The sequence below is a fragment of the Nestor notabilis genome, unplaced genomic scaffold, assembly GCF_000696875.1.
Source record: "Nestor notabilis isolate BGI_N333 unplaced genomic scaffold, ASM69687v1 scaffold3668, whole genome shotgun sequence".
In the NCBI taxonomy this organism is placed as follows: Eukaryota; Metazoa; Chordata; class Aves; order Psittaciformes; family Psittacidae; genus Nestor; species Nestor notabilis.
The window spans coordinates 1-55,275 of NW_009940395.1; the positions used below are offsets into that span (position 1 = coordinate 1).

The 55,275-nt window shown below is 35.3% G+C and overlaps 1 protein-coding gene across 1 annotated transcript; it reads right to left on the reverse strand.

Annotated features, from left to right (window-relative positions):
- Positions 1–5,659: 5,659 nt before the first annotated feature.
- On the reverse strand, positions 5,660–47,946 carry TNFRSF19 (tumor necrosis factor receptor superfamily, member 19). Its single transcript, XM_010020312.1, has 8 exons — positions 47,856–47,946; positions 46,406–46,516; positions 36,342–36,520; positions 33,724–33,809; positions 10,424–10,588; positions 9,060–9,185; positions 8,173–8,275; positions 5,660–6,064 (listed from the first exon to the last, which is right to left on the reverse strand). Exons 1-8 carry the CDS (start codon positions 47,919–47,921, stop codon positions 5,671–5,673), a joined length of 1,230 nt encoding a protein of 409 aa, XP_010018614.1. The 5' UTR covers positions 47,922–47,946; the 3' UTR covers positions 5,660–5,670.
- Between the last annotated feature and the right edge of the window lie 7,329 nt (positions 47,947–55,275).

Below are 55,275 nucleotides of genomic sequence, written 5' to 3' on the forward strand. Positions count from 1 at the left end.
TTTCCGACCCAAACCATTCTATGATTCTGTGTTAACTTACTGGTTCTTCAAGACCTTCCACCTTGAAGAATGATGCAGCTGTTAAACAGCAAGCATCTCAAGACAGAGAAGTACCAAATGATACCGTGGTTTTAATACAATTAATCCATTATGGAATTCTAAAAATAATGAAAGAATTGATCACTTAATTTGTATGGAATAATATTATAAATTTTAGATCAACAAACCAAGACTGGTTCACATAACATTTTATTCACAAGTAGAAAAAGTATTACAAAACGATTTATACAAGATTTTAATTTACATTCCTTAAAGAGTATTCAAACAGCACTTTAATTTCCTAGACATGGTATGTGGGCAGTCTAAATGCAATGGTACTGTATGTTTTCTATTGGCATGTACAACATTGCTTGCCACAAGCAATATAAAAAAGACCAATTTGGTTAAATTAAAGAAAAAACTATATACACAATATACACATATATTTAAAAAGCACTCTTAATTTTTCCCTCTCAATTTGCTCTCAAGCTATTGGTCACTCAGAGAAATGAATGTTTTTCTCTGGAGTTGCGAGACAAAAAAAACCTTACACAAAGTGTAAATTCTAATGGGAAAATATACTTACTGTGGCAGATGCTGGCAAAACTTTTGAACATAGCATTTTAAACAACTGTTATTAGTGAAAAGTTAAATCTCCTCGTGTTCTAAAAATATCTCACCATAAACTGAAATGCATGTTGGATTTTTTTCTATTTACAAAGTATGTACAAGGAAGCACACATCTCTTCATGCATATGTAATGAAAAATAATATTTTGTAGTTTCTTAAATGTATGAAAGTATCCAAAGAAATAATTCAAAACTACTCTTATTTGAATATATATGTTCCAGTATTTAGCTAATTGTACTCCATACTGTACTGTACTGTAACTACATATTATTCTGTCATTAACCAAACAGTGTTATTAATGACTGAAAAAAAATAAAAAATCACTTACATAATTTCTTCACTCCCTTTGGTTTGAATTTGGTAACTGTACTCATGATTTCTGTACACATGTATATTCTCACTGGTGAAGAGCTGAAGCATTTTACAGCCTCAGCTGCCTACACCGGCTTCAGCTATTCTTGTGCAGGTTCAACCTTCTACTGCATGCTTCAAAGCAAAAGTGTTTTTCCACTATGGAATATGAATACTGTCTCAACATTTCCATTGCCACACAAACCATGTGTGGAAAGATGAGTAATATTTATTGCAAATTTGCATTTGTTTTGCTGATTGCTTTGCTTTTGTCAAGGCACATTGGGTACTTGTAAGAATAATTGCTAGGGCTCATCATTGACAAGTTGGAGCCTGTTGAAAGTAATGAATCAGTAGAGGTTATTGGGATTACTCACAGAAGTGAGAACTATTTTAGGGATAAAATGGCTGCAGGAAAAATGGTATTATGGGATGGTGTGCAACAAACTGCATTTTAAAAAATCTTAAAGAACAGCAAAGAAGGCAGAGAGCTGACACTTCACTAGGCATGCACACAGCTTTGAGGGTTCAGTTCAGAGGGATTTTTTGTAAATATGAAGCAGCTTTTGTATTTTGTGTGGCAAAAATGAATCTACACAATACTACAGCGAGAAGGTAGAGTAACATGACTGAATAGGTCTGCTAAACGAACACATAAGGTCAACATGAAGCTTGACTCTTAAAAATAATACATTACTAAAAAATATTGGTAATAGTCTCCTTGTATGAATATTTTCATGGCATATCCTATAGACTAGCATTTTGATGTGATGGTTGATTACATTTATTTCAACATCCCAAAATTACATGCTATAACAATAAGGGCTGTATTCCAATACTGAGACTACCAATTAAACATAACATCTCTATCTATATGGCTGACTTTCATTAAACTAAATCTAATTTAAAGCTAATCTCCTGCTATGTTTAACAAAACAATGTCCCCTCCTACAAATGTAATAATTGGATGGAGGGGACTTCAACCATACATATTGTAACATGCAAATTCTTTAACTCCCCGAACTAGCTTATTGACTATAATGTAATATATAAGAAAAGCTTCAGTTTATCAATAGATGATCCTTGCATAAATAGAAATGTTTGTTTTTTTAAGTCCTTCAAGAGCAGGAAACTGATTTAAAATTAGAACCAGCCAAAAAAAATCCTAATGCATGCATAAATCTGCAAGCAGAATAACTGGCAACGTTCTGTCCCACGCCTTCTGACATCTGTAGCCATATTTAAGATACCCACGTAAACACACTGAAGTATTTATATTGCTTGCTGTATTTACATATACTTTTAAGCTCACTCCATTAGACTTTTTGAGAATATGAGAGAATAGAAAGTTCTTTTATGAAGGTGATGCAAAAGGTCATAATTCAATCTTCAGGGTTCTCCTAGGATGCTCCTTGAAGTTTCACTTTACAGCTGTTGCGGCTCAGATGCAACTGCTCAGAAGGTGTGAAATGAGGCCATTTTTTTTCCCCAGCTGGTTTTAAAACTGTGCAGCATTGAAGACTGAACTAAGTTTGATGAGAATCAGCAGAGGAGCATAAGGGACGTGTTCATCTTTAGTGTTGAGAGGAATAGCTTGGTTTCCTAAAAGAAAGTGATAGAAGAGTGGTTACATAAGTTCATAAAACACCTCTATGTACTTCTACAGTTGACTAAGCACTAAAAACATTCAGCTGTACTTACTGCTTGCTGCAAAAATTCACCTAAACCTGAAACTGAAACCTGTAGCAAATTGTTACTTACTTTGCAATTTAATAAAATAAGGAAGTATGGACCTACGCAAGACTGCAGCACATCCACATGTACTACGATAAAGGGCAAAAAAAAACCCCAAACAAATGGGATAAACTGAGATGAATAATTTTCCTGGAGTCATACAGGTGGACAGAGTTCAGCCTGAAAATACACCTCAGGTAAGCCTAGTCCTGGTTCTCAAATACTACTTAAATTTCTCCATTAAAGATGCATACATACAGATGCACCACAGAGTCCAAACATGGAGAAATTGTACAAAACGAATCAGTGGAGTCTATTGAAGAAAAAAACATGAAGAAAAATGTAACCTTCCCAAACCATCTTGCTTATTCATAATGATACACAAATCTCAGTAGCAACACATGATAGTACAGAACCATGACGCAGGCTTCTCTTCTCCAGGCTGAACAGCCCCAACTTTCTCAGCCTGTCATGGCACAGGAGGTTCTCCAGCCCCCTTACGGGGTTCACATCCTTGTGGCCCTTCTCTGGGCTTGCTCCAGCAGCTTCATGTCCTTCTTATGTTGAGGACACCAGAACCACACACAGTGCTCTGAGTGGGGTCTCATGAGAGCAGAGTAGAGGGGCAGGATCACCTCCTTTGACCTGCTGGTCACGCTTCTTTTGATGCAGCCCAGGATACAGTTGGTTTCTGGGCTGCAAGTGCACACTGAAGCCGGCTCGTGTTCAGTTCTCATCAACCACCACCCCCAAGTCCTTATCCGCACGGCGCCTCTGCATCTCTTCTCTGCCCAACCTGTAGCTGTACCTGGGATTGCCGCAACCCAGGTGCAGGACCTTGCACTTGTCTTGGTTAAACTTCATGAGGTTGGCATCAGCCCACCTCACAAGCGTGTCCAAGGTCCCTCTGGGTAGCATCCCTTCCCTCCAGAGTATCAACCGAGCCACACAGCTTGGTGTCATCAGCAAACGTGCTGAGGGCGCATCAATCCCACTGTCCATGTCACCCACAAAGATGTTGAACAACACAGGTCCCAACACCGATCCCTGAAGAACACCACTCATTACTTTCCAACTGGACATTGAGCTGTTGACCAGAACTTGGCCATCCAGCCAGTTCTTTATCCACTGAGTGGTCCATCCACCAAATTGGTGGGTCTCCAGTTTAGAGACAAGGGTGCCGCACGAGACAGTGTCAAATGCTTTGCACAGACCAGGTAAACAACATTAACTGCTTTGCTTCTATCTATCAGTTCTGTAGCCCCATCATTGGAGGCCAACCTCTGTTATGTATCAATCAACCTCTGAAGCTGATACATGGCTTGGTGGGAAAAAACCCACAAGCTTTTGGTTTTTGAATCTTGTTAATATGGAAATACATTCCCTTAAAACATCAAGTTTAAATTCTGTTGATAACTGCTGAAATACTAGGAACTCACAGCACTGAGATGTGCAGTCATAGCAATGTCATTGTCCCTTTCTGTATGTGTCTAGAGAATACAGCTACCACCTAATGGTATTTGGCATATTCCAAAATGAAACTATGACAATTGCTATCTGACACATGGTCAGTTAATGCCAGACATTGTTAGAGGCAAAACTATCTATTGTAAATAATGTACTGAGAAAGAAATCTGTGACTTAGATAAGGCTGATATTTTCAGTGACAGCAGTAGATTTTCAGGGTGATAGACAAGTTCCACTGAAGTCAATGGCAAAAAACCTCTTGACTTAGCAGTCTGTTTACCTCCCTTTCCTTCTCTTGAAAATGTCTCCTAAAGAATTAAGGCTTGCTTTACAAAGAATTAACTAACTATTGCACTTACATGTTTTCACAACATGCTTTTTTTTTCTTTTTTTTTTTTTTTTAAAAACTAATTACTTTCTACTTCTGCAACAACAATATGAAAGTGGCATGCAAACCAAATTAAAAAGGATCAAAAGAAGGCAGTTTTATTTCTGCACATGACCCAAAATTTTCACAATTACTGATAGCGTAATTTTCTTAATTAAGTTTGGTGGATTATTAATATTAGTGGCAACTGCTTCTGTTCCTGCCTCTGTGTATACGCACAGGAGACTATTTCAGCTTTCCAGCCACAGACTGCATAACCCTTGAATAACAATACCAGTACACATGCCATGATTTAGGATCCTTTTACAGTTTAGTTTCTTGTTCCAAGTTACTTCCAATAGTAGAAAATGCCATTTTAAAAATACAGAGCACAGCTAATATTCAAAAAGATACAATGATGGAGCAGTAGCAGTCACTGTTATGTGCTAGAAAGGATTCTTTATAACTTGTTTTCATTCTGACCTTGGACCTGCATTTTCTCTGAGCTTTTATAGCTGAAATTATATTTTATGGACAAGCTTCTAGAATGTTTTCTCTCATGACATGGGAATATGAATGGCACTAAAAAGCATTAGAGATTCTCTCTTCTGTTTATGTTACTGCTGTAGTAATTTCACACAGAAGATAAATATTTTTTGATGAACACCTGCATGTCTTTTATGCTTTGTCTACAATGAGCAAAGACAAGTCTTCAGTTCTTCCCTCATAAGGACTAGCCTTACATAATAGGTCAGTTCTAAGGCTATTAAGCTGATCTTTTCCCCCTGAATTTCAATGAAAAAAACCCTCAACCTGATAAAAGCTGACTGGTGTACTTCACCCCTTTATTCTGGTTCATACTATCTCATTGATATTGTTTGAGTAATTACACCTTAAAATTCAATCAATGATTTAAAATGTGAAACTGTTGGATCTCTTGTAGAGTTTTATTTCAGTAATAGCTAGGTGTAACCTATGGAGAAACATAACCCTACAAGGTTTTACCATTCTATTCTTATCTAGCACTACATGTCTTAAGTACTCATTCTCACTCCTTTGTAGTTATGGATTTTACCTCTTTATCAGTCTGTAGAGTCATTTTCTGCTCCATTATGCTTTGTCTTTGGCTGGTTCTCAGCAGCCATTGCATTCTGAAGTGATGAAACTTCTATGCCTGTTCTATGTTTGGAGATTTCAAAGGACTTTGCAACATTTCCATCAAGAGACTTAGCTGAAATAAGTACTTCACTTAGTTCCTGGTCATTATCCAGCTCAACAGTGGCTGCATTTTCAGTCTCAGTACTGCAAGATTTTGTAGATCCTCCAGCCAGTTCTGAATATGATTCACAGAAAGAAATGCTGTCACAACAAGCTGAGTTTTGCATAAGAGGCCAAGCATCTGGAATGTCTCCACAGGTAGAGTGTGAAAGAGATCCAAGGAAGGTAGGAATCATTTCTCCAACAGAATCAGAAGCTCTGCAAAAGGATATAAGACACATGGTTTCAAAAGCATTCCAGAAAATATTGTCAGTATTGTAATTATTGTCATTAGTAAATATAGGTATTTCACGAGAAGTTTATCAGGGTCATATTATGTTAATGCTCTCGAGGCATCCTGTACAAACAAGTTCTTTTGAAAAAATACAGTTTGTTCCTTGTTCGTAAATGAAGAAAGCTCTAGAGAACACTACTTAAGGTAAAGAGGATGCCTAGAGTCCTTCATACTGTGAATTCAGGGTTCTAGAACACATGAACTACAGTTGGGGTTCTTAGAACAGAAACAAGATAAAAAATACTACAGCGGTGTTCAGATACAAAGGCTGTTGCAAAAAGGAACTTATTTGTTCTCAATGCATGGCAGGTGGTAAGACAAGATATAACAGGCTTAAACTGCAGCAAGAAAGATGTTTGGGAAGACTGTGGAATCTCCAACACTAGGGTTTTTCTCAAAGAAAACAAACCCCAAGCCCTTCAGACTAAACAAATATCTAATGGAGTAAAAGAAGTAAAGTGGATTCAGACAGGGAGAAGGCAATGGACAACGAGACTGCTTGAAACTCCTTCTGTCTGTATGATTTCACACTTAATGTGCCTTCACTTTAGACTTTTCAGTTTGTTCTGTCTAGCCTTAAAAATGTGAAAAAGTTTTTCTCCTACTCTCTTTCATGTGGAAAGGACATAGTATTAAAGGAGGGCAAGGATTTTTAATCCTCATAAGGGTTAGTTTTAGTTTACTTGGAAGAAAGTGGAAGTAGAAACTCAGTATTATCTATCTCAAGTATATTTAAAGTGCATGATGATACTGACATATTTGAGTGCACTGTACATGCCTATCTCTGTTGAAAGCCCATTAATGTTTTTTACAGTAGTGTACTAAAATAAGTAGTAATATACTAACACGTTTTACTTCCAAAAACTGCCTACAGATTTATAAAACTGTAAAGACTACATGAAGTCTGATACACAGTAATAATTTATGACATAACTTATCCCACATTAACAATGCCTATAACTGATTTTAAATCGCCTTACTCATTTCCAAAACAATGCTTTAATAGCTTTGATATACACACAAAGCGTTTTCATAGATGAGGCCAAAAGTCAGGACATCACACCACAATTGAAGGAAATACATTATTCTGGCAAAGGAAATTGGAGCAAACTCCATTTCTACTGGGAGGAACTATGGGATCTTTGATGTCCACATACCATGGATATAATATTAACTTTTAAAGCCTTAACCAAAAGATCCCTCACAAAGTACACAACTCTCAATTTGTCAGCCTCAGTGGTATAAAAGGATGACTCAAGTTTACTGATATTTAAACAAGTTTTTATAGAAAATTTAAGTATTTTGTATCTTGTACTTAGGTCACCGACTCACTTTGCACAAACAATACCTATGAAGAAGCTGCCTCTACTTTTTTAGTTACATTTGGCCATAAGAACAAAACAGCTGGAGACCAATTTAAACCTTATATGGAAAACTATTCTAGCTAAAAGAAATAAATACATCCTGTGTTAAAATCTGTAACCAGGAAACTCTGGATGACACCATAAATTTTATATATTTAGCTCATGGCACTGCTGTAGAAATAACTACTCTACTACTGTATTTATATTCAGCTGTTCAGGAGAAAATAAATGTTAAGTCTGGTAGAAATTCAGAAATATTTCAAATCTCACAGTCAGTAGGGGTTCATATAAAAAGAAAATCTTCATGGCACTTCTAAACTGCACCTTAATCCCCCCAGATTCACAAGTTTATGCAGCACCTTGACAGCCTATAGCAGAAGAGGGAATCATCAAAGCCTCTAAGGTACCACACAGTAGTAGGAAGACTATCTGTTTGTGAAAGGTGTCACTTCTTCTTCAGAGAAGCTGATACATTAAGTCAGCATTTGTAAAGTAATGCTTAAAATCAATTTTTCACCATAAGCCTGTTTTTGCACTAAAGGGGAGGATATGGCTACTGTTCATCAAAATCCCGCATTCCACTCCAAACAGCCATTGCATCTGTACAAATATTAATGACTGCATAAAAAATATTTAAAGTTGAATAGACATTTATAAAACTAAATTACCTTTCATTAAGCGTAGTCTGTGAGTGGAAAGCACAACTGTGACTGCTGTGCTCCATGCTACAGGTTTCATCACAGCACAGTGATGGAATCAAGTGAACTGGTCCTAAGGAATGAAAATTATTTAACAATGTTGAAAGTGTTACAGCTCTATGTACTCCTAGTCTCTGTCCTCTCTCAAACTTGATTATTATTTTACCAGTTACTTTAAAATATACGGGTTGAGGAATGAGATTTCTTATTGCAAAAAATGAGTTCTTTAATTTATTGCTTTAAAATCACATTAAAGTCAAGCCCTTCCTCCAGCAGTAATATAGACGCCAGCCATGAGTATCTACTTTTTAAATTAATTTGTATTTCAGTTGGATACATATGAGAGGAACTACCACATCTCTGAGTTAACATATTAAAGTTTATTTATGTGTTAAATTATGTAGTTATTAATGTCATAAATGCATCTTTTCTGGTACAACTTCATAAAATATCTATGATTTGAATTGTTCAGGTTGTTAATGTCCTTCAGCATTCATATCATGTTCTTAGATACTCTCTGGTAAATCCTTGAGACTAATTTAAGACTCAAAGCCACATGCAGTGCTATTTTGATCAGAAAGAAATGAGATAGACATGTAAAGCTTGGGGTGTTGTGTTTTTTTTCTTTTGCGTTTTTTTATTTTTTTAAGTGAATTGGAATGAAAACAGGAAAAAAATCATAAGCAAATAGTTAGATAGAAATTCTATCCGCTTATTGAGAAATTAGCTTAGGTCAAAGGTTAGTTTGACTATATTAGTTCTGTAGTTAAGGTTCAGTGTCACAGCTCTAGTGTTAGATATATGTTAGATAAACATTCATCATGTTATAAAGTCACCTTTTAGTAGACATAACATACCACATGTCTGTGATGTGCTTCTCTGGCACTGGCAACATGTTCTGTGCTCATATTCATTTAGGCGTGGTCTATCAAAACATGACAATTCGGAGCCATTGTAGTGAATGTCTTGTGATCTCAGAGACCCTTTGGACAAAATGAATAAAAACATATATTTAGTAAATGATACCCTTTTCCCTGTTCAGAGCCTCCTATCTTAATAGAATGTGTAAATGTCACATTAAACAGTATTTCTATACATCTTCCAACTGAAAGACCCACAGTGATCATGCTGTTTCATATAATGCAAACCACTGAATTTACAACAAACCCTAGAACAGCCGGTTCAACTACAGACACTTCTAGGAAGATATCTGCTCTTATTTTGATAATTTAAGAGTATATCTGTTACATTTTCTCAGTGGTTAACAATTCTTAGTGATTCCCATCTGAAATTTTCCACATTCAGCTTTCAGCCACTGGGATTTCTTTTATGCTCTCTTAAAGAGCTTTATATTAACAGCAGACTTCCTTTAATCTGCATAATTGTAGGCCAAGGCAAACAAGTTACTTCAATAACTGAAGTTTTAATTCACTATGTCTGAATGTCTCAAAACTTATGTTGTAAAACCTCTTCTAAGTTAGGAACAAGTCTTACAATGCCTCTCTCAATCTCTTTTTATTGTGCTGTAAGCAGTGGTTTAAATCTTGTTTGATATCCACAGTTCATTAGATGCTATAAACATTTTAATAGAAGATTTAAAAAATGATAAATGGGAATTAGAGTGCTTTTGACTTTTCTGTTTCCTATTTTAAATTAACGGGCAGAAAAATGTTCATTATAAACAAAGCGAATTCATTGATGAGCTGTTAGGGATTTTTTTTTTTTTTTTTTTAATTTACAAATCTAACTGGCTTAGGCATTTGATTCATCTTGTATATGTCCATAAAAGCAAAATTGTTAAAGACAAATCTGCAATATAGCCCAGCCGCGTTCATTATCTTGATGAGCTGTGTTTCACAATAGAATGTGATGCACAGATCCTCCAAGCTGCTATTTCCACATTGGCATTGCAACTCTATAATGATGTACCAGCTTGGAGCCCAAATGGTCCAAATATATCTGTGCAGCATCTAACAGAGTGTGGCAAGGAATTAATGCAATTGGACTATTTCTGGACGTCTGCACAACATTTTCTCAGCAGAAGCTGGAAGATCCACACTGAATTGGCAAACTCGTATGGAGCCTTGGGCTTTTGCCAGCTTGTTCATCTCAGTGTTAACCTTGCTTGAATGCTGTAGAATTTATTTACCTACTTAGAGCTGCCCAACTAATACCAGTTTATATAAATATTAGAAAGAAACAGTATTAACTTGAAACTCACAGCTTGGTTTCTTCTCCATAAACTGCCTCTTACAATAGATAACACAAAGAATAAGGAGAGCTAAGAGCACAGTTGCAAGGGCACTGCATATAACAGCTGCTAGTGCAGTGTCTCGAGGACTGGAAGCAGTTGAAGGGATCTTCACAAGATTTACTTTGGTGGTACCTGAAACATAATTAAAGAATATTTAAGGTGAACTGCAAACATTTCAGGAATATAGTTAAATAGTTATAATAAATGCAAGTCTGGAAAACAGAAGAGGTTTGTATCACAAAAAAAGGATGTTCCATGTGCTAATGTATAAACATTAGTTGCATATATAATTAGATAAAACTATCAGCAACTAAAAATATCTTTCAAAAAATATATTGCAAAATGAATTATGATGAGTGCAGACACACACAAACACATTTTGACTGTCCGTGAGAATGGAATTAGACCTTCACCATGAAAACCAAGACCTCAATTTTTAATGTCAGATGATTTTAATATGGAGAACATTTCTTAGTGTATCTCCGAGAACGCTGCCCACTAGAGGGAGTCAAAAATACATAAACTTCCCCTAAAAAGGGAAACTTTCTGAGAAATGAGACCCCCCTCGCAGTCCAAATGCTGCCAAAGATATTATTTTGCTTGGTTGTGTACGTCATGACACCATGGTCATTTCTAAGATCAAATTCAGGATTTCAAGTGTATTATCTTTTTTTATTCAGTGATCGTTTTTTAATACAGATAATACCTCTAGTAAAAATTCACACGACTGACTTCATATTCACAAAAGTAAAGACTTAAGCAATTTTTCTAGCTTTGACAAACATTGTGTGGAAAATGAAAAATCTTTTTAAAGTATCAAAGTTAAACTACAGCTATTTAAACTATCTCAAATTACAGATGGTCTTTTAAAACAAGTTCTTTTTTAACAACTTATGAATTTTGATAGCTCATCTATTTCCATATACTTTGAAGTCCACATCAATTCAATATTTTATGAGAAAAAAGAACAAAAAATGGAGTATTTCTGTGACAGCAAATTTTTAAAAACCCACAAACCATATTTTATTAACTTATAAAAATAAGATAAATTGCCTATTTATGCCAGGAAATCTTTGGTTAAAACCTGAAGACTATAATTTCCCCAAAAATGGTCCATGTAGTCAGAAATTTAAATTAGGTGGTGAATGTCTGACAGAGTATACTAAAATCACTAATTAAATTGCACATACATATAATTGTTTGATATCTTAAGTGCAATATCATAACAGCAGGAAAGAACTTTCTAGCTTAGTGCAATAAATGGAATTGTATTACTCAGGAATATTTTTCTGAAATTATTATGGTATTTCCTCTACACGCATCAAACGTGGGCACCAAAGAGTTTAGAGTCTCACGTTGCTTTATTATAATGGCCAGATTGCCAAAGAGCTAGATATTTTGAAAATAAACTTCATTCTGTCCAATTCTGAGTCTTCAGAGCTCTTAGCACCAAAGAAAATATTAACTTCTAGGAAATAAAAAAATACAAAATTTTAAAAAAAGACGCCTGACATATTAAAGAAGAACAGTTTCTATGGATTATAATATTATGTAGTTGCTGGTAGGTGGCAGAATACAAAATAATGTAGAGGTCAGATCATGGCTGTTATTCAGAAGAAAGAATATTTAGCTGTTAATTTCCTAATTCAATGTGAAAAGATACAAGTGTTACTGCATTTACACCTGCTCAAATATTTCTATTTACCTTTGATTTATACTATCATTTTCCAGGGTCACATCAAAATTGCGAAGAAGAAATTATAGCAGATTTTTTTATGACCGCTTAACTTGCCAACTTGGACAGAGTCCAACAAAAAGTCCACAAAAATGATTGAAGATCTAGAGCCTCTCTCCTATGAAATAAGTCAGAGAGCTGGGACTGCTCCGTGTAGAGTAAAGAAGGCTCAGGAGAGCATTCAATGTATATAAATCCTTGAAGGGAGGATGCATAGAGGACAGAGCCAGGCTCTTTTTAGTGGACCAGAGGTAATGAGGCACAAACCTAACCACAGAAGATTCCCTCTGAACATCAAGAAACACTTTTTAAATTGTGAAGTTAACCAATTACTGGTACAGATTGACGAGAGTGGTTGTGAGATGCTTGGAAGCCATCTGGACATAGTCCTGAGCAACCAGTTCTATGTGAGCCTGCTTGACCAGAGGGAGTGAACTAGATGATCTCCATAGGTCCCTTCTTACCTCAACCGTTCATCAATTCTGAGTTATTACAATAGAGCAGATCTCAAAAGTCAATAAAGAGGCTGAATTCTATATGAACTAGACATACATTTTGAAACTGTGTCCTTGTACTGAAATATTACCATTTTCATTATCATAGCAGATAGTCCATTATTTGTGTTCCAGATAACAGACTAAAATTCCAGTTCAGGATTTCAGGTACTTTTCCTCTAAAATAATTATTACCTGTCCTTCTCTTTATGTTCTTTGCTAATTCCTGTTACTCACAGAGCTAAGTTCTATGACCTCTTTTCCAGATCTTCGTTGTTACTTAAAAGGAAAAGCAACCAGTGTCATAATCTTTTTTGTCACAATTTGAATGCATTTGGCAGGAGCATTGCAATCTTCTACAGAGAAAACTTTTCACTTAGTTCTAGGATTCTTGCAGCTGTAGTTTTAAGTTCATAGTTTTAACAGACTGCAGAAATTTCTGCATGGTATGCAAAGTTCCAGGACATAAATCTGTGAGAAGCAGTAAAACTATACGAAAAAAAGCTGTCTATACAGCAATGCATGGTGGCTTTGGTGTGAAAATCAAGGACTGTGCTTTGATATCAGGTTTTCAATTTTAGTCAACTGCCTGATCCAGTCTTTAGAAGGTTAAAGACAGGCTGGACAAGTATTTACAAACAATGCAATAAAAAACTGATCAGAACATCTTCAAATATTTTTTGTATCAATAGACCTACTTGTATCAATGTACCTACCTAAAAGCACTAAACAGTTTTTAGTAATTAGGCCTTCATAATTAGGAGAAAAAATAATTGTAAATTTTGAAAGCAAAAATAGAACAATAGTTCTGGAGGTGAAGCTGTTACATTTTTGTCATTCATTTGCTCACAAAATATATCTATTTACAAGTATAATTACATATTCTGGGAAATTACAAGTGATATACATTTCTTTAGTGCCCATCAGCAATACCCAAACTAGAAATACAGGCTTTGCTTTTAAACAGGGATGGCAAAAGTTTAAATTTATTTTAGCCATTTAGTTATTTAATATTTCTTTTATTTGGTTGACTTTTTTTTTTTTTCCTTGAGAAAGCAATTATCTGTTCCTGAGAATGCCTACCACTCATCTTCACCTTCAAAGAACTTTTTGGAATAGCTACTCTGAGCAGTCCATTGTAGTGTAGCTCTAATTATAATGATAGTGATCTTCCCTGCAGAGACCAACATTTCAGAAGTGGATTGCTATTGTAGAAGTGGCCCGTTGGGCATTGCTGAACTCTGCTTTCAGTGTCACTCAGATATGTATGCATTTTCATAAACTCTCTCTTTCTTTTCAGGCTCACAAACTTAACGGTCCCATTTCAGAAAACCAAGGAGGTACATTTTAAACTCACACTTACATCTATTAAATGATTACATGATTAAATTTAAATATATAACTAAGCACTTTGAGAATTGGACGTGATCCTTCATGAAGGAGGGAGGCAGTGCACACTGGTTTATGACTCTGGAAAGCATGTGCATATTATGCATCACAAAAAATATATGTTATTTAAGAACTAGATGTCCTTTTCTAAGTTCCAACACATTCTGGAAATGTGCTAGCTAGCACTAAAGAAGAATTACCAAGCTATCATCTCCTACATAATTTTGAGCAGTAAGCCTAAATACACATTCTTAATTAACCAATAGTACATTGTAATGTCAGTACATGCAAATGTGTGGTTCTTAAAAGGAAGTTAAGTTTCTGTTAATCCAAGATAGCAGTAACTCAGCTAACATGGAACATATGAATCCCAGCTGTATCACTGTAACTTTTGCCAATAAACAGAATAGTTGAATTTTCAGCCCATTATACCAAACAACTAGAGACAGGACAAAATGGAAAAAGACTTCCTTTATTGCTTATTTCATGTTTATTTTCTCAGATTATTTTTTTTTTTTTTCAGAACCATGATTAGTTACAGTCACTACTGGAATCAGCGTTCCTAAAATAAAGCTTTCTGTGGCAGATTAACCATGTGAAAATAGAATTTGTAGCATTTTAAAGTGTCTTCCATGGATTTAATAAATAATAAAAGAATAATATAATAATTACCAAAGTTGAGGAGGATAAAATGTGGAATATTATGTTTGGGTTTTCTTTCTTACCGTGTCAAGTCAATGCTAACCTAAAGAGGTTCAATAAAACAAAGCTAAGCAAAACTGCACTTAGACAGCAATAACATGGTAACATTGGACAGAGTGCCACCTTTTGCAATCAGGATTGAAAAACAAAGATACAAAAGTAAATTCAAATGCTGTTAATTCCTGGAATATGGGTTTGCTGGTGAAGAGAGGGGGAAGGAGCATTTGCTTATTGTAAAAAGTCCTTGCCTGTTACCTTTACGTTGATTGACCCGAGACAGTAGTATCAACCTTAATTTGACAAGAATTAAGGTCTTAGACATACCCTCAAGTTACAATAATTTAACCAGTTACTGCCTGTCAGCTGCATTGCAGTGGTTAATCTGTATGCGTGCTCTTGATAATGCAAGGCGATGTGACTTATCTTGAAACTGCTTCATATTGAAAGAAGTTTAAAAGATGTTTATGTTCACTTACAAGTAAAAAGGCAGCACCTCTACCTAGTCCCCAGTAAGCAAAATAATGTATTATGTTTAAACATGATGTGTGTATATAACTCAGAAAGTCAGCAGATTGCCTCTCTTCTCCTGATCTTTCAAGTAGGAGGTAAGAAACTTTATTAAACATTACTGCTGGAGACTGTGGTAAACACTGGAGAAAAAGAGTCTCCCAACATCTGTAACAGGACAGCCATTTGCGTGCATGGCCTACACCCAAAAGTTCATCATGTCAAACCACATTTTTTCAAATGTGTTCCAAGTGCTGACTTTAAAGCCTTTAGTTTCCAAGTTAGTGCCCTACAACTTTTTTGTTTCATTTTACTGGTTTTGTTATTCTTTTAATAAATAAAGCCCTAGGGAAGAAAATGACTATTCAAGTATTTATCCATTGTTTGGAAATGCTGAGAAATGTGCTTATAAATTAAAATCTTTGGAATTTGATTTATTCATTTCCAAGACCATTTCTCTTGCACTGCATATTTTCACAAACTCCTACTGCTGACTGCCTTTTATGTTTAAAATGTTAGAACAATTACACTCTGTATATGAATTTAAAATATATATGAGCTCCACAGTACCGGATACACAGCACTATGCAAGTCATAGTCAACCTCTGCAACACGGGTTTTTTTAGTAATTAAAAGATGTAAATTCTTGGTACTACCATGGTCATCTAAACTGAACTGATATATGGGCACAAAAGTGACACTGTTTTATACATATAACTTTTACCTTTGAGAGCTGTCTAGACTTTTAAAAATACTACTACATGAGCATAGAGCCTCAGATCACTGGTACCCTCAAATAACCTGCAGAAAATCAGAGTAAGCAAAAAATCAGAGGAAGTGGGATAAGATCTGTGTCGCTGCTGAACTACATATTCCCCCCAGCCCTCAACATAACATAACTGGTTATTAATGTGAATAAGACAGCATGTTTCTCCTCTATAAATCAGAAATACTCAGCATGGTCTGGTGGAACAAACTATATACTGCTGTTAATATGACTTCGGTGGTGCCAGCAATTACCCTGCTGACTTCTGCTTTTAGCAGCTTGCTTTACACCTCTGACAGCTGAGGGTGTCTACTATCTGGTTTGCAGAAAATGCAATTTCTTTCTCAGGTTTTTTCATGTATTAAATCAGGATCACAAAATTTGTGTCAGAACACGTGAGATTGCTAGATACAGCAGAAAACCTACTTCCTTCTTCACTTCTAACTCATGCTTTTAACTGAGCTATTTTCCAAACATGTTTTGTGAAAAAGAACATAGTATTTTAGAATAGTCTCTTCAAATCCAACTATAGAAAGTAACCATCCCACCCAGGCTATGAAAGTTGCTTTGTCATTTCAACAGATGATGAAAATAGAAACTATCTGTTCTGTACTCTATATGTTAAGTCCCACTTTATCTTTGCAGAATAAAAGCAACTTGGTGCAGTGTTTGAGTCAATTAAGACTGTTTATGGCAGTTATTGTTTGCATACACACACTATTACTCCCAGTTCCAAAACACTTATACAAGGCATTACCCACACAAGCAGAAGAGTTTGTGTTGCCTGAATACACACCATTTTCAAGTGGGTAACTACTGCCATTACCTGTTTTGTAAAAGAGGAGAGGAAGACCATATACCCTTTAGAATCTAATCGTATATTCACTAGTTAAATGACAATGACATGTATGTAAATATAAGAATAAGCATGCCTAAAGGTTGTTTTTTAATCGACAGTAACCCATTTTCATTAATCAAAAGCATAGTTGTACATTGTGAAACCCATGCATAGTGGGTACAGATCTGCTCTAAAAGGTTCAAACAAGATCCTATAGTTGCATTGATGAGCTTGTAGGTTGGTGCACGGATTGGTTTTGAGTATGGATTGAAACATGACAGCATGGTAGGCTTCATCCTGTAACTGTGACTGAGAGTGGCAGAGTTGCTATGACACGTTATGCCCTCACCTGAGCAGGGAACACTCATGCAGGTTCACATTGCTGGCACACAAATGCACTTGCCACATACACTCACAATCAATCACTGAAATCAATACATTATTATATATACATTATATAAATCACAATAAAGTAGGAAGTGAATTGTAAATCAGTCATAAAAGAGTTGTCTCCCTCTGATTCAATAAGAAGTAATTTCTAACAAACACTTCACTTTCTACCCCAACTATTTCCCTGTGTCCTGGTTCAGCTATGGTAAAACCGAGGGAGTAGAGCAAAAGCTTGCATGACAACTACAAGCTTGTGTCCTATATTTGTTAATACAAACTTTGATAAACATCACTAACAGTCTGTGCTGTACATTTTCAAGAGCAATGGTTTTCTCTTGTTTTAAAAATGTTTTGTAAAGATAATAACAGTACTCAGCTTTCTCACTTCTGTCTGCAAACTGGACACTTGTCTTCTCATCAGAATCACAGGGTATCTTGTCCTAATTTTCAGTCACAAAGTTTTTCTAACTTTAAACAATACAGGTTGTATATTCAAATAGAAATGTATGAGTGATGCATTACAAAACCTACCATATTTGAATAACAAATTATGTGCAGGGTCATTTGCTTATCTTGCTTAAAAGGGAAGGTTTTGAATTGGCCCAAGCAACCTATCTAGTCGAGGAAATTACATGTTACAGCAGCCATAAAAATTCAGGTAAAATTTTAGCACTCCTCCCTTGTTGCTTTCTGGTCTACAATTAAAATACAAAATAACCGGGTAAGGAAATGAAATCCTGACGGTTAGAGACATCTCTGCTCTTCAAAATCTCTGTCATATACTTCCATTTTTTGTTACTGAATATTAAAAAAACCAAAAAAAACTAAGGAGTTTCTTCCAGTTATTAGAAATTCCATGCAGAGAGAGCTTACTTCTAAGATGTGGCTAATAAAAAATCATTAATAAAAAGATCTGGGAATACATGTGTTTGTGCACACGCATTCTGACACTGGCAGGATTTCTTATACTAAATTTTAAAAATATTTTTTCTGAATTGAGCAAATATGAGAAATGAAAAAAAAAAAAAAGTCCCACAACTTTCAGATAAGTTTTTGAGTCTGAAAAATCAATGGACATATAAAATTGATGCCACTATATTTTAGTATCCATCTTGAAGAGTGACAAAAGATTTGGCCATTTGGCACAGGTCTTAAGTTTGTGAAAGTTAAGCCCTAAAAATCTGTAATTGTAAATCCAGGGTCTCTATCTGGGAAACTAGAGGCCTGTATTAGGTTACATACTTCCTACAGAGTGTGAAGAACAAGCTAAACACAGACTAGAATCCGAAATATCTGTCACACTGAGTAACATGGTGCCTAAACTCACCATCCTCACCCTGGTGAGATGTAGAAATCTGGAAAATTATACTAAATTTGTTCTTCCCATAAATTACTCAAAAGTGGCAGAGAGGAGCTTCCATCTTCTCTTGAAACTCTCCTGAGAACAAAAACTTATGATCTTGTTTTAAAATTGAGAGTGGAGAAATCATGAGCATGGCTTGTAACACCTTTCAGATGCAACTCTTAAAAGGGGAAGTAATGATGGGGTTTCTGCCTTTTGCTTAAGAGGCCTTTGCCAAGAAGCATGAGACGGAGGTTCAAGTGCCTCCTTTGCCACCTGCGTGGAGATTGTTTTAGCCACTAGGCTACCAGATAAACTTGGTAAATCTTATTTCTCCTCTCCAGTTAAATTTGCTGAGTGGCAAAGCTCCAGCAGAAGTATTAAGGACCCCTTTGTGCATAGCCAACAGTCACATGAAATGCAGAATGCAACAAGGCTTGCCCACCACTTTTTTCCTGTTTATGATTATGTTAAAAGAGCACTAATTTAGGGAAAAGCCACTACTTCTGAATGCAGGGTGGTTGGGTTTTTTGAGGGGTTGGGTGTTTTTTGTCTTGGTTTTGGTTTTGCTTTGGTGGTTTGTTTTTTTTTTTTTGGGGGGGGGGTAGGTAGCAGGGATTGGGGTTTTTTGGGGGGGTTGTTTTGTTTTTCTTAAGCATAACTGTTAGCCTTTCCACATATTAGGGGGAAAATGTCTATACTGTAGAAAACACAGTGGGCTTATGTAATTAAGACTACTTCATAGTACCTACACACAACTGGGCTGAATTACCATTCTGAATTGAGGTAGAAGTTAAGAGTTGCATAAACAACCCTGCTAGTGTTTTCTAACTTTTTAATGTTCAACTTTGCAACCTCAGCATCTTTTAAAAATGTTTTTTGAGGGTAAGTAATCTGAAATATGTGGGATTAAATATAAATTTTCATAATTTTCTAACATATAACTTTAACACTTTTAGAAACTGGACATTTACCACCACCTTACTGTAATACTGCAAATATCAAAATAAATGTCATGATATACTGCAAAGAAAACTACCTACTGTGCAACAGTGAGTATACACATGCAAACTATAGTACATATGAAAAAGCTGTAGCTTTGAAGTCAGAAATAATGATAGCTTATAAAATGCAGGTTTTAATTCCCCACTTAAAGCTTTGGGGATAAAGCCAAGTCATACAGAACAAAAGCCTGCTGCATACAAGATCTTTGCTTTGTTATGTTACTTAATCTGAAACATAAAGTCTCCCCTCTTTAAGAAAAGTCACCAGGAATTAGTCATAGAACACCGAAGACACCCTGAAAGGTTATCATTGAGAAGACAAGCTCTATCGGTGAGATTCTGATCAAAGCAAACATCTGCTTCTAATGGAGTCACCTCAACTTTCTCTACCACAGTGAGGAGAGATAGGATCTTTTAGGGTGCAATTAATTTGATTTGTTCTAAACACCTCCCTTGATCATTCCACTCCATTAAATACAGAATGAGCCCTAAAGTCATCAGCTTATAGTTGTAGCTATTATAGAGAGCCGGAATCAAGGAAGAATCCTACTCTGATTTTGTCAAGTAAGGATGCTGGGGATTGGACACTTTTGACTATTTAGACTTTAATTTCTCTATTTCAGTTCATTAACTGTATAGCAGACACAATAAATTCTACATCACTTCTGTTGTAAAGATAAAAGTCATTAAAAACTGCAAAACTCATAACAACTGCTTTACGGTGACAGAACCACTGAAAAGCTCAGTGGTAACTAGTAACTCACATTCTGCATGGAATATAAAATAGCATGTAGCAAATAAGGCCAGACACAGAATTACAGGTTTTGCCTATCCTATCCTGTAAATGAGAAAGGCCCAGTAGGAAATAACATACACAACAAAGTAAATAAAACTTGCATCAGAGTGACTGCATGTGAAGGAATCTAATTACGGCTTCAGACCTTAATTCTGGCACATTTGAACTATGGCAAGTTTTCTTAGAATGGGGGCTTCCATCTGTAAGAAATATTTCATCAAATAATTAGAAAAGCATTTTTAATTTATGTTTTTATTTATTCAGTAGGAGTGTAAAAAAAAAAAAATCTACACTTCAATTTTCCTCCTTAATTTAAAAAAAAAAAGTAAGAGGAAGATCAGATTTTAGGAAGACAGACAATCATTCAATATTGAATTTGCAGTCTTCATCTAACCTGACACTGGCATCTAGATGAAACTCTAACTTCAGAAGTCTGAAGGTCTAATGACGAAGTCAGAGCTACTTACCTTAGGCTCTCTTTCTAAAACAGAATCAGAAATAGAAATCTCCAGAGAAGTCATTAAACCAAAAAGGCTTGAAATACTGCTTAGTGTTAGTCATTTGAAGCTTACCTTATCTGACTTGCCTAAACTTTTGAGGTTCCTAATTCTCTACACTGATTATCAGTGGGTGCTTGGGCTGACAACTTCAGTGTTAAGCATTAACTTTTATATGCCTAAATTAGGGTGCATTAATTCCATCCTAGATTTCCACATGCAGATATGGTAACTGTGAATTACATTCAATAGTAGGCACATACAATTATACCACTGCACTTAAATGAAACTTCATTAAAATTGGTGGATACAATCCTTTATTTAAGAAAGCTGTTACAAAGAGATGAACTTTTTAAGAAAGAGTCACAGCCTGAAAGGCACATGTCACTGCCCAAAATAACACACAAGACCCTTCTCTGATCTTTCTAAAAGAGGAGGTCAGCAGCGCACTGCTTTAGCACAAGTGAACCTGTAGAAGTGAGGATGTGTGAGGCCTACCACCTAAACAATTAAAGGTGAGCAAAGTAGAGGACAACAACTGTAAGGATACAAGTGATGAGTAGCAACATTAGGTCATTCTTCTGTTAGGTTTTTTCCAGCTCATGAGGTGTAAGTTTATAATGAATCTTTACCGCTAAGGCCCTTAGTGCACAATTCCTGTTCTAAGCCTACTGCATCTTTTCCCATTTCCAATACGTTACAGTCCTCCAGGTAATTCCAGTTCTCTTGAGAAATATTTCAGTGTTCTTTTGCTTAATATAGATTTCCTTAACATAGAGTTGGCAATATGGAAATTTTCAGCCCTAGGTGGATTCCCTGTGTTCTACTGTGTTTCTTTAAACAAGAAATTTAAGAGAAACATGGCTAAAATATTTTGCATTTGTTTACCAGTATTTTGTCTCACATGGCAGTCAGAACTTGGACTCTCTGTACCCAAAAGCCAAAGCAGTCAGCATGTATTTAAACCAAAGGCACCAGAACTCAGTGCTGTTGAAGTGGTTCTAATGCAATCGTTCCCAGAATTAGCTGTGTGATTATGAGAGATAAATTTTAAGTAGCATTTTCAGTCTGAATATAGCTTAAAAGCATGTTATTAAATTAATATTTAAAATAGTTAATGCTTCTGTAATCAGAAAATGTCTAAAAAAAAAAAAAAAAAAAAACCACCCCAAAAAAAACCCCAACTGCTGAAAAGCTGTACCTACTAATTTTTTCAGATTACTCCTAAACACAGTAAAGTAAAAATTAACTGAAGAAAAGAAAATGTTTTGCAGCTTTACTGCAATGTATGCAATATTGGAATAATTTTGATCAACCTAACGGCCAAGTTAAATAAGAAACTTACCAATCCAATCCATACAACAAACAGATAATTGCTTATAGCCACTGCAAGATTCAGCTAAATGACTAGCCACATTAGTAAGTACCCATAAGAAAAAAACATAGGAAATAGTACTTATTCAGTACAGGTCAATGATTAGCCCCTTTAACTCAGGAATTTTGAGTTCACTTTAATCTAGTGTAATTGAGCTAACCAGCTCTTACATTAAAAAGTAATGATTAAGTTAAATTTCTTGCAGACATTCTGTACCTAAAACAAACATGCAGTACGCCTCTGGCAAAGAAGGATACTAATTATAGGATTGACTCATAAGATGAAAGGTTGTACAAGTTACTACTAGAAACAAAAGTATGGTAAACTGGTTTGAAAAAACATATTGAAATTCACATATATTGCAGTTAAGATGAGAATTTCATTTTCTAACTGTACTTAACAGCGTGAAGAAACAAAACTAAAATGTGCTTCCAAACTGCTTGTTCACATTTTAGATGGATAAACCAGAAGTGAACATTGCAATTGCAAACTTCATCATTCCATACACTAAGGAATTTTTTAACCTAATAAAGAAGTGAGATCTCTACAGTGAATTTTTACTACACAAAACCATGCAAAAGTAAGTATTTTGGTTACACTCAAGTTTATTTTGTTATATAAAACATGCTGTTAAAATGGATATTTAAGGTTTTATTACATTGTCAGGGAATGAACCCCTAATTTCACTCTTAATGCAACAATTCATTCCCTGATTTAAAAGGAATCATAAAAGAAACACATCACCAAGGCTCCAGACATCTGTGGGGAAGGATATGTAAGTTCAAAAGTAGTTTTGTATTTCAAACTGAAGCTTTCACTGGGATTAGCAAATAGGGTTGCCAGCTGTGAGTTAGAACAAAGATATGAAATCTGCCCTATATGTTACTGTGTACTGATTCAACATAACCTTTTAAATGCCAGATGGGCACCAGTTACATAAACTCCTATTAACAGTTGCATGAACTTGTGATGTGAATGCATGAAATAAATGACTCTTTTTCTTTTAAAACCACAAGTTGAATTTCCATTTTAATCTCAAGCTATACAATTTCCATCACAGGGTAGCAAACAACAAATAATGTATTATCAAAGAGATTTACATTGGAATAATATTTTCTCTCCAAAACACATAAATACATACTTTAGTAGATAAAGATGGATTACATGTAATTAGTGTGATTCTCATGCTGAAACTAGAAAGCCAATGCTTTTCAGTGCAATTCAGCTTGGTCAAATATCACCTCAACTTCATACCATCTACTTAAAACTTCACTAGATTATGATTGTACATAGTTTATTTATTAAATTTTCAGATATTATAAACAAAGTGTTGCAAAAACCATCTCCATTCTTAATTTATTCTACGATTTCCATTTGTGTGATGGAAGTCATTTAAATTACATCCGCTCACACTGAAAAGAATTTAATATTTCTATTGTTAACAGCTGTCTTAGTGGGGACTAAGGAGCTGGTACTAATCTTCTAGATGTTATATTAGATTATTTTTATTTAAAGTTTCAAACTTCTAGTATTCAAATTTTCCTGCCCTCAAACCCCAATAAATGAGGACTTTCAAGAAGTCCAGAAATTACCATTTGGTTTATGTTATTTTCTTTTCTGAAGATTTTCTGCTGTTGACAAGTATGTAAAAGTTATGCTACAACCTTTTCAGGAAGTACACTAATATAGCTCCTTGTTCACTGCTAGACTAGATCACTTGTTTCTGCAATAGCAGAAAACCCCTTGTCTGAGGTCTCTGTTACCCTGTCAGCATGGATTGAAATGAGTCATCAGGATCAAAAGAATTTTTTTAAAAGTGATTAATAAGTGACACCAGCATTGTATATACTGTGTTCACTTAGGAAACCAAACTGAAGATGACACAATTCTAATCTTATCATGTATCTTAAGAGGTTTGCAGTAACACTTGCATTTACAATTCTGAAATTATTTTTAGCAGCCAGAAATGGCAACTGTCATACCTATGGGCCACTGGCAACATTCAGCATGCTTCAAATATGCAATAGTTAAAAACAATTGAAGTAAAATTCTCTGTTCTCAGAAACCTGACCTTGAGTGGCTAGGAAGGAAAAAGAAGCTTCCCCCCAAAGAATGCTAAGCTTATATGAAGAAAAATTCTTCCACAGATCCAGAGACGAGTATGATGCAGGCATTAGAGAATAAGCCACGTGCTCAATTATAACCACCAAAGCCTCTGATATGTATTCTGTCAACAGACCCAATTCAGCTCAATCCAGATAAATCTAGAACTTAAATGATAGGGATGTGGAACGAAAGGAAATGTTCGACTTTCAGCAAGAAAGCACTTCCTATTGATAGCCTTTTACAGCCTCAGGAATGTCTGTGAGGGTCAATCAACAGAAAGGTGGGACACAAGCCCACCAATTCTGGAAGAAGAAACCTTATGGCAGCATCCTACCCATGTTACATCACAAGCTTGCACAAAGTAACAGCAGCAAAGAACTAGAAAGGGTTATTCTGGTTTGGTATTTTTGCTGTGTTGGCACCTTCATTCGTCAGCTAGCAACTGAAGTAGTAATTTTCATGAGTCAGAATACATCAGAGAGACCATAAACTATGAATCCTTAAAAAGTACAAATGCCTTAATTGGCATGTCAAGATAAAATGAGTATTCTACCTCCTCATTTATCACTTAGTAGCACCACCAGCATTTTGCATGAAATGTAAATAAAGTGTGTTATTTTCAGACCCACATAAAAACCCTAACCTTTACTTTTGCCAGGACAAAGTGAGGTTACAATATGGATGGTTTTCGCTACCAGTGTATCAGTTTGGGCTTCCTTCTCCCATTAAGCATCACCTCAGTCAGACTTCACATACAAAAAACTTCTCACTTTTTGGAACTTTCCATCTATATTTTGATCCAGAAGAAAGTTTCACAATCCATCTCACACAGCCTTAAGTATGACAACATGTGTGTTGACCTAAGAAACCATGTTTTGCCAAAAGAAAAAAGAAAAATCACATACTATAATTACCATATGTAATAAAGGGAAAGATTTGACAATTTCCTTGAAAAAAGACACATAGAAAAAGGGGATTCAAAGCACACCCTTCTGTAGAGCTCCCAGAAAGAAATACTACCAAGAACTATGCATTAAATCCAAATTTTGTTTGGCTTTGCATTGCTACTACAGAGTCTCTGTTAATGAACTATACTGTGGATCTTGCATATGTCATGGAAATATTTATTAGTATCTCAAGGACATTTTGTATTTTTACAGCTACTCAGAAAACCTTTCGATTCAAGAAGTACAAACACAATTACAATCAAGAAAAGAAGACAGTACTTCTGAATGAATGAAAAGGTAAAAAACCCATACCACTTACTACAGCAGAAAAATCTTTTAATGTTTCCTTTGTGCAGGTTCATTCCATGACGTAAAGGATTTACTCATTACAGTGCATGCAGCAGTGGTTAAAATTTTTCAGTTCAATAAATTGCATTTTAGAATGTATTCCCTATGCTACGTTTGAATTTACAATTACCAAGTTTCATCCCATTCCATTCTGGAAAAATGTGGTTACTTTCTTTCCTATTGATCATACTTTTTATTGGAGGAGGATGGGGAGATGGTGGAAAGAAAAAAAAAAACCAAAAAAAAAAAATCAAAAAAACCAAAAAACAAAACAAAACACAGAGATAAACTTTTTGTCTATTTATGTTTTTCTTCTTTTTTTTTTTTGATATGCAGTGATTTTTGCTAAAACCTTGCAGAAACTTTACAGAGCCATATTCATCTTTTTAAATTTCCATTGGAAGTTATCAGCAGACCTCCTCTAGATTTTGCTGGTCAGTCTCAACGCATCTAATAATACAAAGGTTGTGAGAAGCAAAACAGAGGTCTGCCCATTGCTTGAGATTAAGGAGCACAATAATTGAAATAGAAAGTCTTACGCAGGCACCTGTACTTCACACAAACACAAAGCAGGAAGTAGGGAGGAAAGTTTGGCTGATTCGTCACATAATCATTTAAATGGAAATTTGTTATTTGCTTAAGCTTTACTTCAAAAATATAACTCAAGTTCATAGAATGGTTTGGGCTGGAAGGGATCTTAAACTCTTCACTGTTTGAAAAATATTTCTATTCAGTAAAAGAATGGTCTACTGGTATACTTTCATCAGCATATCCAAATAACTAGACAGTGGATATGCTTTTCCCCTCTTTTTCAAAAGCTCTGAGTATTAAAATTGGAATTTATTATTTAACCATCTCCATGGTTGCAGTCAAAATGGGAGAATTATGAACAATACAATTATCTTAAAATACCTAGAACAATTAAGCTATATTCAGACTTCTTAACTTGATAATGCATGAAACTAGGATTACAACTAGACACAGGCCCTGCAGTGCTAAACTTTGTACCATGTAGGCTACATACACAATGCTAGAAAGCTAGCTGTGATGGGAGCATACTTGTGATGTAAGAATCGAAGAGTAAGGACAAGAAGCCAACACACTGTTAGTCAACATGACAAGGAAAAAGAAGTTAACAAGAAAAGTTTTTACACTGAAGTGTACAAAGAACTTCATAAGTGACTCCTTAAATTCCAATTCCATTACCTCTTGTATTGACTGTGATAGAGAATGTGTAATGTATTCTCCAATTAGGAAACTATTGAGAGCTTCCTGCCCAGCCATGCATATGTATTTCCTTCCATGGCAGTCGGGAAAGCAGATGAACCACAATCATTTTGGCCTAATCTAAAACTGCAAAGTCGCCTGGACACAGAATCAGTGGAATACCCTGGGAGACCATAGTTTGTGAATGGTTGTAGGTCCCTTAGGCTCTAAAGTGTTTACAGTTAGGTAGTTGTCAAGCAGGACAGTTGGTGATGTAATACTGGAGCCAGGATTCTGGGCCTATTTGCATATTTAAGCCTTAAGTACTTCCAAATACTTGACAAGGCTAACGCTGCCTATACTATAATTTAGCATATTTCTAAAGCATTCATTACTAGCCAAGTTCTTTTAGTTTGTAGCTTGAACTGGGTTACTAGAAAGTCACTTCGTGAAATAAAATTTCACTGTGTAAAGAAATTTGTTAGATTTGAGGTATCAGGCACAAAATAAGTGACCCCATTCACTGCCACTATAAAAGTTTCAACAAAGATCAGGAAATATCAAACAGTCATTAGAATTACTGAAGTTGTTCAGGTTGCTATCTTTTCACTATGGACTCAAATGAGAAATCTTTCGTAATACAGCAGACATGCTATACTGAGCACTTCTGTTCTGCAAAAGTTAATAGTAAATGAATCAATTCATTAGAACTGCTCTCACACCTACAGTTTTGCAGCACTAAGCTATATTACACGACTAGAAATCTTTCTGATAAAACATTTTCCTCTGCAAAAAGAAAATTGCGTGGAAAAAAATATTTAAGGATAGTGCAAGAAAGTAGACAAAAGTCTGACAGTTTAGACTGACTGGAAGACCTGAGTGCTTTGGCTTCCAAATCTTGGTTCCTTTGGACCACCAAATCCTTGGTAGTGTTTCTGCCTACACAGAAGTTCTGTTGGGTTTGGAATTAGTACCTCCTTGCAATATCATTTTAACAATTCTAAGCTAAATTTTCTTCTATTGAAAACCCTTTCCCTCCCCCCCACCCCATGTTTTAGTGCACTCTGTGCTTTTTTTTTTTAATAGGAGAAAGAGGAGTAATAATATATATTTAGTGATAATAAGCTACATAATGAAGTACTTCTATAGATACAGGCACAGAAATGAGAGGTACAGACAACAGGAGCTAGTGAAAGTAAGCTGGGAATGCCTATGTAAAAAAACTCTCTGAACTAGGCAAGGAGAAAGTTTTCAAACATGATTGAACTATGCAATGAATTTAAATTTCCTCTCCATTAAGTAATGTTTCAGAACTATCATAACTACTTTTATGGGCGACATCTCTGTTATCAAAAGAAGGAAAAATCTGCCCACTTTTTGCAACTTTTTGTTTCAGGAGGGGAGCCAAGCATGTGATACAAATTCAGAATAGGAAGAAAAGAAGCTGTTTGACTCTAAGTTGTACATGAATCTTTCCCCAGTGGGTCAGAAGCATCACAATTATTAAAGACAAGGAACTGAAAACATTTAGGTTTCCTAGGTTAACTCTTTGATCTACGATGAGTGAAAGAAGTAAAACTGTAATAAAACTTTATAAGACATGAATAGCAATTCTCATCTCTCTGAAACACCTAGTCAAATTTGTTTCAGACTTCCTGAAGATAAGTTACTCTACCATCAGGTCACATATGGAAAATATCAGACCGACTTACTACATTTCAGTTATGAAATAATGGAAAACTAATGTCTCTGTAATAAAGCAGTACTGATATTTATAAGCTATTGATGCTATTAGCTGTACTTAAATTAGTTGTCACTCCTCATGACTGTGAAATGAAAGGTTTATACAGTAGTCCAGCTGCTTTCTATCACAGTGTCCAGAACAGCAAAGAGGATTGTGAGAGATGCTATGATGTAAGCCCAAATCAGGCAAAATACTGAAATAAGATGGACATACATGTTGGAATAGAACCAAATAATTAAAAACGTTTTCACATGCTATATACTCTCAGTGGCCAGTTGCCTCATATGCATAAGCAGTCTACTTTCAAAGGCTGCTTTGATTAGCAATATGAAGTTTATTGTATAAAACAACCAAATAAAAATTACAGAAATACTCAATAGCTGGAAAAACATTAACTGGAGTCAGACAGCTTTCAAATCACAAAATTCTGTAAACAGAAGGAAGAAAGTGATATGAGTAAATTAAAATTCCACTATGTAAACAGAGGAACTAATGTGGAATTGAATGTCATCCAAAACTTACTCTCCAGTTAAAACACTGTATTTACGTTTAATGAAATAATGTATGAAACTCCAGCAAAGCTGAGACATTGGGAGTTTTTTTCTTTTACCACTAGCAAAAGTATTTTACAGAACACATGTAGCCAACAAGCCTCCAAACCCCCTTTACTTTTAATCATGTATTTTGTCACCCTACAATATGCAGGGTACTGTAATTTCTAGCTTTTTATCTTTTGTTCTGAAGTACAGTCCTTGCGTACCCCAAATACCCATTACACTCACATGAAAGTTTATGAAATCACAGATCCTAATCTTGTAAAAGTAAATAACTACATTTATACCAAATCTTACTTTTCCTTTACTAGCTACTTTCAACACCAAGAAGAAGGAAATACCACCAGATTTCATCCCTTAAATAGCACCTTTCATTAGGGAAACAACATACTTTATAGATTTAAAGACTGAGACTCAACTGCAGTTTAGGACACTTACATTTGATTCTCAGAAAAACAATTTTGCAAATATACAGAAGCAAACTGATAATAATAATAATAATAAACCTACATAAGAAAACTGTCAAGGGAGCATTGTGACAATCTTATTGGAGGCAAAGTGCTGTAGAAATTCCTTAAAGAAACTCCTGAAAGCGGGTAAGATATGGATGCCTCACATGAAAATGTAGTGTTTCCACTATGACCTATTATATGCATTTTCTCGCAACAAGCTGCAGTCTTTACTCTTACTTCTCATCTTTGTAAGAACTGTTTATATTCTAGTTTTGGGTACGCTTTATATTTGAAACCACTACCACTGAAATCAGTATCTCAAAACATGGTTCATGGCAAAAAAAGTAGCAATTTTAGACTCAAGTGCAAGTTTATTTCAAAGACATATGATGTTACAATGAAACCATAGATATTTCCACTGCTGTGACTTATTCCACAAAACATTTCTGCTTCATTGAAGCAAAGAATCTGTTTATTTCCTGGAACATATAGAGGCTTGTTTCCCAAGCTGCACACAGAATGGTACCCCGCCCCCATCCTGTCCCCACTCGGCTTCCCATGCTCCTCTCTTTATGTCATGAAGACAAGCTGGAGAAGGAAGAATGAGTTTGGCTGGACATACTGTGCAAAGTATTATTATTTTAGGAGTGCAGATAATTTAAAAAAAAAAAAAAAAAAGGTAAAAAAACAGGGTAAGGTGGTTGTTTTGGTGGTGATTTGGCTGTAAAATGCTCCTGGCACATAGGGGTTCATTTCTTCTCTTCCTTCATTCCTACAATTTAACTGTTTGTACAGCCAAATTCTAGACTGAATTTGCACATAACAGGGGAACACCACGGACTGTAGATTGGTCCAGAGTGGAACAGTATGCTGAACTGCCAGGAACTACTTTTTTAATGCAGCTCGAAAAAGTTCAATGTCACAGGTTCTTCTGCTTAGTAGAAAGCCTGTCCAGAGGCTAAAGGATTCTGGTGATTCTGATGCTGTTCCTGTAATTTGAATTGAACAATACAACAGGAAAAACTTGAGGGAATAGCTGACATAGCCAATCTGATAAAATAATACTATCACTTTAATCTGCCATCTCCTTATGACCAAAAGAAGATAAGGAGTATGGTTTCTAGTTTGTTTATTGGCTAAGACAGACTTGCTGAAAGCATAATTCTTGCTCAAAGAAAGCAATGGTATCTTCGGAAGATCATCTGCTTCTTACCCTAGCCTTTCCGACATCTCTTTACTTGTGCCACCACAAGTGTTTTGGGTTTAACAAACTCATGAGATTAAAAATAACCTTAAAAGGAGAGTTATTTTAATAGTTTTTACATCATGGATAGAATCATAATCTAGCTTACTGAAGAGTTTCATTAGCAACTAAAACATAACTATTAAGGCAGCACAATGCTGGCCTGAGCAGACAAGTGAGTGAACTTTGCAAGCCTAAATTCATGCTGAGAAAACAGAATCATTGAACTGTATCTGCATCACTGTTTCTCTGCTGAACAGATACCAGTTTGGGACAGTCTATTCAGAAATTACATCTCTGATTGATAGAGTTTTCACTCTAATTCCCAATTCAAAGGACTCCTTTTCTGCCATTCAGCAGAAAAAAAGTCTTCAGGTGAGAAAAAAATGTCTTCAGTTTACAAATGAACATAAATAGTAACTTTAAAAACATGCTTTCATTTCTGACCTAATATTTAGATGCTGATGTTATACATAGGATTGGTATTTAGAGTTTATTTACTTGAACTAAGCAAATTAAAATATAACTCTATCATTGTGTATTTAATTTCCTGACATCCTAAAAACACACATAAGTCATTGTGTCCCCTTTAAAGTTTACACAAAGGTGATAGTAATTCTCCTTGCCTCTAATACTGTCTTTACTTGTTCATTATAGAATCCTTTCAACTTTGCCTCTAGCAATTCACAAACTCATTTTTTCACAAGTAAATATTTAAACCAGATCTGTTTTAAAATGTCTACAGAAAGAAAGAAGATAAAAGCAAGTATTTAGATTTATAGCTAACTGGGTAATAATCAACTGCTACTAGTGCTGAAAGAACTTGATCCATGTCTCAGATTTAACACAAACCTTTAGTCCAGGTAGGGGGCTGTGAGCCTTTGTGCCCTTATAGTAATGTTCTTAAGTAAACAGAAGATTGCCACACACCTCACAGGACAATTAATTCATTGAAACAGGACATTTAAACTTTTCCTTTTCATCTGTAATGTAAGAGCTGCACTAATATTTGACTTTCTGTTTCACAGTGGAAAGAAAGAAGGATAAGAAAAGTAGAGAATTAGAACAGTCATCTGATCACTGAGAACTTGCCCCATGCACCTAATGATCTGTCTCCATTTAATTTCAAGTCTTAAGCATCTTATCAAAATATATTCATCACTGAAATAAACAGGAAACATTTTCAGCATGTGGTGCAAAAAGCTTGCTTTCACACATCATTTATAATTCCTTATAGAATCATGTTTTGACTTCATCTTAAACCTGAGGTATTTCCACCTGTTTGATTTTAAATCTCAAACAGATCCAATACACAAATTCTGAACAAAAGCCTTATAAAAACTACAGTGACATATGGTAATTGTACCTCATGGGAGTATTTCCATTATTTAAGATTGTAATGGTTTGTGCCACACACAATGGCCCTCTCCATGGGGTTTTCTATTGCCCACTTAAAATTAGTGGTAGCTTCCTAAGGGTTCAAGTAAGGATTCAAGCTTAGACTCAATTATAAAAGCCAAATCACTATGAACTAAGCAATTCTGAAATATTTCAGAAGATTTAGAAACCATTCTTTCATCATCTTAAAAACAAACAAACAAACAAACAAACAAAAAAACCAACACCAAAAAACCCAAAAAAACCAACCCACAACAAACCAAAAAAACCCCAAACTGGTGATTTTTGAAAAGATGGGAACAAACAAAGCAGAAAGCTAAGGGAGGTAATTTCTTCTTCCCTGTCTTCAATTGTGCCAGAAAGCAGAATTCATGTTTGAATAGCATGTTTTCTTAGACGAAAGGAACAAACAAGAAAAGAGGAAAAACTGCATAAAATGAATTTATAAGATCAGAATAACACTCTTGCACTTCACATTTCACTAACTTTTTTGTAACTAAAAAGAGAGTAAAAGCAAATGAAAGGGATAATACTTAATTTGATCAATTAGGGAGATTAAAATAAATGTGTGTATTAAAATGTTTGTCTGCATTCAAACTCTGTCTAGAAATACCTTCTGCAACTCATTGAATTTGAAGCGATTTGCTCAAGTATGTCAAGACCAGCATTTCCTTCTTAGCATCAAATGCCATGGTGTCTGCTATGAAGAACATAATATCTTAAAAATGTTTAGAGAAAGTATATTTTCTCACTACAAAAATAGTTGAAAAATTTTCAATTGATTTTCTATGTTTATGTTACATAGGCAGAAGTTACTGGTGCAAACATTTTAAGTTATTCTTTTTATAGTAATCTATGTTGCAATCTTTAATGAAAATTAAATTGTTCAGATTCAGAGGTATATAATAAAATTCTCTCAGACCATAAGAGAAATAGACGGGAAGCCACAGAACTATAAAGATACCTATCTATGTTTTTCTCTCTCACTGTAACCTTAGTACTAAAGTCACTTCTAAAAGTATCAACAAATCACCCTTTTTGGGTGTCAGGAAAGAATTCATACTCATTGAGGCCTACCTGATAACAGGCAAGGGATCTAGGAAGACTGCCTTTCTCTTGGCATTAACACAAACCAGAAATTAAAATTAATATGACAACATCAGAAGTGGAGTCAAGACTCTCTAAACACCTGGTATGACAGGAATGTCTATCCTCAAGTAACTGGTCATATGATGGAATTTTGCAATGATAGTACTGGATCTATCTAACTGCTGAAATGCGTTAACAAAATTATTTACTAATGAGAAAATAAGCCTTTAAAAGAATTTTTCGTAGCTATGGCTGTCATTTTTTGCCAAGATTTCAAGTTAAACTAGAAAACATTGTAAACCATAAAAGTTAATCCCACTCCAATAGCAGGAAAACAGCACTTACAGTGAGGCTCATAGGGAGGAGGAGGATCACCACAAGGAACACACTCCATATCTTGAAAGCCTCCAAGCTTAGTCTTCCTATAAAATCTAGAAAATAAAGGAATGAAAAAAACCCCAAAACCCAGTTAATCAAACACAGTTATTTTTCCTCACAAAATTAATCAGGTGTTTTAACAAGATCCTCCATAATTGCAGACTTTTGTCAATCTGTGTCTCAGAGCAAACTATCAGGAAATAAAAGAAAATAAAAGTAAACAAAAGACAGTAGCTATTAATAATACAGCAGTAGATCTAAAGAAAATTGAGGAAAAATTGTAGATCTGTTAGTCCAAATGCAATTCACATAAAAAATAAACAATTCTGGAGATTTCAGATAGAAAACAATATTCTGTTTTCCACATATATCACAACAGACAAGAATCATAAAACCTTATTTTGCACATTTAAAAAGACAAAAGTGAACTGATAAATCTATACAACTCTCCTAAAAGAAACAAGATTTTACAAGGTAATTATCACCACTACCAGTATATAACGGACCAGATGTCAGTGCTTTCCAGCTAAGTTCCCCAAGATACTTTTATCCTTCTCTGAGCTAGAGGATAATTCAAATTGCTTCATTTTTGTACCTGGACAGAAAGGCATCAGCAATGAAGTTTAACATGCTGTGTGACAAAAATCTTCAGAAAATAAGGTTATTCCATTTGTTTTGTAGAACAACAAATATGGCTTTTCAGAACTATGTTTCAACAAACCAATAATCCCTCTCTGGCTCTTGCTGCTCCTCCAGGCAGATCTTCACCACCAACCAAAATCACAATGTGCATGGACTATGAATGCAAATTAAGAAAGTGACCACGAGTCCCAATCTACATTATCCAATTCTCCACTTTGTTCCCATATTCTCACTTAATTGCAGACTTCAAAAATCCTAGATAGCAGCATTTTAAAGTATGAAAAAATTGATATTGAGAACACAGTACTGTTCAGATGGTTCTGAGGTAAGTAATAGCAATGGGAGGCTACAGGCAGTAACAGATGAACAATAAAAGAAAACTGTAGAGCAAACAAACTAGCCAGATACTGATTTCTAATGAAATTAATACAAAAACATAAAAGAAAAAAAAAAAAGTCTGTCATACCCAAGGACACATTTTATTCTAAAGACCCTGCAAGAACTTTACTATTGAGTTTATGTTTGAAGAGCTTACCAACTACAGGGATGCTTAAGCAGCATCTAAACTGATGGACAGGTATGAGTGGTGGTATGTTCTACAGTTCTGTTCCCCAAAACTTCCAGACTGGGTAACATGCGACTCTCCTAGCCATGACTCCCTTTCTCCTCATGTTTCCAACTTTGCTGCCAGTAAAAGCAGGTTGTGGAAATAGCTCTCATTTTAACACATACTCAACAGATATATCTAGAACACATTCTAGACCAGATTAGTGAAAAGCATTCTCAGGTCCCCCTACATTCATATTTTATTCTGGCTTCTTTTTGTTCCTTTCTTGTTTTTCCAAAATTTAGCCTATATTGTTTACACTGTAAGAAGAAAAATCTTCCTACTGACAGCCAAATAAGCTCTATAACACATACTTGTTAATATGCAGTAAGAGCATAAATCAATCCACCATGAAGCTTCACGTAGTATCAAAAGTGGTTGTGAGTAACATCTAACACCTGCAGTTGTGCCTTCTTATACCATGACTAAAACTAACATGTTACCAAAGCTTTACTAAGTGTTTTTAAATGAAAAGACCTTACTTCTGGTTTGAGGGGAATAACTGTAGGAGCTTCAACAGTGTTCAAGTATTTGATAGCTGGTATAAAAAAAAAAGTATCCAAACATAAACACAATCAAATGGCTGAGATTTATATAGGAAACAAATGTATGAACTAAGCATCTCTGAAATATATACTCTGAAATACAAAGGCTGTTACAATTCCAAATCAGTTCACATAACCTACTCCTATGAATTAAACCAATTCATAGTTCAAAACTATCAGAAATGCCTTTTAACAAATTCATGGTAGGGGCAGGTATTTATAACAGTAGAATTGATCTGAATTCTTTCAGATCCATTTATGATTCTTAGGCAGTATCATGCTCTATGATTTTACCAATATGGTGAAGAAAATTCAGAAGCATAAACCACAGCCATTACTTTTGACCTAAAAAAATATATAGGCATGAGAATTATTAGGCGTTTACCTAAGGAAAGGTAAAAAAGGCAAACAAATAATGTGATCAGTCTGCAAGAAGATAACTGTATACGCTTCCAAATGGTTAATTCTTTATAGCAATGAAGTATGTCCCCAGCAACACTCAATATTTTGAAGTACTTTGCTCATGCACTGTGTAGACAGTAGTCTTACAGATCTTACAGATTACAGTAGGTAATCATCAAACCATTTTTATAGATGAGAATTAAAACTGCAATTCTGAAAAATACATGCTCAGATCTTACAACAAATTGTTGGCAAGGCCAAGATTAGAACCTAGGACCTTCGTAAATACATAAAGAATACAAACATTCATCTTGAAAACATGAATAAGCAAATGTTAATGCAAATTAGTTTTGAATTTATTCAAGTCTCATCTTCAGAAACAGACTTACCCTGGTAAACAGTCTCCACATAGTGCATTGCTGGTGGCAGAACAGTTGGCCTTCTGAAACCGGTTAACTAATGCACAATCCAGACAAGGCTTGCACTTCTGAAAGCCCCAGTCTTCCTTGAATCTGTTTGGCCTGCATGTCATGCACTGAGCATCCTCCCCATATCCAAAGCCGCATTCCTGTAGGGATTAACAAGCAGTAGCAAGCTATTCAGTCACTGAAAGCATGAACAACAAGAGAATGCTGGAATAAAATGAAGACCTAGTGTAATTATTACTGAGAGTAGGTCTTTCTAGAGACAAAAGCCATCCTTTCAGCAAGTTCAAATGTGTCTTCCACTGCTAATAATCTCTCTTACTTCTATAAGTAATACTTAGTCATCCACTTTATTCATGAAACCACTGTGTATTTGAATGATAAAGGGTTTCAAGGACTCCCACAGTTTCATTATAACTAGCTTATGGTAGAATTATTGAGCTGTCTGTTTTTTAATTAGGTCAGTCATGTGAAAGTGCAGAAACTGGGACAAGTGAAGTATAAAGGCACTTACTCGGTTACAAAAACAGCAAAGAAGCACTTTGATATCAAGGTTCATAGCTAAGGTGAACAAAGTTAATTGCCGAAGAGAGTGTACTGATCTTCAAAGGCTTAGAATTTCTGTTACCAAATAAAACAGAGCTGGTTAATTACCATCAGAGAGGCATGAAACGTTGCTTAGCCACTAAGAATTTCAGAAACTCAGTCCACTCCAGGTCTAACAGTTCTCAAACTGTTGGAAGCAAGTTTAATAGCTCTGTGGATCACAGGGAGGCATGATATTTTACTATGCAAGGAATATCATTATGATTGGCTATTTTTCCCAGATTTAGCTGTTTAAAGAAATTATTTCCATTCATTTACAAAAGGACATGAAACACTTCACCCAACAATAAGTAAGAGTGTGGGGACTGAATTCTACAAACTGATAATCAAGAACTATCAATCTATTTGATTTTTATGTCACTATTTCTCAGAGTTATCAAGTTACTAAAAGTTGCTATTCCTTTTTCTCATCTGCATTTCCTACTAATTTTTTGCAGTATTTTGGTGTTAGATTTGATGAATTAGTACACACTGCAAAACAGTAAGAGGAACACAAGGAATTGCTGAAAAGGACTTCTTAAGAACAGAGTAGGTAGGAAAGGTGGGGACCTCATTCTCCAGTATGTGGTCTCATGGAAGAATAGGGCATCTTCCCAGTGGGAAAACTACAGGTAATCTTCAACTGGGTAACTTAAGAGGTTTCCACCAGTTTCCTCCACATGTCCATGGTTGATGCATATAAACAACTTTCTCCAAAGTTGTTCACTGAAGCAAAACTACTGCAGTAAAAAAGCTTTGAACCTTAGAAATGCACTCAGGATTCTCCAAGGTTTTACACTGAGAAAGCATCTATGGGACAAGCTCTGTGATGGCCAGTATATATTTTATAGTACATCTAATTTGCAATGGTAGACTAACAATAAACACCTTCAGATGCATTTTACTGGACATTCTAAGAATTTTTTCCTTTTTTGTTAAGAGTATCTTTACTGTTGTCTGAAGAGCAACAAGCACTCAAGTACTCAGAAAATGAACAATTCTAAGAAAGCAGCTACAAACAGGCACAAAAAATAGTCTTCTTCCTATGTATTTAGACCTAGGAATTAAAAAAGAGGCAGACAGTCAAATCATTTGAGTTAGTCACACCCAAAAAAAGCATACTACAGTTTCATACACTGCAGAGCACAGTCCTACTGCTAGATACAGACCCTAATAAAGCTGATAGGCAAAAGGAATAAAAATATTTCCTTTTATTTTTTTCTAATTTACCTCAGACACAGAACATTTTGTCCCATTTTATTTCAAACCTACCAGTTTAAACCATAACAGTTTTCTTTTAGGAGTCAAAGCCAAAACAATGGGAGTTCTAACAGTTCTCTTTTTTAACACCTAAAAATATCTCATTGTGTTCAGTTTTACACTCAATTTCATTTATGCAATTGTAAGACTATATACAAAGCTATATGATTATAAGACTATATACAAATCTATATCATTACCACCGGGGACTGGAATGAGACTAACTTCTATTAGGAGATTTTGCTCTTCCTAAATCTATTTAGACTTTTTCATTAAATCTCATTATTCCTGAACACATTCTTTCTAAATACCTACTCTTTATTCTTTCTATTTAGATAATCTAAATAGTAGTGTTATAGGATATATTATATAGCTCAGTCAACCATATATATTTGGATCTCTTGATAAATCATTTGGAATCAGTCCCTCCCAAGTCCTAGTAAACTTTCACATATAAAGCCTAAATTAACTTAATTATAAGTTTTGCTTTCCAGACTACCTTTGAAGTTTCTGATCAAAACCAAGCAAACACCAGGAATCAAAGTTAGAATTAAATGTCTTCAACTCACTGGCCCAAACTACCAAAGCTTGAGTAAGTTGTTTCTAGCTGTATCAGATCTGCTTTGCTATAGCTGGGTGTATGGACATATCTTAGTGGTCCTTTGTAAAGCAGAATGGTTTGCTCTAAAGCTATAAAAATGGTGGATGCAACACGAAGAAGTCTTCTGCCCAAGGAATTTATGGTCTCCAGTGTTTTCAAAGATGGCTTCTAAATCCTTGCCAGGAATTCTGCAGATATAATCCACAACAACTACAACTTTATGTATGTGCTTTTTATGTTCACATAATATTTGAGGTAGTTAACTGCCTGGCAGGTGCAACTAAATATTTAAGCTTGTAAACCAGGCAGAACTTCAAACAGCTGTGTACTCATAATTAACCACATTCCCAAACTGAAGGATATGATTTAGACGATGGATTCAAACCCTTTGAAATCCTGGTCTTTATAATTCAGCAGTCCAGCAAAGACACAAACAATTGACTGTTCATCTTTTATCTGTACATGTGCAAAACTGATGTGCACCAGTTTTCTTAGTGCTCTATTTATGAAGCTGTCAAGTTATATGGCTGATGAGATCTGAATAGTTCCCAACTCCCCTCACCTCTTCTATACTCCCACTCATATTTTTAAAAGACTGCTTGTCTCCTGTGGCAGTTCACCTCAGGACTGCAGAGAAGAGAAATGAAACTTGTAACTTTAATTAGCTAGATTTCAAAAACCCATTTTTTATTTTTGTGCTAGGAAAAAAGAAGAAGAAAAGTAAATATATGTTATATTTATTCCTTCTATTGTGAAGTATACTGTGAAGAACACTTAGCCCACTCTTGCCTTTCCACTTCCCCTTTTCAATGCTACCATCAATGGTACCAGCTAACATCGGTGAAATATTTCTCTCTCAAATGATACACAGTACAAGCCATGAAAACCCAAACACTTGTTTAGAAAACTACATTAAAACTAATTAAAAAAAAATCCTCAGAATTTAAATGCACTTCTATTTTCTTTATAGAGCTTCCACTATCCCAGTATTGTGACATCTCATTGCCTTTAATGCATGTATCCCCAGAAAAACTTTGTTCCGAAGTGGGTTTCACTAAGGTATCAAGTGAGATGACTCATTAAGGCCAGCCAGGAATGTGGAGCAACCTAGTTAACTAAACTCATAACTTAATTTCAAGCTAAAAATACTAAAAGCATACAATAATACAGACACCTCTTGAAGTACTACCTTGGCATTGTTAACATTTTCTTTTAGTATATACTACCCAAAACCTGATTCAGACAGAACAACCAAAAGTATAGCAGACTACAAAGGGTAATAGAGTTAAGTGGTATGGTTTTTCCCTAAAAGTTGAATGCAACACAGAAAGTAAATGAACAGTAAATTAGATTTTAAACATTCTTACAATTAAAATAACCTTAAATTTCATTAAAAGAATGCTTTCAGGCATCATTAAGATTGTAATCTGCAAGTACATTTTAGAATTTGTTTCTAGTTCCACTGATTAACCACAACCTACGTAAGTCCCTAGACAGTACAACACAGAGAAGTTCCACTTAGGCCATGATGATTACAAGAATACTTGGGTATTCTCAAGAAAGTCTTCCAGCTATTAAGACACTTTTAACTGATGTCAGATCATATAACAGGTTGCAGCACTACACTGGTGCCGGAAAACAAAGCTTTTAGTAATACCTTTGAGTATATGGCCTTATTAAATAGCATACAGTTTTAACTTCCAAAAGTATCTTAGACTGTGGATCAGCCTCATCTAGTAATAATCAGCTGTATCTATCAGCAGAAGTCTCTGAGCAGGACAGGCTTCAACAGTGTGCTGTAAACGTCAGATATAGCTCCCGTGGCTAAGTGCAAAGTCAGTATTAGAAAAGTTTCATTCTCAGTAAATTTGACATGCCTACCCGCGGCTGCTCTAGCTTCCAGGAGACTCACCCCGAAACACATTAGCCTCTCCTGAACCGAGATATGTCAGGTTTCCTCAGAAGCAGCTCTCTTGCTTTGTAAAGTTACAGAGTGAGTGCTAAATGTGTTACCAGCTGCTCTCATAACTTCGCCAGAACATGTCAGACACGGCACACCACCTTTGGTGTTCTGTATGAGGACTGTTACATTCAGGAGTAGCTTCAAACAGTACCTTGCTGTTTAATTCACCATTCGTTTTCCAAGCTAACATGCAGGTCTCCATTTTCTTCATCATATACCCGGTGCAAGGAAGCAACCAATAACATATAGGCTGCCTCAGCAGCCATCAAACTCCTCTTTCCCAGAGGCTCTCTGTACAGCAGCAGTCTCTTGGTGACAGTATTTATCTTGTATTTGGTGGCAATGCTGGTTGAAGGCACTCCTCTCCCTTTCATCTCTGCTTCCCCCCCCGCCCCCCGTCATAACTTTTCCTTAATTATACTGATAGAACTGGTGATGAGGCTGAGCTGAAAGTCTGTCTATGAGATTGATCCAGGTTAAAAATGACGAGTTCAGTGATCTGTTCTATAGTACAGCCTAAAAATCTACTCTGTCAGCAGGTAGGGCACTGTGGAAAGAACTTGCTATTGCCAAAACTGTTATTTCTGTGTTACTGAACTACAGCCTCAGATGTGGTCTGTTGACAAAACAATCTAGAATTACAGTTAAAGTTCTGAGCTGCAGTGTAAGCTTGATGAGGCTGAGCTTTTTCATACATATATATATTATAAAATACATGGAAGCTAAAGACAGTTATGGATTTAATTATTTATTTATTAAAAAGCAAATTATGCTGAAAGGACTGGAAGGACTCTCGTTTCTGTACTGAACATTTTGAGAAAAACATTGAAATCCAAACTATCCCAGTCTGTATTTTCTGCATTACTTGTGATTTGTATAAATTTGAATCATACATAAGGTATGATTTTTACAGAAACACATTACTGATAAGATGAGACAAAAAGGCTCTTACTATCAAGCCACATCAATGACTATTCAGGCACTAGTGACTTGAAGTCATTTAAAGAATGGAAGACATTAAACTGCTTTATTTCATGATTCTTTGCCCTCTAATAAATGATTCAGAAATGAAATAATGCTGAGCCACACAAAGCAAACACTTCTTTCTGAAATGATACAATCTCCCACGCCAGAGAAAGCACAGCTTTTAAAAACAAAACAAAACAAAAAAACCACCAAAAAATAGCCAACCCCCAAACAAAATCCCCATACACTCAAAATGAAGCTATTTCAGTGGTTCAATGGCTTCATAAACATTGCCAAGGAAGGACTCATGTTTATGAGAAGAAAAGGCTATAGAGTTTATTAAAAACAAACCCAACACCGAAATCAAAACAAAAAATAAGTAGAAGCAAACAAACAGGGGAAGCAGCTTTCACTCCCTTACTCATCAGTGCTAAACTGTTGATACCATAACAAAGCTGGCCCTCTTACGATGACAATATGTTAAGAGTACTTTATAAAAAAATACAATCAACAAGTAATTGATGGATTTAAATTTTAAGCTACTGCAGCTTTAAAAGTGCTGCTGTTACTACATTTGATAGGGAATCTGACAGGAAAAGTGAGAGTACTGTTTTCTCTTATTTTAGGGAAAAGTTACTTTAAAAATGTTCTTGAAAAAGAGAGTCCCCCTAAACCATGACAGGAAGGGCTGAACAGAATAGTTTAAATTTAGAACCAGTTACATGAAATAAGGCTGGGTTGTTTGGGTTTTTTTTTGTTGTTGTTTGGTTGGTTTTTGTTTGTTGGGTTTTTTTGTTTCATGCTGTAAAGGGTGTCTGAAATTGCTTATCTATGCAGACAGGAAGGTCAATCCAATAGACTGAGCACTAATTTGCAACTCAAATGAAATTCTCCTCATGGAACTGTAGAACAGGCCAGGTCAGAAGGAATCCTGTTGATGCAAGTCCGTGTTATATCTGAGTGTATCTGGCAACATGGGAACTGACTGGACTGTCACACAGGACCTGATTTGATTAGGCTTTAACCATAGATTGTCACCTGTGCAGCCTATGTTAAATTCTTAAGTCTGATCTTCAGGTGTCACTGTGTCTTCCCGTAAGTGTAAGGACAAGTAATGACTATTTACTTAACTGGGTTTTATAAATCCACAATAAAAATCCCACTGAAGTTTAAGTAAAACCCACATATACCACATTTAGGTAACAATGTGTTAGTTTTGATTTATGTAACATCATGTACTCAGTTTAAATAAAGGCAAAAGGAAGAAAATACATGCACATGTTGACTGCTGATCAATTCAGTGGCAAGGCATTTAATCATAGTACCCATCTGTACCACAGTATTTATCTTAATTTTTGTCTTGAGAACTCCAGTTTTCCTTTCATAGTGTTTAGCCTACTAACTGTACTTGGCTTTTGAAAGTAACACAGTTCATATTTTTCTAAGTCACTAATAACAAGAAAGAAATCTACAGTTTTAGATTGTAACTAACATGAAATAGTTTTTCATAAATAAGAGCAAAGAAAGGGTCCTTGACATCGGACCTGTCAGCTTCAGCTTACTCAGCAGTAGAAGTTTTACCTGAACTGAGATTTCAGGGAAGGAAATAGGGACATACGTTTACATTAGCCATTCACACAGTCCACTGCTGCATGACCCAATAGTTTGCCTTTTGTAGTCAACAATATAGGTTGAGGGGTTTTGTTACTAACATAAAAAAGAAACCTGTCAGTCAATTGCTTAAAACACTTTGAGGGGAACCCAAACCAAGGACCCCACTGCTAACATTGTATTTTACTATATACTTAGACATACAGTCATGGTCCCACATCCAACAATGTATCAAGTTTTACCCATGAGCACTAAACATTTGATAAGAAAACAGACACGTTGTTATTAAGAAACTGTTATTAAACTACAGCATAATTACATCATTGCTTTCTCACATGTAAAAAACACCAAGCAAACAAAACTCCCCCTGTGCTGCAAATTACTTCAAGTATATCATTAAATCCCTATTCCCTTTGCATTCTGACCTTTGACTTCCATACTTTGCTGCTTCAAGCTGTAGTTCAGCAAGATTACTTTCAACTGCATTTTAGTAACAGCCACAACATCACATCCTTTGCTATGATTCACATAAAATTTTACTTATATTTATAAAGGAAATTATGCTTCACTCACATTTAGGCTTGAGCAAAATCATTTAGTTATTTCAGTTTAGTGTAGTAGCAAAAAAAAAAAAAAAAAAAAGTATTTGAAAGCCTATTTGTGCCCAAGAGAAGGAATTGCTTACACATCGACATGTATTAAGCATTCATGTTTTTCAGAAAAACTAGTCTTAAGGATCAGGACTATGAGATTGTAAACAAAAATAGTTAAAGTAAACTCATAACTTTAATAGTGTACTGTTGCAAACTATAACTTTCCTATTTCAGTTTAGCATTTCTTTATTAAATTGAAAGTTTAATTACTGAGGGCATTAGTTTTCGTGCTTTTGTTTTCTATTTGCCACCTAGATAAGTATGCTGTATCAATGCATATATTACTGCTCTAGGACCACTTATAAAATGCCTTTATAAATTAAAGACCCTGGAACTTTTCAGTCCACTAATTTAAGGCCAGTCTGGGAAAAACCCCAAAACTTCCAAACAAAATCCCATCCATACCATTAGTCATCTTCAAATCTGTACTTCGAAATTTCTGTTTGTATGAGTAAATCTTAACTAATACTGCCTAAGATAGAAAGCAGCCTTCACTAAAGCATGAAACTGAATGTTTCTGTTAACACACTGAACACTAGCTACAGGGGGTGGAGAGACAGGGAAAATGTGTCACTCTCAGTAAATCTCTTCAAACCACACACAAACCACAATACTTAACTTGTGCTTTTTTTCATAGCTGAATATAGTAAGAAATACAAAGCCACAAACTGAAAGCTTCTTTTCCCCTGTTGTTTAAACACACATACACACAAGACTTAGCAATGTTTCATGTTAAAAAATTTTCAAAAATAACACTGAAAATCCCCCCTTGGATCTACACAACATACTTGCCTACAAAAGCAGCCCTGAAAATTAAATTTCACTCCTAAATAACACCCTAAATTCTACCTTTATCATCCTTTTTACACTATCATTAAAAGCATAAAACAGAGTTTGCCCTTCTATATGCAAAGGGGAGGGCAGCTACTTGTTTCTTGCTTTATGGCCCCACCTATGAGGTATCAATCACACTGCACAGTTACGTCTGGGCCACAGTTCTACACTCTACCAATGGGCAAGATGTAGGTATAGGAGCTGGACACTGAAGAAAGAATCTTAAGTCTATGCATGAGACTTCACAAGTCAGCTCACCATTCATAAGAGCAGCCTGCACTCTTTTGCCTGACCATCTTCACACCTCTCACATAACACACCTGCTCCCCCAAAACATCCAGTCTCCCCATGAAGTGCAACTCATTCTGTCATCTCTCACCTCTACTGATCGAGTTAGCAAATCCCACCACATCCCTCCCTCCTGGTTCAGCTGTATCTTCCTTCATTGTTTTCTATCCTTGCTCATACACAGCACCTATTCTCTCTGTGCTGAAAGCAAGTACGATCCCCCTCATGACTTACATTTAGACTTGCAATTGTGCTGGAAATTTTGCGGGAAATTTTGCCAAGTTAACTTTCTAGTTCTACTGAATCACAGTCCATAACCTCAGTCACCATTCATCTCTATTTATTAATTTATGCACTCCTAAAATACTTTGCCAATTCTGAAACTTTTAGGGGATTTTCTTTTGGAAGAGATGCAGTTGTTCTAAAAGAAAAAAAAACATTTACACAGGACTCACAATAGCAATCATTCCTTCTTTATAATACTAACAAGGGCTTAAGTGCTTTCATCATATTACCGTGTATTTTCCTGGCCTCAACTTTCTCAACTACTTTAAACAGCATAAAGATATAGATTCCATTTATAGCATTTTTAAAAAGTTGCAAAACAAAGAAATTGATCCTCACTTGCATTTCGCTTCCAAAAGTGCTCCAGCCACTGAGCTGGTGAAAACAGATCACCTATCTCCCAGCCATTCTAAGGAAGTATCTCAGTTCTCAAGTGAATCCTACTCTGTATTTTTGTGCTTATGCCATTCATTTTGTTATAAACCATTCTGTTAAGACAAGTTGTTGTAGAGAAAGTATTTAAACATTGTCTATAGCAGCAATTAAACCTAAAATACAGAACTGATTCTGAAAGTCAGCACCAAGCCCCCACCCCCCATTTCAGTGGTCTGTACAAATTACTAGTTTGAAATTCATTTTTCATACTTTGCTTCACACAGTGAGATTATTCAGTCTTAATTCCCTGTAGTTCCCACCCCTCCTTTGTAACACTAACTCACCTTTAAAGAAAATAAAAAAATATCATTTTGAGAGTCCATACCCAGATCCTCTAATGGTACCGCCTACTCTATTAATAGCATCATCATTTTCTGAAATGAGCATTTTATATAAAGAGAACCAGAAAACATGGTTCTTGAAAAACTGTACAATGTTCAAACACCAAAATAAAAAAAACTATTTCCTCATAAGTACAGATATCTATTACTTTAACCACATACGTAAGTGCAATAATTGTAAATTCAAGACCGCATGATTTGCTTACCTTTGAGAGTTCCATTCCAGGTCCACACTGTTTGCAGAGGATACAGTTTCCAGTGTGGTCCCTAAATTCTTGCTCTCTGCAATCTCCAGTCTCACAGATTACCCTATTTAGCTTAAAAAAAAAAAAAAAAAAAAAAAAAAAGCCAGTAAACTCAAAATACAACTAATCTGTTATTAACATGTAATTTATATGAACTCTATCCCAGAAAAATAAATTCATTTTTCTATCTTAAAAATAAGATAGAGGCCTGAATTTTAAAAGGTCTCAGTACTCACTGACTTGTAATGATTATACAATTTTTAGAAGACCTGCTTGATATTTGATACCTGTGGAATGTTAAAACACTTAATTGTTTGAACATGAGTTTAAATTCCTCACCTTAATCAGCATTACAAAAAATGCACATGACCATTTACTAAAGCTACAGTTTTCCTGACAGGAAGCTACATCACATTATATTGCTGTGTTTCATTTATCTGTGACTTTTTAATTTTTCAATGATGCTATTACAATTGAATAAATAGCTAAAACCTAGTCCTGTAAATGTAAATATTTATAGATTTTAAAAGGTCACTCAAACCTTTTGGAAACTTTAACAAAAACCCAAACCTGTATGAACACTGTTTATTCTAAATTTTACTATCACTTTGTATTTAATGGGTTAAACAAGAGAGCATCCAATTTCTGCCTTCAAAGACATTTAAGTACATTACCTGACCAAACCAGAAACTAGGGTTATGAAAAATACCATAAGCAGTAACATCAGCCATGCAAACTCTCAGTATAATCACTGGAATCCTACCCAGGAACATTAGCAAACCCTGTGAGCTCCCTCAATAGCATTATGAATTAAATGTCTACATACAGGCTTCCATCAGAGAAAGTGTTTTCCACAATTGCTACTAAATTCTTATTTTGTGAATTTTCTGAAAGACCAAAGCCTTTCTGATAGCTATGAAGCATTAATTACCCTTAGTTCTAGAGCTTGTCTCTGCAAGTCAGAGCTGAAGTATGCTTAGTAGGCAATGCAATTGTGTGCTATGCTATGTTATGTTCTGCTATTCCAACTTCGGAATACTCCAAAGTGCTAAACTGTGTATATAGCATACTGTATTAAGAGATGGTCACTGAAAATTAGCTAAAATTCCTGCCATCCCTCTGAAGTGAAGCAGTATCACCTTCATATTGACCCACATTTTCTGTCCTTCTTCCATTAAGAGGCTTACAAGGTAAAATTTTTTAATTGCATGGGAGGAGCAGCAAGAAATGATACAAATCAGTTGAGCAAGCTCACTTTTAATAGATGAAATGTGTATGTGATCATCTGCATCTATCAGTTTAAGACTTCTAGTGCTAGCATTAATGTGTAAAATAAAACACCATTCCTGTGTCCTACATAATATTTCCAACATTCATCCTGGGGAAAAATAAATATTAATTTTTAACTTACCAAATATGCTAGTAAAATTATGAGCATCTTCAGTTTATCTTCTCCTTGTAATCCTTTAGCATCCATTTCTAACAATTAAACTTTTCCCCCTAGGAAAAAAAAAATCATTATATTTCACAATGTTAAAATTGAAAAAGTGATATGAAACACAGTACTTTATGTCATTTAGCATGTCAAAATACATATCTGTTAATGCCATTAAAGTATGTCAGATGGATTACTGGAAGCTAAACAGTAAGTAAATGCTTTAAAGATCATGTTCTTTTTTAGACAAAAGGCAATATTTACAAATTTTCTATACCCTTAATTCTCAAAAGAAGAGACTACTATCAGTCTAGACTAGAGACTGTCAACATTTGTAAAACTAACATCTAACATCCTTAACATATCTATCTTGCTTGTTAGATGCCCAAGTAAGCACATGATCAGCAAAGATCAATTTCTTCAAATATGCCACATATCAGCCAAGACATAGCTGATTATGAGAATGTTTCTTCTGTGTTGCAGTGTAGAGCGCAATGGGTTTGCCTACTGGCAAAGCTAACCTCTTCTACTTCACTCTGCAAGGAACTGGAGGCATACACAGGAACTGTTTCTACCACTTACCTAAGGGATATTAACTTCTAAAGATATGTTAACATGATTGTTTATGATCTGGTAGGGGGTAGGCAAAGACTATTATAGAAGACATTTCAAAGAGCATAACCAAATCACACCCTACCTCAGACAATTTTTAATCATAATCTCAGAAGAGGAAGAAAGAACAGTCCATAAAGCCTTGCTTATTTTTTTAAGAAGTGGTAACGAAAAAAAAAAGGCACCAACTGTTTGAAACTGGTATGGAAAGGAAGTTCTATTTTGGGATTACTTTTCTTGCATTATTAAATCAATGAACTGTGATACCACAATTGTTAAAAATACTGCCTTTGGTCAACAAAACATTTTTTTCTCTGTTTACTTTCCTTTTATTTATTTGAGTCTTTGTGTTAATTTCCAGTTTCTTACTTTTGGGTTTTGTCAGTTATCTGGAAATGCAAGTGTAACTTTTAGTTTAGAAATCCAAACTATATAGAAACAATAACAAGAATAAACAAATCCATTTTACATGACATGCTATTTGAATTTGATCCAAATTTGCATACCTTGTATGACAGTAATATAATGTCATTGCTTTCAGCTAGATACGAAAAATAATATTTAAAACATTTCTGGCCTACTTCAGAGCTTAAGGATTGATATTTATATACAGTTTTAAAAGACAAAATAAGTAACTGTTACCATTTAAAAGTAGAAGAGACTAACAAGTTCAAGGATGGAACCCAGATTATAAATAGTATAGAAAAATATTAAGAACAATCACAAAACGCTTTACAATACGAAACTATAACAAGTATAATACACTTCAAAATGCATACAACCAGAATGTGCATGAACTATAATTAACACACAGTTTCACATTTTACTGCATGAATATCCTACTTAACAAATTCCAGTAAGAAGAAAGTGTACTTCAGTGGCACAATTGATATCTTAAGATAAATTGTATTTGGAAGTGTAAAAAGGGCTGCTAGGAAGAACAGAACAGGCAAAGAGGTGTGTCAGGCAGCACTCTATAGGAAAACCAAGATTACATTTTTTATGGTTATTTCTCACTTAGTGATGGTAATGGTCTGTGGGCCAATGACAATTACCAGATTATATGCATGTCAACATGGGTAAAAAAAGAAGACATACCATCAAGTAATACAAACACGTATAGATAGAGTATTCAACATAGGCTGCTTTTTTCAGACGGGGTTGGGGGGGGGAAGGGAAGGGGGTGAAGTAGAGAAACATGAAATGGGAAATCTCAGAAAGAATATTGGATGACCCAAATATAGGGTCATGCAAATGCAAAAAATACTGTAGAACAAATGGGAGAGAAGAGTTAACAAATTAAAAAGTCATTAGGTACACAAGATTGGCATGAGAAGATGGCAGTGTTAAAGCTGCCAAAAAAAAAAAAAAAAGAAATAAATAATATAAGAACAAAAAAGTGTAAGAACAAAACTATTTCTAGTAACAGCGAAGAAAGAAAGTAGACAGACACTGTAAAAATACTGTTAAGGGAACTCAGAAGATCCAAGAAATGTTTCTCATCTATGTTTAGAAAGAAACAAGATGCATAAAAACACACTGCATATAATATATCTTCTGGCAGAATAGTAACTGAAGATCCGCTAAGTAAAACCAGATTACACACAAGACAAATTGTGAGACTTTGCACCTCAGTAGCCTTGGAAAAAAGTATCAAGAAAGACTTAAGCTTGCTGCTGGTCAATTTTATACAGTTTGGAATGCTAGAGAAATTCATAAATGGTAATATTATGAGAAGATCAAAAAAGAACTAAGAGTAGTAATACAATAAACAACTCTATGGTATTACAGAGAAGCAGTTCTGCAAAACAAGCTTGACTTCACTTGATTCAGAGAAGACAAGACAATAAAGCTAAAAGTCTAAAAGCTAAATTATGTAAAATTATTAAATATTAATTCAAAGAATTATGCTGAAATGAAAGGAAGTTGAGAGAAAACCCCCCATTGACTTCTTGATTTCATATAATGGTATTCAGGGGAAAAATTTAAATACTTTATATGCTTTCCTAATAGCTACAGGATGCAAAACCCTACATAACTGTGCAAGTGAAATAAAGCTGTAAATATAACTGAGTTGCTCAGAACTGCATGTCAAGTGATTATTCCAAGTCACTGAATTTAGTCATTATATTTCTTAATAATAATACTGTTAAAGAAATAAAACACAGTCATAATGTAATTATGACCATCTATATAGTAGTACCAAAAGTTTAGAAATACGATTCTTTACAAGGTTAAAAGTATGGCTTATTTTAAAATTTAAGATTTACTTTTGCTTCTGAAAACAGATGTGACATTTCAAAAAAGAAAGGCAATATTGTAATAATGGTATACTTTTATGCCATATTCCATGTAGAATCAATGCAAACAATATTGGCAAGCTGTATTAAGCCTAACAGTCTAAAATATGGAGCTGTGGCATAATCTAAACAGTCTGTATTTTTTCTGAGCAGACGACCTGAAGTACTGAAAAATAATGAAAATTAAGAACAGCCTGAATAACTGGCCAGCAGATTCAGTACTTTTTATTAAAATCAGTACTGAAACAAAGCTAATGATGTATTTATTTGTGTTTGTAATATTCTGGAGCTACAATTGTGTTAAAAAACAAATGCCAGTTTCTAACAAGAAGGTAGTACAAAATAACAAGCATGTTCCTGGCCATGCTGACAGCTCATATTTCAGTTTTGGAGTGGTCATTTCCGTTATATGATGATCTTCTTAAAGCATGTACCTCAAAGACTTTCAGAACATAGAAAGCATACGGAGATGCATGCTGAGCTAAAACCATATTTTGTTGACTTAGGTGTGCAAATTTTATTGCACCTGTGAAATATTTTCTATTTAAAAGAAAAATCTACAGTCTTTATGAAACTCTTGCCAAATCCAACACCTTCAAACATCAGGAGTTCCAAAACCCAGGGTAAATTTCCAAAATCAGGTCTTCTAGAAGTGCTGTTAAGCTATCATGGACTTCTCCAACTCATCTACGCATTCTATTGAGCTTCAAATTTGGTGACTGATCGTTACATGTATGATGCAATCTCATAGTTTTAGTTCTATAATATGAGGTATGTTCTAGATAATTTGTCTTTTATAATCAACAGATCTTCCAAAATATGCTTGCAGGTCTATGGGCCTTACACTTCAGTGTACTTCAGTAGGTTTAGTAGCACCAAAATATGTGCAAATCATTTCAGTAGACGTGTATGAACGCCTGTGGTATTGTACGATGCAATCGTTGTGCATGTTGTCCCAGTTCCTACCAAAAAAACCCTGAAAAATATAAAGTGGCTATTATATATAAGGAAGAAATTAAGTGATGTACAATAAAAAAAAATACTGTTAAGAGCACAAAAAATTAAAATGTTTATTTTCACAACATTTTGATAAAATAATGCAAATAGTTAAGGCACATTTAGCATTCAGAATTCATTGTGTTGAAAGCAAGTCCCAAAGGAGACATAACCATGCCAGCTAATTGTTTTCTGTTTCTATCTCCAGTTTGGTTAAAATCCCCACTTAAAAAGCAGACACTGCAGCACTTAATAATAGGTTGCCATTGGGCAAATTTGTTCTCTTTTGATATCAAATGGCATTACACTGATATTTGGTGGACACAAGCCATTCACCTCATGTGCATTTAAGTAGTAACTAGAAGAGGTTTTTGCCTCTAAAATACATGTAACCAAATAGAAATTCTATTTGTTCTTGTCCAGCTACTGATATTTACAAAGCTGAGTTTGGTTATCCTCAATTCTATTGAATGAAAGAAATGTTGGGACACAGTTTTTTGAGGTCAGTAAATCATTCCAAATGCATCTTTTTTTGAGGTTAACAGTGAAATGCTTGCCTGAAATACTCAAGGAAAAGCAATCATCACTGGTAATGTACTGAGCTCAAGATACATAACTCCCATTAAGAAATGTAGCTGCATACTTTTAAGGTTGTGTGGGGCCTACTATGCATACGTGTAAAGAGGGCAATATCAAACAATAAATTACAAAGGCATAGTAAATATAATGTGGAATTAAGAAATTCCAATCTTCCAGAGTCCTAGAATCCACTGTCCTCCAAAATTTAATTCTACGTTTATTTGCGCATCTGAGCTATAGTCATTGTTCTATTTCAAAGTCAATCTGCCAGAAAAATATTTCTTCCTTCTCTCCAAAAAAACAAAGTTTCACCATGAAAACCACATCACCTCAAGACTGAAAGTGACATGATTAAATTATGGCCTACTAGTGGGTTTCTTATGCATGTAAGCATCAAAACTTTGAAGTCAACATCATCCACCTTTTAAGGGAAACTTTAGAAGGGCTGAAAGGTCCCAACTTCAAACTCATTTAACCTTCCTAGATCTTACAAGTTTCCCATATTTGATTTGGCATTCATACTTGATGACCACTCTTCATGCTGTCTGTAACAGTGGAAAACAGTACTCTCAGAAGTTCTGGATGAGACAGATGAAAACATAATCACCTTATCTTGCCAACAGAGGTCTCTGGAATCCAGTGAATGGGATCTCAGCTCCCTTCTAACCACCCTGTTTCCCACCTGCAGCTGTCAACTGCATTCAATAAAATGACAAGGAGTGGCAGATGGCTTTAGCAGAGACAGTGCCCCACGGGCAAGAAACAAGAGAAGGGAAAGTACTTATGCTGCTGCAATGATAAAGACAAAGGGAACAAGTTAGGGACAGGAACTTCCACTATAGAGCTACGCATTGTTATTCTGTTTCATACTTCTAGAACATCTTCACTTTACACCCTGACCACAACCCCTGTACTCTTCCCCTTTGTGAAATAAATGAGGTCTTGTCTGACCACATGTGCTCCAACTGCTCTGAGAAGGCTCATGCAGGAAAAGAAAAAGAAAAGGAAATTACTGTCAGCTAGGTAGCATTCATCACATTTACATTGTGTTGAATAAACCCGTATTTTTCAGAAGCTGCCATACATGAAGTTGTACAAAATTAGGCAGCTATGAATTTATTTCTAGTTTTGTAAAGACAGTGAGAGCAAACACAAGTTGGAACATCACTGGTGATAGAAAACATGCATATCTGTTTTATACGGGGCTGAGGGAGGAGAGAAAGGAGATTTACACATAGCCAGGAAATATTTGTGCTCTTTCTGAGCACCATATGCTTTGAGTTGTTAGCTGAAATACCTGACTTTACAGGAATAATGGCAATAATAATTTAGTGCCCCAAAGAAGCATCTCTACAGTGTCTTCACTTTCATATACAGCACTTACAGAATGCATTATATCCCAGTATCTCAAAAAGGGAATAATCAGCAAAACTTGAGAATGAACTACATAATTCAACCCTGGTTTTGCTACTTCCAAAAAATGTTCCAAATCCATGCTGGTAAAATTACGTAAAACAGTTTATCATCCATGTCCTTCCACATATCCAGACTATCATTAATTAGAAAATAGTGAAATATATTGTTAACAAGGGTTCACCTAAACTTTAACAAAGCTTTTCAAAGGATCAGAACTTGTGATTCACACCAGGACTCTTAATCCCATTAAAGTTGATGAGACTACTCATAAATAATGAACAATCTTGTGCTTCAACATCAAAACTGTGGCAAAAAATGTTGCTCCTTCTGTTCAATAAATCTCACTCATCTCAAGTTCTAGGAGACATTAGTTTGCTAGATGAAACCTCAGCACAGAACTGCACTGTACTTAGTTATATGAATAAGTAATACAATAAAATGACAATGCAAATTGCATTTAAGCAAAGTATACTAATAGTTCTTTTTCAAAGTATTTTTTAAGAATCAGAAACTCTAAAGCATTGGGCTGGTTAATACAGGACCTATTGCAATGGTACAATGCCAATGGGTTACATTTACCCAGCCACTCTTTAGAAGTTTTGGATAGCATGCAATGCCTTCAAAAGCACAAACACGGGTAACTTTGGTTCTCAGCATCCTCTTTTATTACGATTGCAACTGCAAGTTGTGGAAACTAAGAAACGATTTAAGCATCTTCCTTCTGAACTAATAAATAAGCTTACTTCTAAAAATAAAGGAATAAATCCTTTTGCTTATACTGTAAAAAGCTTCCAGGTAACATACCTTACTTGTCTTACACCTGATGCTGAAGACGTGCTTGAATGAGATTATACAGCAGTTAAGAAACTACCTACACATTGAATCAATTTGCCACTTGCTCATATTAAATGCTACTAGACCACTTTGTTTTGATAAAAAGCATTCGTTTAAAGTAGTTGTAAGTATAAAGGTAGTAAATAGGTATTTAGTATCAAGATTTTTCATGCATATCAGGTAAAGATTTCAGTCCAAGGTGAGATTAATGCAGACACACATCAGCAAAGGAAGTAAAACAATCAAAGACTTTCCAAAAGAACTGTAATTGCGGCGTTTCAAACTCTTACCAGCCAAGAGAAAAAGTTACTATCTCCTGCTTCTTCAACTCCAGCTCCAAAACTCTTTGAAGCAAACAGCAACTTAATTTATGCAGCAGACACGAGAAAATCTTGTGAACAAGAAAGCCCAGCTTTCAAGAGCTTTTTGTTCGCCGCAGTCCGGAGCGTGGAGGAGTTACTCTAGGGCTGTCGAGATCTGCAAACCCCAGCATCACCAACTGCCACCCTTTCGCTGCGCGGTTCCCTTCAGTGTCCACTGTGGGATGCCTCGGGGCGGAGGGGCCGGTTAGAGAGCGGCAGAGCTGGATCCAGCGGTGCGCTCACGCCGCCTCCCCACAGCCTGCGCCTTTGGCGGAGGGTCATTCCATCACCCCCCTG

What these genes read in the sequence shown, in the direction of transcription:
- TNFRSF19 (XM_010020312.1), bottom strand. Translation starts at nt 47,921, where the DNA reads ATGGATGCTAAAGGATTACAAGGAGAAGATAAACTGAAGATGCTCATA. An exon ending in TATGGAGAAGAAACCAAGCT is followed by an intron (nt 9,186 to 10,423) that starts GTGAGTTTCAAG and finishes TTTTGTCCAAAG; the next exon opens with GGTCTCTGAGATCACAAGAC. An exon ending in CAGACTACGCTTAATGAAAG is followed by an intron (nt 6,065 to 8,172) that starts GTAATTTAGTTT and finishes ATCCTTTTGCAG; the next exon opens with AGCTTCTGATTCTGTTGGAG.